The 68,540-nt window shown below is 44.8% G+C and overlaps 13 protein-coding genes; 7 read left to right on the top strand and 6 right to left on the bottom strand.

Moving 5' to 3' along the window:
- Window positions 1–17,023: 17,023 nt before the first annotated feature.
- On the bottom strand, window positions 17,024–19,063 carry GSTUM_00009098001 (uncharacterized protein; the record flags this gene model as incomplete). XM_002840499.2 has 3 exons in its annotated part: window positions 17,024–17,576; window positions 17,644–18,104; window positions 18,158–19,063. 3 exons carry the CDS (start codon window positions 19,061–19,063, stop codon window positions 17,273–17,275), a joined length of 1,671 nt encoding a protein of 556 aa, XP_002840545.1. The 3' UTR covers window positions 17,024–17,272.
- A 5,450-nt stretch (window positions 19,064–24,513) lies between these two features.
- On the bottom strand, window positions 24,514–27,457 carry GSTUM_00009095001 (uncharacterized protein). XM_002840498.2 has 3 exons: window positions 26,431–27,457; window positions 25,754–26,304; window positions 24,514–25,632 (listed from the first exon to the last, which is right to left on the bottom strand). The coding sequence occupies exons 1-3, from the start codon at window positions 26,836–26,838 to the stop codon at window positions 25,386–25,388; spliced, it is 1,206 nt and encodes a 401-aa protein (XP_002840544.1). The 5' UTR covers window positions 26,839–27,457; the 3' UTR covers window positions 24,514–25,385.
- An 11,796-nt stretch (window positions 27,458–39,253) lies between these two features.
- Window positions 39,254–39,635, bottom strand: GSTUM_00009093001 (uncharacterized protein; the record flags this gene model as incomplete). XM_002840497.2 has 1 exon in its annotated part: window positions 39,254–39,635. One exon carries the CDS (start codon window positions 39,633–39,635, stop codon window positions 39,366–39,368), a length of 270 nt encoding a protein of 89 aa, XP_002840543.1. The 3' UTR covers window positions 39,254–39,365.
- A 16-nt stretch (window positions 39,636–39,651) lies between these two features.
- On the top strand, window positions 39,652–40,603 carry GSTUM_00009092001 (uncharacterized protein; the record flags this gene model as incomplete). Its single annotated transcript, XM_002840496.1, has 4 exons — window positions 39,652–39,693; window positions 39,792–40,042; window positions 40,269–40,503; window positions 40,559–40,603. The coding sequence occupies 4 exons, from the start codon at window positions 39,652–39,654 to the stop codon at window positions 40,601–40,603; spliced, it is 573 nt and encodes a 190-aa protein (XP_002840542.1).
- Window positions 40,604–40,650: 47 nt separating this feature from the next.
- On the top strand, window positions 40,651–41,704 carry GSTUM_00009091001 (uncharacterized protein; the record flags this gene model as incomplete). XM_002840495.2 has 5 exons in its annotated part: window positions 40,651–40,727; window positions 40,783–40,840; window positions 40,903–40,980; window positions 41,047–41,152; window positions 41,252–41,704. 5 exons carry the CDS (start codon window positions 40,651–40,653, stop codon window positions 41,503–41,505), a joined length of 573 nt encoding a protein of 190 aa, XP_002840541.1. The 3' UTR covers window positions 41,506–41,704.
- An 876-nt stretch (window positions 41,705–42,580) lies between these two features.
- GSTUM_00009090001 (uncharacterized protein) lies at window positions 42,581–44,779 on the top strand (the record flags this gene model as incomplete). The annotated part of the gene is made up of 5 exons (XM_002840494.1): window positions 42,581–43,818; window positions 43,877–44,108; window positions 44,169–44,609; window positions 44,665–44,684; window positions 44,728–44,779. The coding sequence occupies 5 exons, from the start codon at window positions 42,581–42,583 to the stop codon at window positions 44,777–44,779; spliced, it is 1,983 nt and encodes a 660-aa protein (XP_002840540.1).
- A 134-nt stretch (window positions 44,780–44,913) lies between these two features.
- Window positions 44,914–46,397, top strand: GSTUM_00009089001 (uncharacterized protein; the record flags this gene model as incomplete). The annotated part of the gene is made up of 4 exons (XM_002840493.1): window positions 44,914–45,351; window positions 45,424–45,847; window positions 45,904–46,016; window positions 46,068–46,397. 4 exons carry the CDS (start codon window positions 44,914–44,916, stop codon window positions 46,395–46,397), a joined length of 1,305 nt encoding a protein of 434 aa, XP_002840539.1.
- Window positions 46,398–47,131: 734 nt separating this feature from the next.
- GSTUM_00009088001 (uncharacterized protein) lies at window positions 47,132–49,706 on the bottom strand. XM_002840492.2 has 6 exons: window positions 49,605–49,706; window positions 49,406–49,553; window positions 48,750–49,347; window positions 48,514–48,695; window positions 48,357–48,462; window positions 47,132–48,299 (listed from the first exon to the last, which is right to left on the bottom strand). The coding sequence occupies exons 1-6, from the start codon at window positions 49,615–49,617 to the stop codon at window positions 48,222–48,224; spliced, it is 1,125 nt and encodes a 374-aa protein (XP_002840538.1). The 5' UTR covers window positions 49,618–49,706; the 3' UTR covers window positions 47,132–48,221.
- Window positions 49,707–51,003: 1,297 nt separating this feature from the next.
- On the top strand, window positions 51,004–52,143 carry GSTUM_00009087001 (uncharacterized protein). XM_002840491.2 has 3 exons: window positions 51,004–51,414; window positions 51,473–51,562; window positions 51,612–52,143. The coding sequence occupies exons 1-3, from the start codon at window positions 51,043–51,045 to the stop codon at window positions 51,984–51,986; spliced, it is 837 nt and encodes a 278-aa protein (XP_002840537.1). The 5' UTR covers window positions 51,004–51,042; the 3' UTR covers window positions 51,987–52,143.
- Window positions 52,144–52,613: 470 nt separating this feature from the next.
- On the bottom strand, window positions 52,614–53,672 carry GSTUM_00009086001 (uncharacterized protein). XM_002840490.2 has 4 exons: window positions 53,495–53,672; window positions 53,359–53,409; window positions 53,016–53,262; window positions 52,614–52,951 (listed from the first exon to the last, which is right to left on the bottom strand). Exons 1-4 carry the CDS (start codon window positions 53,583–53,585, stop codon window positions 52,696–52,698), a joined length of 645 nt encoding a protein of 214 aa, XP_002840536.1. The 5' UTR covers window positions 53,586–53,672; the 3' UTR covers window positions 52,614–52,695.
- A 1,108-nt stretch (window positions 53,673–54,780) lies between these two features.
- Window positions 54,781–56,274, bottom strand: GSTUM_00009085001 (uncharacterized protein). XM_002840489.2 has 6 exons: window positions 56,171–56,274; window positions 55,880–56,097; window positions 55,685–55,760; window positions 55,527–55,603; window positions 55,060–55,460; window positions 54,781–54,998 (listed from the first exon to the last, which is right to left on the bottom strand). Exons 1-6 carry the CDS (start codon window positions 56,215–56,217, stop codon window positions 54,840–54,842), a joined length of 978 nt encoding a protein of 325 aa, XP_002840535.1. The 5' UTR covers window positions 56,218–56,274; the 3' UTR covers window positions 54,781–54,839.
- Window positions 56,275–57,593: 1,319 nt separating this feature from the next.
- Window positions 57,594–59,360, top strand: GSTUM_00009084001 (uncharacterized protein; the record flags this gene model as incomplete). XM_002840488.2 has 7 exons in its annotated part: window positions 57,594–57,897; window positions 57,958–58,122; window positions 58,187–58,468; window positions 58,523–59,059; window positions 59,107–59,213; window positions 59,257–59,287; window positions 59,344–59,360. The coding sequence occupies exons 1-7, from the start codon at window positions 57,801–57,803 to the stop codon at window positions 59,358–59,360; spliced, it is 1,236 nt and encodes a 411-aa protein (XP_002840534.1). The 5' UTR covers window positions 57,594–57,800.
- Window positions 59,361–59,374: 14 nt separating this feature from the next.
- GSTUM_00009083001 (uncharacterized protein) lies at window positions 59,375–60,567 on the top strand (the record flags this gene model as incomplete). XM_002840487.2 has 2 exons in its annotated part: window positions 59,375–59,609; window positions 59,659–60,567. The coding sequence occupies 2 exons, from the start codon at window positions 59,375–59,377 to the stop codon at window positions 60,471–60,473; spliced, it is 1,050 nt and encodes a 349-aa protein (XP_002840533.1). The 3' UTR covers window positions 60,474–60,567.
- Window positions 60,568–68,540: the final 7,973 nt, after the last annotated feature.

Below are 68,540 nucleotides of genomic sequence, written 5' to 3'. Positions count from 1 at the left end.
CGGGGAAGAGGTTTGGGAGTGTGGGGGAATTGGGAGCATGGGAGAATTACCGCTTAGTGCAGGCAGTTAAACTTCCAGACATCTACTACAGGCTTGAATTTGTAACCAACGATGTGTCATATGTGAAAGAAATTCAGGTCCCTGTTAACGACTGCCTCCATTCAGTATTTCGAACACCCATGAAGCTACCTAACAACATACTGTTGACCGAGTTCAGAATACTAACTGTTACTATTCAGGGAAGGTACCTACAACTGAGATGTTATAGCAGGTTCATCAATTACCAATACTGTGACTAACATCCTTGATTCAGTGAGATATGGCTGCTGTAGAAAGAGGAAGGCATGGTGGCACATCAGCAGACCTCAGATAATGAGCGCACCCACTGCCCTACTATTTCTATTAGGAAAGGAAAGGCAGTAATAGCTGCATACCACTTTTCATTGTATACAGACCTTTGTACATCTTCCAATGTGGTCATATACACGAATAGATCCAAGTCTTCTGAAGGGGTCAGTGCGGTATGGACAGTATTCGAAAAAGGGGCCTCAACCTGTATTGATGGGTGATCAGTTTCCCAGTCATAGAGCATTGTTGAATGTGAGCTATTTGCTGTTGTATGTGCCATCAGACATATGCAGAATATAGCCAAGAGGCGCCTGGTTCATGTATTTTTGGATTGTGTGCCAGCCCTCATCCTGATTGAAAACATGTTCTCCCATGGTGACTCGGTTGAGTTGTGGGAGGTCATGGCGACACTGTTGATTGCCTTCTCTCAAGTCAATCTCAGTTGAGTTCCCGGTCACATGGGTATTGACGGCAACGAGATGGTCGACCTGAAGGCTAAGGCCTTTGTTGGATGTCCATTACGCCCCCTGGTTTGAGAAGGAATTAGCGTTAGGATCAGTTATGTGGCCCTGGTTCGAGAACTTTAAAAAGGGAAATGGGAGACCTGGTACGCTAGAGAGAGACACTGGTACTATTCCCATGAACCCAGAGCATCCCGACTCCTCAAGGACCTGACCCACATGGATTCTTATATTTTGTTAAAAATCCACAGTGGAACGGGCTTAGTCTGCCATGACAGCTGTGATGGGACAGATGATTGACACCACTGGACTGAGTGCCCCTGCTATACTAGAGGATGTCCTGCTAATGAAGACTTGTGTAAGGATTCAGCAGTTTCAAGATAGAAATATTAGTAGATAGGTCATCAGTAGTTGGGTCTGGGAATCTCTCATCATATTGGGGTTGTGGATAGGAAATTGGTTATAGCAGGTAACCCCTTTTATGGCACACTCATAGTGGAAAGAGACGGTAGAACTGTAGTAGTAGGAGATCCTACAATTTGCGCCCGGTGCAAGAAGAAACATGACAGTAGTAGATGTATATTACCAGGTGAGGTGACAATACCGAAGAAATGGCTGTTTTTACCTGACCAACAACAATGCGAGTGTTTCTGTTGTGGTACTGCCATTTCTGCTTCCGCCACCAAGAAGTGCGCCATCTTCACCAAACACTTCGAGAAGCGGCCCTGGTGTCTGCAAGTATGTCACGATCATTTCTGACATTCTCAACACTAGTAGTGGGACAGGTTGAACCTGGCAATACCAATATCGAGGGTCTTGAGGTGGGCAAAGGTGAACGAGTTGCTAAAGGTGCCATCTTGCTTCTTTTGTGGTTTGGTGTTGGTAGGTGATTACTTGGATCTTGGGTTGCATTATAAGAGGACGGAGGGATGTTGGGATAGACTGTATATTTCCTTTGTTGAGCATGTAGGACAAATTATGTTGAAGGCAGATAGGGGTGAGGGCATAAGACAGTAGTTGGGTAGCAAGGTAGGAAGACACATAGATCTCTGGCAAGGATAGTCATTGCAAGCACCTGTCAGCCCACATAGGTAGTAATTTTTGGATTTATATTTAGGAGGAGTGATTGCAGGGCAGAATGGTTCACAGTAGTGTATTTTAAATTGTTTGTTTTTTTTATAGGGCGAGGTGGAGACTAGTTGTATGCTAGTATTGGTGGTACTACTATAAATATAATTAGATTGAATTCTAAGTACTTTTCCTACTTATTACTATAATGAATATAAAACACCTTTATGCATTTTATCATTATTATGACCTGTATTATTATTATGCCAAGAAAGTTCTTCATAAAGGAGAGTTATAAAATGCTTATAATAGGCATTTTCGATAGAAGACAGAGGTCTTGTACTATCAGCAACTTAGGCATAGGCCTAGGGCTATTGTAAGACTAAGAAGAAGAAGAAGAGAAGTATCATTCTCCATCGCCAAGAACTAACTATCCAAAGTGGGATTATTACAATATCTTACACAAAAGTGTCTTCCAAGTGAGAACAACTAACTTCCAATGACCACACAAACGAAAAACACAAATCAGTAACATTGATGAAGTATTTATCATGAGCGAAATATGGTCAAGTATTGGTGTGCCTACCTCCAAGAGAGGGTGAACATAAGAATAGGCAAAGTACTTGAATTCAATCTAATTTTATTTATACTAGTATCGCCAACACTTGCATATGACTAGTCTGTCCCACGTCCCATATAACAAACTATCTAAAATATACAACTGCAGGCTATTCCACCTTACAACTGCTCCTCCTAATCCTAAATTCAAAATCCACTTCATATGTGAGCTCACGGGCGCTTGCGACATCTCATGTCATCCTGAATTTACACCTCTTCCCACCTCACTACCTAACCACCATCTCATACCCTATCCTCTATCCATCTCCAACATGATCTGTCCCTTATACTCAACAAAGAAAACACACTGTCTATTCCAACATCTCACTGTCCTCTTATAATGCAACCCAAGATCAAGATATTTACCCGTCAAAACCAATCCACAAAAGGGGCAGCAGAGTACCTTCAATAATCCATGTACCTTAGCCTACCTCAAGACTAGTGATATCCATGTTGCCAGATCTAACATATACTATTGCTGGTGTCAAGAATTCCAGAACTGATCGTGACAAGACTGGAGGCACCAGGGACATCTCCTAAAATGCTCAGCAAAGGTGGTCAGCTTTCCAGTTATGGTAGGTGAAATAGCAGTACCACAGCAAAGGCAGTCCTAACATCATTGGCATAAGAGAACAAACTACTTTTTTGGTAGAGTGACTGTTCCTGGCAGAACACATCCGCTACTATCATGTTTCCTTTCACACCGAGCACAAACTATCGGGTCCTCCAACTTTGCAATCCCGCTATTCCTGTTAGGTGGAGACAACTTGATAGACTTCAAGATTGTCTAGGCCAATCGAGATTCATTTTTGTAGACGGAGATTGTCTAAGAAGGCACGGACTTGGCTCGTTTCATTTATAACTACTAGGAGCAAAGTAAAGTAGGTAAAGTAGGGTAGAATCGTAAAAACAATATTATATTGTTAAGGTCTCTTCTCCGTTGCTTGATGATGTCTAAAGCTTGGGAGGCACTTCGATATTTATATTCCACGTCTGAGTGTTCGCGGACTACATCTATTTATCATACAACTATGTACTTCTTTAATCATAATTCGCAACATCGAGTTTTCTTCCAAGGTGCGAACACCTGTGGACCCTGAAAACCATCACACACTCTTCAGTAATTCCGATATTTCTTTTTATGAAACATACTGTCCCCAATAGTAATATCCCGATTAGCAGAGTCTTTAGACTTATAGCTTAGTTCTTAAGTCGAACTGAGTTGGCTCCAATTGTCTTCGCCATTGATAAAATGATCAGTCTTATCTACGGTTATATCTGCAAAGGTGGTCGTCATTACAACCATTGTAGGTCATTTGATTCCAACCCCTTTGTAACTCCATACCCAACCAATAGATTTTCTTTGGATGACTTCCTATTCACTCGCAGGAAGCCACTCCACTAGACCGGTAATTAATCCCTTGGTCGGCAACCTTTGGTTGCTCTCTAGGTCGTAGGTTTCAGTAACCATTGTAGTATTTGAAAATCACCTCATGACTACAACGTATTCTGAAACCCAGTTGCAACACTCTGTGAAGTTCGTTGGCTTCTTTGGTAGTGTCTTTTGGAGTTCTAAACTCTTCTGGTGTATGCAATTGTATCGGTCTCTAGTAGAGATCCTTTACTATTTGATACCATCTCATTATGCGAAATCGTCCTGTTACATACGGCCCGTACTAAAGGTCTCATACTTTTGAAGCCTAGTAACTCTCTGAGTAGTTGACGGAATTACTCCGTTCCACTTCCCAGGCCTAGCCGAAGGTCCCCTCACATATATCTTGCGAACAGGATCCGGTCAGACAGATGGCGGCAACATATATGGTGTTATTCTAACATCTTCAGTTCTGTGGTAATGTAGTCACAGGACACAACTGAGATTGATATATGTGATGACGCGCAGGCCCCGTAAGGGAGCCAGAGGGGGGTGTTGGAGACCAGGGATTCCGATTCCAAGTGGGGTTACCCTACTTAGGGTGGTTCCTAGGTATCGGGTTCTGGTATTCCTAATAATTCCTTTCCATCCTCAGTGTATCACTAAAGAGATCACCTGCTATAACCAGCTCCCTGTCTATTCTCTTAACATGACGAGAAATTCACAGGCCTAACCACCAATGGTCCACCCACCAAGATTTCCATCCTGGGATAGCCGAATCCTTGTATAAATCTTCATCAGTGGAATGTCCTCTAGTATAGCATGGCCACTTAATCCAGTGAATACTGTCCTCCCACCAATCACAGGTATCTTGGCCCATCATGCCTGTTCCACTGTAGATCATCAACCAAATATAGGAATCCATACCAGTCAAGCCTTGGAGGTGTTGGGACCTCTTTGGTTCATGAGTATAATACCTATGTCCTTCCTTGTCATGCTACGTCCCATATTTTTCTTTCCTAGCTCCAGAGTAAGAGCTGCATATCTGATTCTGAAGTTGATACTCTCCCAAAGCAAGTGGCGTAAGGGATACTCAATGCAGGCCTTAGCTCTCTGGTCAACCATCTCATTGCTGTCAATTCTCATGTGACCAGGGATCCAACTAAAACTGATGTTGGAAAAGGTATTCAACAATAGTACCATGTCATTTCACAGTTCAGCCAAGCCACTCCCGAAAACCTGTTGTCAATCAGGGTGAGGGCCAGAATACAGTCTAAGAATATATGAACCTGATACATCTTGGCCATATCCTGGGCATGTCGGAGGGTACAGACAATAGCCAACAACTCGCATTTAACAATGCTCTACGATAGAGGAACCAAGCACCCCTCAACATTGGTCAAGGCCCCTTTCTCAAATACCACCCACGCCACATCTGCCCCTTCAGAGCTCTTGAACCCATCCATGTACATTGCCACATCCGAGGATGTACGAAGGCCAGTGTACAGCGAATGGTAGCGTGCAGCCATCACTGTTTTGCCTTTCCCAATCGAAACTATAGGGCAGCCCATGAGTTTCTGATCGGAGGTCTGCTAATGTTTGACCATGCCTTTCTACTTCTAGTCCAGCCATATCCCAACGAACTAAGGGTGTCTATCATAATATTAGTAATTAATAAAATGGTAAAGGTCTCATCTCCCATTAATGTTTGCAAAAATCCCCTCAAATACCACAGTACCCTCAAATGCCATGGGAATATATTATGTAAGTTTTTTTAATAGTTAATTAATTAATTTTTAAAATTTTATTGTAAAGAAAAGTTTTATATTGTATATAATTCAGAGAACGAAAAATGTAAGTACAGAATTGAGAATTAAATTAGCAAGAAGAAATTTACTAGCCATGTGAGCGGCGACAAGTAACTGAATTGTGTCCAATTCCCCCACATGTTGAGCATTTTTGTTTAGGACGTACAGGCTCATCCGGTCAAATACCTAATTGATTGGCAATCAGTTGTCTTTGCTGAACTTCACCAACTCGAATGTGCTCTTTTCTGGGTTTTTTATGGGGCTTACAAGTAATAGGTGGCTCCACATGTGGAGCAATAGGAATGATTCCCTCGTAGGGTACAGCTAGTATTCCATTTTCTTCATTATTCATCATATCGACAGGAAGGAAGTTGTCCTCGTCAATCAATTTCCAGGTAGTGATGGAAAAGCTATTAGGAAGGTAGTTTTGGACAGGCTGCTATGATGTCAGTGATAACAAGATAAAGTATGAAAGTGCAAGACAAACCTGGTCGATAGTCAAGATACAAGTTAAAGCATATCCTCACGGAATGCCATTCTCCTGATAGTTAGAACAAGAGCAAGTCCCATGGTCAAGGTCCACAAGTTTCACAGCTCCATTTGGCTAGGTAACATGTCCGTGACATTCATCTACCATCAGAGCAATATTTTGTCTTGCCCACACCCTGCTTTGACCTAACAGTTGAGTACAAAATTTGGTATACAATATGGTAGGACTAGTTGCAGTGGCCTCTCTATATCGTTCAAAGTGTTGACCCATAAGCTTATGCTAAATTGCATTTAGTAACTCTACAATAGATAGCTCACGATCAAGCTTCAGAGTACTGTTAACTAACTCGACAATATTGGAAGTATCGTGGCCATACCACTTCCCCGGAAAGAAAGCCTTCGCCCAAAGTGTTAGATCAGCATTGCGCAAGTACTGCTCAGCCATCAGCTTGACTTCCTGGACCTTCACTATTGCTGCTTCAAATAATTCAATACTTAGTGCCCTTGCAACCGCCCAAAAGAGGTTGGATAAGCCTCTTCCATAGGTAGTTACAAGGTTCTCCTTGCGGTGCTGGTAGCAATAAGCTCAGATAATGGTAGCTGGCAGGTTCTCGGAGGTCCTTACCAAACCTTTATCACGATCGTTCATGAGTGTCACTTTCTCACTACTTATTTCTGGAATTGCCTGTAGGAGAATTGACAGAAAATACTCCCAAGAGGAAGCATTCTCACTTTCCACAATCAACTAAGCAAGCAATAATGTCTTTCCATTTGCATCAACCGTTATGGCAAGTAGGAGAGTTTGCACAAACTTCGTTTTTAAGAAGGTTCCATCTACAGCAATAAAGCGACGGCACAAGCGAAAAGAGTTCCGAGACTGGGAAGAACATATAAAGATTCTCCAAAATCGATGAGTGGCGCCCTCTGATGATAGGCGGATATATGTATTTAGATTTGCTTGTAAGACAGAGTTAACATATTGAGGAAGCTGATGGAATCCCTCTCGTTAACCTTCGAGTGTATCATCTAGTAGATGACTCTTTAATCTAGATGCTGCTTTGTATAACAAGGTCTCTCCAAACTGGATATGCAAACATTCAATAATTTTCCTAGGCTTAGTGGCTTGTGTAACATTTATATATCTAGGTATATGGCATTGCAGCCAGGCTTGGGTACCAGATACACAAGTTCTTTTTTCACGATTGCCTGGAAGACATGTATGCTCAGTCACTAGAACGCCAATTTTAACCTCCTCTTGGTTTGTATAGTGTGCTCTCACTCACCACTGGCAGCCTTCAGTAGTACAAATATAGATAGCTCTTGTACTATCACGATCAAGAACTCTAAAGCTGAACTTTTGTTTAACTGACCAATCCTCAATGGCTTCTCGTACTTTGGTAAAGTTGGGAAAAATTTGTCCCAGTGCCAGTGCACCAGGGAGTTGAGAGAGTGCAGACATAATAGATAAGACTCCAAGTCTCAGAAATGGAACTAAAGAAATACCAGCCAACGAGAGTGGAGACTGAGAAGCCAGAGAGCCAGAAGCCAGAGAGCCAGAAGCCAGAGAGCAAGGAGCTAGAGAGCGAGGAGCCAGAGAGCAAGGCGTCAAAGAGTGAGGAGTCAAAGAGTATGGCGCCAGAGAGCAAGGAGCTAGAGAGCAAGAAGCCAGAGAGCAAGAAGCCAGAGAGAGAAAAGCTGGAGCACGAGGAGTCGGAGAGCTAGAAGCCGGAGAGCGAGGAGTCGCAGAGCTAGGAGCTAGAGAGTGAGGAGCTGGAGAGTGAAGAGCTGGAGAGCCAAGAGATGCAGAGAGAACGAAGCAGAGAGCCAAAGGCTAGAAAGAGCGGAGAGCCCAAGGACAGGATGAGCAAAGAACAAAATACCTGAACAAGCCAGGAAAAGCCAAGAGAGACACAAAAAGAGGGAAGGCCACAAAGCAGATAGCCAAAGGAGATGTCCAGAGAGGGAAGCTCTGAGAGGGAATACCAAAGGCCGGAGATCAAAGAACAGAGAGAGAGAAGACTAGTGAGCAAGGAGAGCAGAGCAAAAACTCAAGGCGGGAGAGTCAAAGCCAGAAGGAAAGAGCTAGGAGCAGAGAGAGAAGGACAAAGAGAGGCGAGCAAAGCGAGGCAAGCGATGAGCGGAGAGTGAAGCCTGAAGAGGAACAGACGGAGTACAGGACAAAGACCAGGAAGAGCAAAGAGTCTCAGGAGAGGAAAAGGAAAGAGCAAAATGCCAGAACAACTGGAGAAGAGCTAAAGGAAAAGCAAAAAAAGCGAAGATCGTGGAGCTGAGAGCGGAGGAAGACCTCTAGAGAGGAAGTACCAACGACCAAATACTGGAGGTGGGAGAGTGAGGAGTAAAGAGGGAAGACCAGCGAATGAAGACTGGACAGCAAGAAGAGGAGAGCAAAGGAACGAGAGCAACAAGAGGAGACCCAAGAGCGCAAAGTAGAGGGCAGAGCACGGCGCCCAAGACTAGGAAAAGTACAGCACTCAAAGCCAGCAAAACTGAACACTAAAAGACCAGAAAAAGCCGAAACCCAAGGGCGGGGCGAAGACTGAGCAGCAAAAAACCAGATGGAGCAGAGAGACAGATGCGGCAGTAGGAGCAAGAGTGGATAATAAGGGCAGATGTAGATTGGCTGAAAAGATGAAGTAGCGGAAGGGGAGGAAGTTTGTAGGGAAAAACTAAGTTGAGTGGGAGAAAAAAAAATGATGAAGTAGAAAATATTTCTTCTCATATTCTGCCAATTCCCTATTACAACTGCCAAGACTAAGTAAATAATTTATAACCAGAAACCTAATTTGTATTTTATTTACATAGTAGAACTTATATAATATATTCCCGTGGTATTTGAGGATACCGTGGCATTTGAGGGGATTTTTGCAAACATTAATGAGAGATGAGACCTTTACTGTTAATAAAATGGCTGTAACGCCTCTACTATAGGTACCTGCCCTCAATAGCAACAGGTGTTATCCCATATTTGGCTAACAGTATATTGATTACAAGCTTCATAGGGGTCTGTAATACCGAATGAAAGCAGTCATTAATGTGGACCTGAATCTGTTTCACATACAAAGCATCGTCAGTTACAAACTCAAGCTCATAGTAGACAGTTAAAAGGTAGGCTACTTGCACCAAGCAGGAAGTCTCCCACGCTCCCAACCTCCTGTACTCCCAAACCTCCTCCTCCATGCTGAAATCCTCCTCCTAACACCCAATCCCCTTTCTAACTAATACTTTACATGAAATGAAAAGTTATGAAGTACATTAAACCTATACCCCAGAACACGCAAATTCTCAGAAGGTAAAACCATCTCTCCCAACAGTTCAATTCCTTCCCAAGCCTTATCTCCAAACTCAATTAACAGGTTCTTGAGAGTACAAAACCCTATTCTCCTGGCCCTGGCTACGCGATTACAGTCTGGGAATATCTCTCCCACAAGGTATTGGGCAGCATTACAAGAATCTGCTGCCACAGTGATGATCCCATCATCAACACAAGAGATCACCAAGTAACAAATACCTGGAGAGTACCGTATTCGTAGCATGAACACATCTGCAACATAGGTACCAAATAGATAGGCAGAAAGTGATAAGCCTTAAGTTACCCTTTTACTGACATGGTAGACATGAAACACCCATTCATTGAAGCAAAAGTGAATTGAGCAATAGGACGTCCACCTCCTAACCCAGTAGCACAGGTTTGGAAGACACCCTCGGGCCACCATAAAATCTGACAGAAAGTCAATAGTAATGTTATCAATCCCTCCTTCGATGTCCATCAACAGGATCAGCTACTTATAGCCTTCATTGTACCGCAGGAATTTGAAAGCTACCGCTATAGCATCCTAAACCACATGCCTCCCACAAGAGCTGCACTGTGTCTCCTCCAAATCATGACAAACTGCTAATCTCAGCAGGACCATGCATTCGGTGACCTTTGCCATCATCAGGAGGAGATGTATCATCCTCCAGGATTTGACGTCATCATACCTAGGTTTATCAAGCTTGAGTATGAGAACCACCTCAGCCAGATACCAGTCAGGAATATCATGTTGTAGTCCATAATCAATCAGATATTACAAAGTTGTTGTATACCTTCATTTCCAAAATCTGAGAAAGTGATAGCCAATATTATCCTCACCTGGACCTGTGTTCTTGAGGGATCTGGCAAATTCAATTTCCATCTCCTGAGCACTATCCATGTTAACAGTGGAATCTACCCAAAGGGCAGGGTCACCAGGAGACAACTGTTGTAGAACTGGGACACTGATGTTACAGTTTATAGTAGCATAGGATCCATCCAGGGGAGACATGGTGGGAAGTCTTCGCTTAGCTTTCAACTTTCATGCCAATTAGTACCTATCTGGATCCCTGGTCACAGTTATCTAGGATCTTATGTGCTCGAACCTGGCTCTTAACAGCCAACCCCTATAAACACATTTGATTAGCTAGTAGTCCTCCATCTGCTCCACCTTGCGGTTGGAGTACCTCCTTAACCGAACCACATCTGACCTCATCTTTTCCCATTCTGGTATCCACCACTCGTATTGACCTCTACCAATAGAGGCCTATAGGAGTACATCTACCACAAGCCTCACTCCATTCTACAACCTCTTATCACTCATTTCTTGCAAATCTTCCAATTGTTTCCCAACCTTTTCCCAGACTGCCCTTTTCCAAGCTGGCCTCTAATGCATCATATTGTCAGAGAGGTTAACCATCAATTTGAAAGCTTGTGTATTATGCTCACAGCCAGCGGTGTCCAGGTACCAATGTCTAAGGTATGATGTCCGGTGCAGGCAGAGGTCTATTCTGGATATGTTTCGAAATGTTGGTATCGTCAGAGAGGTCATGTTCATATTCCGGACTAGGGCCATAAACCACTGTTTCAGCTCCTACCACCCATGTAGTTGTGGTCCATATTGGGGTCCTAGTCTTGATGCCGAACATTTAAGTCACCAAACACAATGTCCAGTTCCCTCAGTTCATTCAACCATCCAACAAACTGGTCCATGGTATATCCAGGCTGAAAGTAAACTCCAGCAAGTACCCTCTTCTCCTCTTTCTCCCCATATCCAATGTGGGCAATGCCTTCTCCATGCCCAACCACTTCAAATATTCCACAAATATGGGATCGAACAAACACCTTAACACCTGATTTTTTAACAAAGAAAAAAAAATCTCAACCATCAACATCAATATATACATGTTGTTCCTCCAGATTAACTGGAGGTTCAATAATAAAAAGCAAATCAATAAAAGAAAACAAATCAAATGCCAGTACCCAATTCTAACTACTCCTCTATGTTCAATACCATTGTCGTAATAAGTATCAAAAGGGGGCCTCAATTGATCCACTCAGGCTGTAAGGGCTAGAGGCATAGGGGAAGCCACTAGACTGGTCCTGGGTAGTCCAAAAGATATCTCTCCAGCTGGGCTTAATGGTGGTAGTAGTTTTCAGAATCCCATGTACGGTGATAGAGAGACGAAAGGATGTTCCAGTTCCTTATCCTTGGCCTTGTCAGACTTATGGTGAAGGGAGGCTTCTTCTTCATCATTACTGCTGATCTTGACTAGCCTAGGTGTGGGAGACCTTCTACCGCTATGTCATCTTCTCCGCACTCTCTTTGCCTGTCGTTCCTGTTGTTGTAGCCCCTTGTCTGGCTGCGCAGATGGGGCTGCCCCCTGCTGTGGCGATGAAGAAGGTGGGGTGGGAGAGGTCGACTTGATACCTGGACAATATTCATATTCTCTGAAGTTATCCATCCAGTCACAGCGTCAGCGGTGCCTCCTAGTGTATCCGCAAGCCTGGCCTACATCTTCGAGACAAGCAAATTTGCTCCACATGTACTCTTGTGAGAAGTGTTCTCCAAAGCAAAACCAGCATCGGGGGGAGCAGCTACAGGTGGCCTCAAAGTAGTCAGTCTCCAAACAATTATCATAACCCTTGAGAAAGTAGTGTTCCTCAAAGACCCAAACATTGCAAGTACATCCACCTAACCAAATCTTGCCCTCCATCTACCTTTCTCTGATGGTCTCAATTCTTTCAACCATAAAGCGGATGCCATCCATGGTGGCATTAACCTGCCTCATGGCATTGATGGAGCCCATAATATTAGTCTGAAAAACAGTAACTACACTGGTATTAGATTCCTCCAAGTCAGTGAGTAGGCCATCAAAGGCCACCCTTCCAGTCTACCCCTCAATCCTCTAAATTGATCTTTGTCTTGTATCAGCAAGCAGGACACCAGAAACAAAGATCTTCACCTTTTCTAGATTCTTCTGAAACCCTAACTCCTGGAGTGACAATTCCCTAAGCAGGTTGAGCCTGGCCTTGTCGAGCCAGTTAGCTAACTCTGTAACTGAGTGTCCCGTTAGAGTTCTGAAGATACATCTAATTTCAGGCCCAACATGTTCTGCGTGGATATAAGGAACATTCCCATGAATCTTTCCTTGGTTAGAGAAAATCATGTTAATCCAGTTCCAGATTGCCTCAATGTCAAAGCTCTCTAGTAGGGCAACCTTGTTGTGGGTAGCAAACTGCATAGTTATATGCCACCCACTAGCGTCTGAGATTGGTGACAACTGAGGTAGTGCTGGCATCAAGTTGAGTGGGTCAAGAGGTTCCATCACGACTTGTTGATACTCTTGTTATGCCGGAGCCACGGCAACCTTGATGTTGGCTATGGCGGCAGGTCCGGACCAAACTGGTGGAGTAACAGGGCTGGCAGTAGCAGGAACTATTTCTCACTTATCAGTGTTCTTCCCCAGAGTTTTGATTTAGGCTGCCCATTCCTTCTCTCCACCAGACTCCCTGACAGCTTTTCTTCTCCTCCTGACAGTGCTACTCAGACATTTGCCACATCTCCTGTTAGGAATACTGAAATTCAATACCTAGAAATTACTCTAAGTCGGGTAATCCTACTCGGAATCGGAATCTCTGTTCTCAAACACCCCCCTCTGGCTTCCTGATAGGACCCACACACCATCATACATATTAATCTCAATTGTGTCCTTTGACCATACTTCTAAAGATGTGAAGATATCATAATAACACCGTATACGTCACCACCGTCTGTACGATCGGATCCCACTCACAGGGAATATGGGAGAAGACCTTTGACTAGGCCTGGGAAGTAAAAGGGAGTAAATCCGTCAACTAGGCAAAGAGCTAGTATGCTTCAAATATGTAATATCTTGGGCAAAAGCTGTAGGTAATGGGACGTTTTCATATAAAGAGATGGTATCAAATGATAAAGCATCTCAATTAGAGACCAATACATTCGCATCTACCCTCCAATAACCAGAAGTGTCTAGAACTCCTAATGACACTACCATAGAAGCCAATCGACTTTACAGAGTGTTACAACTAGGTTTCGAACTATATTGTTGTCATGGGGGTGACTCCTAATACTACAATAGCGATTGAAACCCTGTTATTCAGGGCAAATAAGAGTTGCTGACTGAGGGATTATTTATCAATCTGGTGGAACGACTTCTTGCAAATTAGTAGGATTAATATGTGTAATAATGTGCAGGCCCATAAGGGGGCCGGATTGGGGTGTTGGAAACCAGAGATTGTGATTCCGAGTGCGGTTACCCTACTTAGTATAATTCCTAAGTATTGGATCCTGGTATTCCTAATATAAGGTAAAATAGAATAGAGTTATAAAAACACTCACAACATCAGGTATTTTCCAAAGGTGCGAACACTAAGAAACCCTGAAAACCATATCACTTTTTTCGGTACTTTACTAATTTGCTAGTTAGAAAACTGTCCTGTTTCCGATAGTAATTATCTGACCTTCAGAGTTCTTAGACTTATATCCTAGTTCTTAAGTAGAACTGTGTTGGTACCAACTATCTCTCCTGTTGATAAAATGGTTAGTTTATCAGTGGGTAGTGTCTGCAGGAGTAGTCGTAAGCAAAATCTTCCCATATTACTAACCTTAAATCTCTCTAACTCCTGATCTGATTCCCAAATATCCTGCAGATAACTTTCTACTAATTTGTAGGAAGTCATTCTACCAGATTAGGTGACTATCCCTCAGTTAGCAACTTCTGATTGTATTCAGTAATAGGGCTTTAGTTATTATTTGGTATTGGTAATAATTCCTGCAACCATGACATACTTCTTTACCTAGTTGTAACACTCTAAAAGATCCATTGGCTTCTTTGGTAGTTCTTCCTAGGAGTTCTAAACTTTTCTAATTATTGTAGGATAGATGAGAATATGTTGGCTTTTCATAAAGATTCTCTAATATTCAATATCATATCTTTGTGTGAATATGTCCTGTTACTTCCAGTTCGCACCAAATATGTTCCATCTTTGAAGCCTAGTAGCTCTCTGAGTAGTTGACAGATTTATTCCATTCTATTTCCCAGACCTAACCAAAGGTCCTCTCCCATGTATCCTGCGAACAAGAATTAGTCGGGCAAATATTAGTGATGTATACAGTATTATTCTGACACCTTCAATTCTGTAGCATTATACTCACAGGACGCAACTAAGATAAATATGTACAATGACATACGGGCCCATAAGGGGGCCAGAGGTGGCTGTTGGAGATTAGAGATCTTGATTCCAAGCGGGTTTATCCTACTTAGAGTGGTTCCTAGATGTCAGATCCTGGTACTCCTAACAACTTCCTAGCTATTAGATCCTAGTATTCCTAAAAGAGGTGAAGTGGGCTTCAAAAGAGGTATTTGAAATTAAAGTATAAAGGACATGATTTGAGTTCATCTTAGATGGTCTTGTTGTTTGAATTGGTTATCTGTTCTCTGATTCTAGTCATTTTTGAGTTGATTACTTAGTCTGACATCATTACTCATTTAGTTCCATCTACCACAAAGTCTACTGTACATCCAGCTCCAAATATCTAATTCTTAGCATACAGGGATTCTGGATACATCCAACACAAAGTCTCTAATATTATTATAATATTACAAGAGAATATCATACTCATATATTTTCGAAGAAAATTAGGATTACCCTACCTTTAGCCCCTGTTTCTCTGCAGTAGATCCAGTAGAAGAATAGTTTTAATATGTAATATTAGCAACACCTCCCATTCCAAATTCACCAACTTCAAACCCTTTCAACTCCACAGCCAGTTATGTTTTCACAGGTCTAAGAGCAACCACTGATAGAGCACATCAATTGGTATATGCTTTCGCTCTTATAAAAAATATAGGTTATATTTTGGCCGAGTAATAGACCCCCAAAGTTGGTGATACTTTTCGCGAATAATACCCAGGTTACCCGTGACCGGCACTATTCCACACGACCCAGAGATACTAAACCAAGGAAAAACTGGAATCTCCCCCTCCCCCATCCCCAAAGGCCATCATAGGGGATCACTCGAGCATGAAAACTTCCAGAAATAATTCATAACATCTCCCTCCTCAATTATTAGTGTTAAACCGATGCCCACACGCCTCACACCGGTAAAACACCGTCGCCTATACCCCCACCCACCCCTAATTAGCCCCATCCTCTCCCCCCTGGATGGAAAAAAAATGCAAACTCACCCCCTCGTCAGCACTCCGGATCTGCAACGTATAAAACCACATCTTTTCATTCCCGCACTCCGGACAGGCCTGATGAATCTCAGCCTCTGTCTGCAGGTCCTCCGCGGCGAGCGCTTGTAAGGCGGACTTCTTCAGGCGCAAGGAGGATGGGAAGGCGCGGGGGTTCGAGGTCGTTGTTACGGTTTTTGTGCCGGTGTCTGCCGTAGCAAGGAAATTGATATTGGGTGGAGAAGGGAGGGAGGGAGGGAGGGAGGGAATGGGGCGAGTTACCGATTGTTACGTGCCCACACATTTCGCAGGTCAGCTTCGATGATGACACCGACGGGTCCAGGAGATTGCCGCAGGGGGCGCAGAATAAGAGGGTTCCGAGGGAGCTTGTCATTGAGAAGGTTGGGATCTTAATAGAGCGGTATTGTACGTGGTGGGATGTTTTAGCCGTGAAGTGAATGATGCATATCATACATGGGAAATAAAATCTTGACTTGAAGGTAGGGTAATCTAGGTCAGTAACCCGGTACCTGCCAAGCCACCCAATATTCCACAGCGAAATGCATCTTCCATTTTTTTCCCTTGATACTTTCCACATCTTCCCTAACCAATCACCCCAACCCCAAACTAAAACGGTATGTTCAACTCCGCTCCTCCTCCTTCCCCCCGTCCTCCCCACAAAAATGATGATACACCGCTGGCACCAGGCCTAGAGACTTGTACTCTTTACCATGCGGAAAGCTTGCAAACAGCGGGGTTATCCCTTTGCTATATCTGATTCCCCTCCCCCATTCACGCCCTCACTTACTCCATTACATTTGAAGAAAGAAAGAAAAGGCTAATTTACCACAACGCGGAAGGTTGAGATATAGGTATAGATGATGTTAACGAACCCAATATCAATAAAAAAAAAGTTACAGTGGTCAAGCTCGACCTCCAACTGTACATATGCCGAAAGCGAATAAGAGGTGAATCAAAAAGAGAAAGAAAAAACTCTAACCACCTAATAACCCACGGTATCTGTGACCGTGCGGATACAAAGTTCAGAGGAGAAGAACCCTCCCATCCAGCGTGACAATCTTACTTTCACGTTCTATTCTAATGAAGATGTAGGATTAGGCACAGTTCTCGACTATGCCGTGTCACAGCTGGAACATAAATGATTCAGTATACAAAGAATAACAGATTGATATCTCGGTACATGGGGTGCTGTGTAAGGTGCATAGAGCCACCTGTTGACCCCGTACTATCCTGTGCTGTACTGTAAACATGCAAACGGTGAAGCAACAACCTGAACCGTAAGAAACCATGGAAGCTTTTCTAAAGAAAAGTGAAAGGAATGCATCATAGAATCCCGCAGTCCCAAATCTACAAAGGCTCTAATATACACCACTATAATACTACTATGATATTTAACCTGGCAAGGAAAACCCCGAACCCAAACGAGAGGATGAAACAGAAAGACAGGGAGAAACCGAAAGCAAACGAGATATTATCGTGATCGCCGTCAAAGATGTCACAACACCTATCCATCGTTAAAATGAGAAAAAAACTTGAAAGACATAAATCCCGTTTCCCTTTCAAGAGTTCTTCCACCACTCCTCACCCCTCAAGAATTTGCCAAACGCCTTGACCGAGACGGCGCCCGAGAAGCCCTGTGATTCTCCCCTGAGGGCCCAATCGCCGACAGCGAGTTCGACCAATTTCTTAGCTTGGTGGCCATAAACGTCGACGAGCTTTTTGGCGCCGACTTCGAGAAAAGTCTTCATGACGAAGTAGTGTGTGTTTGTGAGCTTATCGGCAGGGGCGTTGAGGACGGTGGCTACGGCATGCCAGAGGTTGAATATTGGATATGGGTTTATCAACTTTGAATTTCCAAAGTTTCTGTTGAAATTCGCCCCAGGATTAGCCACCGGCCACACTGATAGAGAGAATATAATGAGCAGCATACCTTCCAGCGATAGCAGTATACCCGGCCGTCAATCCCACCATACGGTTGACATGGTTTTCCTCAGTTTCCCAGGTCCCATCCCCCCCTTGGATCCAACCTAATCTCTTGCGATCGCCCTCGGTAGTTTCCGGGCCAAGTTCGCCAGTCAAGATGGGGGTCTTCTTCAGCAGTCTAGCAATGACAATGTCGATAAAGGAATGGCCATTGACGAGCAAACGTTCGTCTGCAAACGTGGAGATGACTGCAACCCCGATCGGATCCGCAGTGACAGGCTTCATAGCGCATTCATTGACGACTTGCTTGACAAGCAATTTCGCAAGCTCATTGACAGTCCAGACAAAAGCCACCGGGACGGGAACATCACAAGAAGGATCCTGGTTGAGGAAGAAATCATTGGCCGAAATCATTGGCCCCTCTTGGTCACTGCGAAGATCGACAAAAGTATTTTTAAGGAAGTCACGCTGAGTCGCATGTTAGCATTTACACTCACATGTGATGGAACGGGGATACTTACAACTTCGATAGTCTGATTTCTCTCACCATTTAACTGACCAAACTTGGGACGCAATCCGCGGCGGATAGTAGTCAACTTCTTTTCTTTGGAGAACGCCTCCTCTTGGAGCACGGTATGACGCAATTGATGTAGAGACGCGATAACTCTCTGCATTGCGACTCTCTCGTAAGTCGTAGATTTTCTACCGTAGACCCGCGGACCAGAACGGGAAGCAGCATGTAGGGCGGCTGCAGCTTCCCTGACGGCTCGTTCCTTAGAATCTCGCTCCGCCTTCACCTTCGCTTCCTCCGCATCCTTCTGTCTCTTAAGAGCTTCTTCCTTCTCCAGATCCGCCTGACGTTTCCTCTCCTCTTCGGCCCTCACCCTCTCTGCCTGAAGCCTAGCAGCCTCCGCTGCTCTCTGTTCCTGCTCCCTCTTTTCCTGTTCGTGCCTTTGCCTCTCCATCTCCTGCTGCCTAGCAATTTCCCCGGCTCTTCGAGCAGCCTCTTCTGCCTCCCTTGCCAACTTCTCCCGGTACTCCTTCTCAATTCTTGCCCTGTTGAGGTCGTCCTGGCGCTTCGCCTCGTAGACCCTCCTCACCTTTGCCTGAAAACGTTCTTCGAGAATGGCAGCCTCGCGGGCATCAAACCTAGTATCTTGGAGATAAACCAGCATAAACTCCTGGTTCGCCTTATCGTCCGTCGCAACAAGTTTGCTGGCGAGAGAGTACTCCTTCGCCTTCAAATCCAAAGCGTTGATCTTCTCGGCCAAGTTATGAGCGCGCACAGCACAAGTGGACTGTGCGCCGCGCGGTGACGCAGTCCTGATCGGGGAGGAGTAGATGCCGCCGCCGGAATTCGCGAAGAGGTCAGCGTCAGAGTTCCCTTCTTCCCATTCACCTTCGGAGTCGGAATCGGGTAGCGGCATTTTGGCGGCTGGACTCCAAGGTTCTGAGAGCGAACGCTCTGCCTTTGGCGTCATGGTTATAAAAAAGATACTGTATCTACTACAACTAATTTTAGGTTCCCAGGCGTTCGCCTTATAGATCTGCCCTTTGTGTGAGCGGGCAAGAAGTGATGTGGTAAGGGATTTAATGGAAAACGAACTATACTCACAATCAAACAGATTTGGTGGGAAAGAAGCGAGAATCTAACAAGACGGAAGATTGGACAAAAAAGCGTGGAGAAAGGGAGTCTGACTTCCGAGCTGGCGTTTGTGTTTGAAGGTCAATTGGTCGAAGACACGAATCGAGGGGATAAAGTAAGGGAGAGGTGGTTGGGAGGGATGAAAGCTACCTACCGGCAGTTGTGTCTCAGGGTGCTGCAGGGTACCGCTACCCTGATCCACGAGTTGCGTCTTGGCGCGGGAGCAAGCTCACGGGTGCACGGGATTCATGCTAATCATAGACGGGTAACCATTTTCAAATAACAAACGAGCCAAGGACAGGGCCACCGGAATCAAACAAACCAACCATGAGTCTCATGATGGGCGAATGACGGGCAAAAAAACCCGTGTTATTGCCCCCTTTTGTTTTACAAAAGGCCCGAATATAGTACTGGTATGATACTGAGTACTCTACCCGCAGTAAGGGTATTCAAAGTTGAAAAACTTGAAAAAACTTAGCTTACTTCACTGTTTCATGTAAGCTTGGGCCACCCAGAAACAATTAATTTACCATTACTTTACTTTACCATACCATACTTTTTTTTTTTTGAGTAGATACAGATGTTAAGAGGTCCGTATCTACTCCAAATCTCAAATTAACTGAATTCTACCAGTGCCTAGACTTGATACATAATATGAAAAGAAACTTTAAAAAAATCAGAAGAAAATTCTAAAATATTAGAGCATACATTGACTTTTTCTTAACAATAACAGAGATTTTACAGTATTGGTAAGATTGGTGAAAATATCTACAACTTTACTCTCAGTTACCTCAATACACTCAAATATACTACATAAAACATGTGAATGCTATTGGCTAACACTATAAAGTAACCTAATGCAACTTCCGGTGTTTACCCATTACCAATATATGCATCTTTTCAACTTTAAATACTCTTACTAGTGTGTCTACATAGGTGCCTCATCTCACTCTCTTACTTGTACTCTAATGTTCCTAAGTTTCTGTTAATATATAGTAACGGGCAATGATACCTTTTCTTAATATATATATATATATATCTTCTTCCTTCAATAGTTCTTAGGCACTTTGGCCTATGTTACCAACACTCGCTTGGGTAATGCCTATCATTGTAATGTATAGAAATATTGCTCTTAGACTCTTGAGAAATGTAAAGGATAAAGAGCATAAAGATGTTTTATTCATATAAAGTAATAAGTAAGGAAATTACTTAGAATAAAGTGTAAAGAGCCTATCCTTCTTGGCCGTACCAGCCTCCTTATATAGTGCTCTTCTCATCAATCCCAACACTGATGACTCATAACTATGAGTCATGTGAAATCTGTATAAACAAGTCATATGTACAAGACCTATTAAGTCATAGGCGAAACATAACAAATCATAGCATAAATACATCATATGACTCGAGTGAGTCATATGTGCAAGACCCATGACTCATAATCAAGTCATGTGCAAAATCGGGGGACATCCATGACATGTACCTACACCATACTACAGTAGGAGTTTTCAAAGTTAAAAAGATGATTTCTCAGTAACCAGTAAAGAGGATAGTTGCATTAGGTTACTTCATAATATTAGTCGATCATGTTCCCATGTTTGGAGTAGCATATTTGAATACATCAAGGTAACTGAAGGAAAACTTAAACATGTCATGATGGAGGTGGTACTTACAAACATTGTGTAAAGACTGTTTTATCAATAAGAAGTCAACATCAATAGATTTTTACCACAGAATGTAGATAATTATTTCTAGAGTCATTGAAAACATTTTGGAATTTTTCATCAATCTTTTTCAATTTTATTTGTGCTTCATGTATTGTTCCTGGGTTTTGGTAAGGTTCCATAAAATGGAGATCTGTAGACTACGATAGCTGTTACCAACCTCCAGACCTCCATCTCTACCAGTAAAAAAAAGTATTGTATGGTATGGTAAAGTAATGGTATACTAACTGTTTCTGGGTGTGCCAAGTTTACATGAAACAACAAAGCAAGCTAAGTTTTCTCTACCTTTCTAACATTGAAAACTCCTACTCGTACTTGTACAGTACTGCACAGTACCCGTTATCGTGTTAGGGAGGTTCGAGGTTCTCTCCGCGCCAACATACAGCTACATTCTTCAACTATCATACGAAAAGGATTTTCAGGCCCCCCGACCTAGGTGTGTGCTCATACAGTACTCGAGTACCTTTCGCGTTACAATAAGCACCGACTCGAGAAAACAGACGCCGAAACCTACCCCTTTGTGAGGAACTCACACTGCGCACTGGTTGTTGTTCCGAGAATTTCGAACCACTATTCCCTCACGAGTCACCGCATGAAATACTCGAGTACATACACTCGAGTGCTTCCTGTTCATCGAGTACTCATAGATATATGCATATACACAAACACAACTATCTGCTCGTGATCGCGGGGAGGATGTTCAAAGCCCAGAGACACAGCGCAACGCACGGTAATATAGTGCAAAGTGACACAAACCGGGTCCTCAAAACAGGCCAAATGCGATTTTGAACTAGTCACTCAAAAAAAATAAAAGAAATAAAAAAAAAACTACTGAGAGAAAGCGATCTGCAAGGAGAAGAGGCCAGTGGTTTTTTTATGAAAATTAAGAAGCTTATGGGAAAGTAGTTCAAGTTTGAAAAGTGAAAATTTTGGCGAGTGAAACTAGTGATAGATTCTACTTAGTAGCAGGATAAAATATACTATAGATAAAGGAGATGACTAAGAAATAATAATATTGAAAAAGAAATAGAGTAAAGATTGTAATAGACATAATAATTAACAATTCAGAAGGTATAAACTTCTCTTACTACTTGATTCCGCATTTTTTCATTTTTGGCCTAGTGAACTGTAAAGTCTCAAATATTATTAGACATCCTCTTGGGCCATTCAAAGCACTGAAAACTACTGCGTATCTAGAATAGGCAAGTTGTGATTCTTTAGATATCACTATAGTAAATATCATTGCACTTTACTAATCATGCCTTGGCAACTCTTGGCTGAATCCCGATCGGCAGCAACGGAATTTCCGTTTCACCGGAGGTCCCGCCTTTAGGCACTTTCCACCGTACCCTACCGGTCTGATACCGTGCCCACGCTGACCCGCAGACCTGCGGAGTCCAAAACGGTCCTCTCTCACCGCCCGCGTGCAGGCGGTGTCTGTCAATCTAACCCACCCGAGGAGCATCCAGCATGCTACCCTACAAGTGACAGGGCACTCTGCAGACAACAGTACGATATCATACCGTTGACTTATTCTATCCCCCCTTAGCTATACTGTAAAGCACAGTGCAGTGCAGTACAGTGTAGCACCATGAACGAATGAACGACCACTGAACAAGGCAGTCAACGTCGACAAAACCCAATTAATATCATGCCCAGGAGAGCAAGCAAGCAAGGCAGCCGATCGTCAAATGGACTCGAATTCGGCAAAAAAAATTTCAAAAATTTCACTGTCATACAGCGCACGAAGGTATTGCATGCAATTATTATTACTTTGCAAATCCACCCTCCGATAACAAAGTGTCATCCCCAACCTATCACGCAGCACAAGGCTCTCACACTCTACTTCTTTCCTTCCCCGTCGAGTCCGACATGATCCTAGAGGAGAACCGCTCACTCGTCAGCGATCCTTTTGGCAGGTATTGTACTGTACTGTGCACTAGGTGGGGAGAATGCACCCAGCCAAACCCCTTTTCGACACATTTTTTATCATAGTCCTAAGCATAAGGCACAAGATTCACACAGATCCAGAACTCCCGTCTGCGCATTATCATCAGCGTCATCATCACCATTGTTAGAATAGGGCTCACTATTCCTTCCCATTCTACCGGTATTCTGCGAGTACAATAAGCAAAAGAATCAATTGTTTTTTTTCTTTTCCCTCTCTCTTCCTTGTGCACACAAACAATGACTTGTTCATAAACAGACCAAGGTTATCATGACAAATGCGTTGCCCTAAAAAAATAAAAATAAAGATAAAAATAAAAGCAAAGAACCCCCCTATCATAAAAGACTCGTCTTTCTCGCTCGCTCGAGCGCCAGTCAATCCGTTCTCATCTCAATTCACTCGTTGGATATGATACTCGGTCGCCCAAGGAACGAACGAATGAGGGACCTAGTGGAAACACCTGATGTGCAGACCCCCGACAGACCATCCATCCTTCGAGCACAGGGCGAGAATGAAAGAACAAAAGAATGAAAGAAAGGGAGGAAGAAGGGAAGGAGGGAAAAGGCTACCCACACAACACATGACTCAAACCCCATTCACCTCACCAAAACACGATGACGATAAGCCACATTGCAGGACGCGACCGCACCTCCCCGCAAGCAAGCAAACATCATACAGTACGCAAAGCCCACACAATTCGATTCACACAATTCAATATTATGAACTTTTACCCTCGAATCGCTCGCTGAACGGATCAATTAATGATCCCATAAGAGCACGCATGTGCACACACATTACACAGCAAATCGTGGCGGTGCCCCACAACTCAACCCAGCGGGACCCAACCGGGGCAAGACCAGAGCAGAAAAACACCGCCCACACACTCTCTCTCCAATGCCATGAGCGAAGGAAAAAAGAATGAAATAAAAAAGTAAAATGAAATAAATAAAAATTCTCCGACCGGAGCGGGGGAGTACGGTAGTGGAATCGGATACACCGGAACCACCGAGGCACAGCCTACGAATAGTACAAAACTCACCTTATCAAGACTCCCGGAGGCAGTGGAGAAAGGGAAAGGGAAAAAGTTCGCCTCCGCCATCCGCGCGTTATCATACAATGGACAACTAATTTGACTCGACTTGACTTAACTTGACTTGAACAATGGTGGTGGTGGCGGCCAGTGGCTATCCACAGCAGGAGTTCCCCCGTTTCGAGCACGGGACCAGGGTCGATGGAGAGCCCCGCTGGCAGAAATTTGCCCTCGTTCGGTTCGCTGGCAGCAATCAGCGCAGGACGAGTTTTTTTTTTTTCCCTTTCTCCGTGGGGGTTGGTTTGATTTTGATGCATAATTTAGTGCTCGTGTGCATTGAGGTACGGGCGCATACTGTATGTGTATGCGTGTCTGGAAGACCTTTTTTTTTTCTTTTCTTCTTTCCCTCTTTTCACACCTAGCTTGGTGGTAGAACTATTACTGTAACTCAACTAAACTGATCCAAAGAGAAAAAGGGGAAGAGAAAAGGTGAAAAACTATACTTATCAAATTTTCGCGAGTAGAAAACGGTATTCGGGTATCAATAAATAAATAACCATAGACTACATACACACACATACGTGACATTCATACATACGCACACAGATACATTATCCGTACGTGAACCTGAATGAAAATAGGACAAAAACAAAAGGCATCAATACTCAAAACTCAGAAAACAGAAAAATCCCCCCCCCCAAAAAAAAATGTAATGACCGCGCATGTAGTTTTATTTCCCCAAGGGCAAACAAAACCCTCGAAAGAGACATAATGATAGTGGTGTAATGACCACCCACTCATTCATATGCTTCTTCGTTCCTTGCCAACGAGTCTGGGACCAATTAACGAAAAAAAAAACCCCCCGACTAACAAAAAGCAAATATACCATACCGAATAAAAGAAAAGCGGAAGAAAAAAATTTACTCATGGAGAAGGGAGGAAACGAGACAATGGATAATGTTTCTTTGCCAGCCGAACCGTACGAGCTGGAAAGAAAAACAAGGATATCCTCTAAAATGCTAAACACCGCATCGCCGTTCCGATGTTATTTCCCCCTCAATTCTCATCCCATCCCATCCCACCCCCAGGAAGGAGGGAGAGCAAAGAGATAGAGGGGGGAGTTAATAACGCGAGATATAACCCAAACACCCAGCCAACCAACAACGGACCCTAGAATACTTCTTACCAGATAGTAGACGCTCTGCTCTGATGCCGAAAGTGAAGAATAAAAACGCCGGACCTCCCAAAAAACGAAACGGAATGATAAATGGTATGCACAAAATATTATGTACTTGAGAAGAAAGAGAGAGAGGAAGAACACCCCATAAAAGATGTACGCCGGCTATTGTTCATATATTTCTTCCCCGACCGAAGAACTGATTGAGGAAAAGGAAAGCGGACGGACTTAAGCGGTCGCCGATCTAACAGGAAGGGGACTTCGACTACTCTGCGTCGATTGACTTCTCGACAGAGTGGGCCTTCGGTTGAAGACCTCGTCGATGAGACGTTTTGGCCCAACATATTCCAGGTTCATCTTCATGGGATTCTTGATCATTGGCATAGGTAATACCAATTGGACCGTCTTTTTCTTGTGAAACCTGCGCTTGATGCAATCATCAACGAGCGCCGTCAAACCAGTGGCCATAATAACGCTAAAGAAAGACATAATGTTAGATAATTGAAGGGGTAAAAATGCTTATCATTTCCTCGACTTTCTCGTTTCCTTTTTTCTTTTTCGTAAGGTGCGGTGGGATGGGCCAGAATCAGACTTACTCGGCAACGTCAGCTAGGCACAATATAATGGGATCCTGACTAGAATCCCTCAACCAAAATGAACACGGAGGGACAATTCCGCCTTTGGCCTCCTCGGCTTGCGCTTGGGTAGGTGAAAGTGGATCGGGCACGATATGGGCAACAACATTTCCGGTGCTGTTGTTGGCGAGTTGATACGAAATTTCTTCGGCGCCAGCATGCGGCCCAACTTGCTTGGCAACCCTCTTCCATGAATAGCTCTTTCCCCAGTACTCAAAGTCATACTTTTTCGAGCCCTTTCCTCCACGCCTGGTCAAATCAACATGGGCATAATTAGAGAACTCTAACGTGCAAATGTTGTTGTTTTGGGTGACCTCGCTCGAGGATTTCAGCTCTTCCTCCTCTTCCCCGTCAAAACCTGAAGATGAATATCCACTATCCTGACGGTTCAACTTTGCTACTGGCTCCGCCTCCGTCCTTCCACGAAAGCTATGCAAGGCCTTACTGACAGAGCGTTGAAGTCTGGGTCGCTGGGGTGCGGGTTTGATTGTCTTTCGCTTAATGTGAGCCACCTCGCGCCCACAATCCCGACCATATCGTCGAAGAGAAAAGTCGCGCGTCCTCAAATCATACATCCGAAGATGAAAGAGTGTAACATTCTTTCCAACATCACCAACAGCAGCCACATTCGTGTCCACCCTCAAGTTCATGTTCCCGTCAAGCGTTGAATCATCATGCCGTATGGAAAGGCACCTGGTTGATGGAAAGAGTTCGGCAAACTCTGAGGGGGTCGAAGGCGAGGCCTGTGGTGGTGGCGCCTTGTGATAGTGTACATATGGATGGGTATCGTAATAGGGGTAATCATCGTCTGGATCTTCGACCGTGCTGCAGTACGTGTTTTCCGACTCGCGGGGGTCATGGGCAGGGTGGTAATCAAAGATCTCCGATTCTGCAGGAGAAGCCGTCTTTGATTCATGTTGCTCTAACGATGGCAGTGAACTCGGTACAGTACTTCGTGATGCACTGCTGTCGCTGGAGGTGCCCATACTGCTATCGCTATCGTCCGATGCTCTGTGCTGAAAATGTGAAGGACCTGATAAACTCATATTGGTGGAACGATGATAGTATTGGGGAGGTTCGTGAAAGGAACTAAGGAAAGCAGTCTGTAGTACTGCAGAGCCTGTGAATAATATACCGACCTGGGTGGCAAAGGGGCGTTGCACAATAATGTACGAAAGTGAACCGGAACGGTCGTGCTCAAAATAACCGGAAAAAACAGGAATAAAAACTGCAGGTGGAAAAAAAATTTGGGCAAACAAATTAGAAGACAGAGCGAAAGTGGCCGATATTATGGCAGGTTAGATGTCATGGAAACCAAATTTTCTTCTCCTTCCTCGTATTTCGAAGGTGTCATTCACTGGATAGATACCGGTAGATGATCGAATGCGCTTTTCTCCCCCTATTTCTTTTTGACACGCCACTACTCGAGTCGTAGGATAATACCACACCAGACTGTTTCCGACGGTTGGTAGAGATGGGTGGAAGGGAATTAACAGGAATCGATCATTCGGGCATATACCGGCAGTGGGGAGGGGAGCAAGAAGGTGAGCAGGTCTCCTGTTTATTATGAGGACTTCCGACTTGCAAGTACGACTTTATTTTTGGGAGAGTGTGAGGGGTAGGCCTTCCCACTTATTGCTGCGGTTGGCCGCCTGGGTAGGGAAGCTCGACTGACCAGACAGAGGGAGAGGGAGAGAGAAAAGAAAGGTGTGGTGGTTGATATGCCTGCTCGGTTGGTTATGGATTGCTTGCTCTGTTGGGCTCACTTTGTTGCCAGAGGTTATTCCTCACCCCCTTCTCTCATTTTTTCCCTGCCCTTACCCAGTTCCCACCGTATTTCATTCCTTGCCTCAAACTGACCTAAGCGGTGCTGCAATAACTCGAACAGGAGGAACCGACCCCCCGCGTCGGACGAATGAAATGCGCGCGTCAGAGGATTTTTTTTGTGGCAGGAGAGGGGAGGAGGGTGTACGAGTGAAAATCTGTGTGATGAGTGAGTTATTGGGGCGAAGATTTGCCTATGGTGGACGGCAGTAACGATACAAGTATGAAATACGCAATTTTGGTATTTCCTACCTCCACCCAGCGTTGCCAGAGCGATTCCCCTCCACCGCCATCCACTGACTGACCGGGTGGCACCCACCACTCATCCACACTTTTTCTTTTTTTTCTTTTCTTTTTTTCTTTTTTATCACAATTTTCAGCACTTTATTATTTATTACCTCCTCCCACACGTTCTCTTACCCTCACTCACACACATCTCCCAGACAATAACCCTGAGTCTCGTACCCCCGTGTCATTCTCTCGGCGGCTGTGTTCTCTCTTCTCCCTTTTTGGTTACCGTTGGTGACGGCAAAAAGTGGGAGGCTCGCTGAAATTCCTGTGGACCTTTTCCTTTTCCCAGTCTCCGTTTCTCCCATTGGGCGCACGGCTGAAGACTCCTGCCTGAGCTTTTCATGAACACGGGGGGAGGGTTTGTAACCCCGGTCATTCTGTGCAACTTCAAAAGGAAGGAAAAAGCAGCCAAAAAAGAACATGGGAGGAAAGGTGCCTTCTTCCCCCCCTGGCGCATATTTCTTCTGTGGTGAATTGTGCCATTTGTCCCTGTAACCGTACCGTACTAGTACTAGTACAAATGCCAGAGTACTCGTAGATGATCGATTTCCAGCCAACCATGATTTGATGAGTCACACAGGCAATGGAACCGACCAGATAGGGGAGTACTTATTTTTTCCTGTAACCCCCCCCCTCAAGCAACAAAAAACTTTCCCCTCACGAACGAACCAAGGGCCTGGATGGAGGGGGAAGACAAAAAGCGCTCCGATGTTCGCCCCTCACCGAACCAAGCAAATGGATGTTACTTCCCATCATCTCGATCGACATGAAAAAGAGAAGTGAGATACCGCAATTCGTCGAGATTAAGGAAAAGTGAGAAGAAAGTGAGCGAATCCGTAGGTATGGGGGCACACGAAAGCAAAATCTCCAACAAAGCCAACTTCACCTGCACGTACATAATGCCCATTGGAGTCCAATAGACTACAACAGAATCCAAACCTGGACTCAGGTTCCCAAGTCAGCCAGGCCCGTTGTTTGGACTATTGAAACACCTACCTATCGTAGTGAGGAAGCCAAGAAATGGGTTTAGTTGGAAAGGAAGAGCGTGTACCCATTAGACTAGAAGAAGCACGGTAGACTACCGTACGGTATGTTAACCCACACACCACACTTGTCGCATCCAACAGAATACTGCACAGTGAACTTCCCAACTCAATCCTCTTTTCATTTTTTCCCCGCCTGCTCTCTTCCTCTCCTTCTCCTTTCGCGAAACACAAAAGGTATCGGTAGGGCACCGTATTCGAAGCAGGCAACTAATTCCAGACCAAAGAACCTCAAAATATCGACCGAAACAGGCAAGAAATAAACTACTGTACTATGATACCGTACTTGTAGTCTACGGTATGTTTCCCCTCACGAACGAACTAAACAAAGACAAACCCCACCACCCGCCACCCGCTCCCCCGCTCCCATTGCGGTAACTGTAACTCTCCAGAAACACCGCAACCTCTTCCCTAGATAAGGTCTTGTTGACGGACCTCCCCCGTTGACCTACCCTAACAAGGAAGCTGACGCTGGGCACCTTTTCAGTAAACCTGGTACTTTGTGTGACCGGCGAACAGGCAGGCAGGCAGGGCTGGGATTGATACTTTGCAGTCATCGGTTTCCAATGGGGTTGCCGTGAGGACGTGGTTATTTGTCCGGGCGGGCAGACAATTAGATTATGATAGCTTTGCAGTAGCGGTGAATTATTCCGTGGATTATTTTAAAAGCTGGGGAACCCAATCCTCGTGATGTATGTATCATACAAGTATGGATACTTGTAAAAATGGGCGAGGTTTTTCCTTCCCCCTCTTGATTGATGGGGAGGAGGGAGGGGAGAGAGATAGAGCCTTGTGACAGGAAATTGCCCCACGCCCTCCAGAGAGAAAGAGAGCAACAGGGACGATATGGGTATCATACAAGTACGTAACTTAGGTTAACCATGCGAGAAAGATGAGTTATCATATGGGCGCCTTGGGTGTTGTTTGTCGTGGTCGTGGCGGATGCCTTCTACTTAAATTACTCACTTACTCGAGTACAGGACCTCGCAACCATGCCATAACTTAACCCTGTCTGTCCAGCCATCCCATCGAGTTGCTGTTCGCAGCGCTTGTTGGTTGGTTGGTATAGGATCACAATTATCTTCTCGGCGGGCGGTTGGCTGGGGATTTAAGTACGGTACCGTACCGTACCGGTATCACCCAGGCTCTTTCTCGATCGTGGAATTCATCATATATATATGTACGAGCGACAAAACCTGAAATAAAAAGTGCTAGCACAATGCAACTATCATACAAGTAATTATGAGATGATGAAAGAGGACGGGAAAGTACGATCTCCACGGCGCTCGAGGACAGTAACTTGTTGTCGAGTCCGATAGACTACATAAGGAACCAAAATGTGACCTCGCAATAACAGGTAGAACTCACCAAGGAAAATAAGAAAAAAGAGCACAATCAAAGGCCACCTTCCAAGGTTGTCGACCAGGCAACTTTTCTCGAAAGCTTCCGTATTGGACGGACGGTCACTGTGGTTCTGACTCGCGGTTTATCATAATAGTGCGCTTGATTGCAACTCGTGATCTTTGTCCCCGCCCTCCCCTCATCCCCTTCCCCCACTTACTCTGAAGGAAGAACTTTTGTACCCGCAGAACCCACTTATCCAAACAAACCCGACAAAACTAAAACTTAGGAGCACAACAAATTAATCTACCCTAGCGAAAGCCTTGCAACATCTTTTGCACAACTGCTCGTTTGGCTTCTTGGGAGTGGGGTTATGAGTATGGGGTAGCTACCGGGTAGGCCCGTGCGCGCTCTCTCTTTCCCCCGCTGCACTTACGAAAGGGGAGTTTCTGGGGTATCGTCTGCAGCCTATGGATAACCTGGTATCGTGGGACAGCGAAAGAACAGCGGAGGGATTGACGTGTTCGCTCGTGCGTCTTGGAGCCTGTCGGGATCGTGGGTTTGTTTCTTTTTGAGCATCAATTACGGGTAGGGCACCGGGATTGTCTCCAGGTGCAATGGATCAACTCTCATCACTGCGCCAAGGTATGATGGGCACAGTGCTTTTAACGCCTATGAATCGTGATTAATTCTAATATAGTAAATAAGAAGGGTACAGTGCAGTACTCGTACCTGTGTTGTTATTTATTATGTTCTCGCACTTTGCTTTGTACCCCGTAAACAGGCAACAGCGGGATCACTAACTGTTTCGTCCATCCTTCGGCCCCGTTCTGTTGCTGCAGACTTGCAGGGGATTTGTTCACGGGTACTTTTTTTGTTCCTCAGCCCAGCACAACCCCGCCATCGCATTGAAGTGCAATGCGTGATAAGGTCCGCCTCAAAGTCCAGGCATCCATCACCATCTTCATCAAAAAAAAAAAACAACCTCGTTTCGCCCACCGTGGCTTCGTTTATGCATTACTTATCTGATTACTGCACCACCACTGTAAAAAAAACGTGGGTTCATCGTGACACAAGAAATCCGAAAACTGCCGCGGGAGGGAGGGAGAAGGAGGGAGGGAGAAGGAGCGTGAGCGGCTTTTATGCCATGTCTCTCTCTTCTTCTTCATCTTCATCTTCCCCTCCCTTTGTCCCGCCTTGTTCCCATACTTACGGTACTTCCCACGGCCAGGGCGGGAAACAAACACCGGTCGACGCAAGAGCCACAGTGCCGCCGGGAAGGGTGATGGGGGGTGCCTAGCTACCGTACCGCATTCCAGCACTGCTGGAAAGAATGGGCCCGGATCGGGATCTGTAGGTACCGCACCGATGTGGCACCGTACCGCAGTTACTGTACTGTACTTTGGGCGAGGTGAGTGCGAGGTGGGGGAGGCGGAGGGAGTACTCGTAGAAGATGAGCCTACTTTTGTTAAGGCTTAGTTAAAGCTCACATTTGTGATCCACAATAGTACTAGTGCAGATTATGCCTCGTGTGATAAGTTATTAGAGGAGCCTCTATGAGTGCCTACCGTATCTTATGGCGCTAGAGCACTCCTGGGAGCACTTTCGGGTGAGCTGCGATGCCCAGGGATATGAAAAGTATTACCGGGCTTCCTTGTCACGGGTCGGTGAATTAATTAACTTCACTTGCTGGCAAGTGCTGTTTTGCATTGCTTTTATTTCGGAGAGAATCCGTGGTTCGTCGAAGTGGCTCGTGAATTCCAAGGACCTCCTTCAACCCTACTTCAGTCTTGGTACTGTACTAGGGGTTGGAAGAAAGTCTATCGAACTCTTGGCGCCAATTCACATAGTAAACACTGCCAAGAGTTCGACAGACTTACCCACAACCCCCGGTACCGCAGCTTCCGCTACCGGTGGCCAAGGCTGGCCTCTGGCCTTATTTGTGAGTCCCACCACCCTCTTCCCCACCAATCTACAAGTACGTACAATGCGTGCAAGAATCGACCAAATCTACCGTAAAATTCCAGAAATAAGGCGCATCCCGAAGTTAGGCGCACCTAGCAACCGGTTAATGGCACAAGTCTTGGGGGTGATCATTTCTTAAACATTCAACTAGCTGCACAATTTCTTACTCACATGGCCAAGTTGAAGCCAGATACCTAAAGTGACAATTCTCATATAAAGAGTCCAGCTTCAACTTGGCTGCATGAGTATCTCCATCAAACCAGTTGCCCTTTCCCCATATCTTCAGATATCCATCAAACTAAATATCTTACTAATGTGATATCTCGATAACCACCAAACCATATGCCCTATACCCACTGAATCATGGGTGCACATATCTGTTATATCAGATACCAGTATTTGAATAGTAAAAGAACAATCATAAGTGAGTAACTAATAATTAGAACATACCATTGGGGACCAAATATTTAAGAACTATAAGTCAATCTCATCATCCTCTGCCTGCACTTGTGTCTCATTTGAATCGGCCAATATGCTTTTCTCATCAAGAATTTTTAATAGCCTTTCCCAGTTATCCTCACACAAAATTCCCCTGCCTGTCTGACACTTTCCTCTCCTTCCGGTCTCCAGGTTGCAATTTAGTTTGTATTGTCCCGTATAATCTACCTGTAAGGTAGGTAAATCTTGAAGCTTGATTAAGTGGTCCTCTGACCCATCAGGCTGTAGAGAAATGCTGGTATCATGAAAGGATTTTTGAATAAGTTCGCCATGCTTTTAATGTAACTTATCCTACGCATAATCAACGCACTTCGTAATTAGTATTTGGCGTTCTCAAACTTTAACATTTCTCTTTCTTGGAAACTGGCTTTTCCAGCCTTGATCCATGTAGGTTTCTAGAAAGTCACTAATATATTCCTTTAATAGTTTACTAATATGTGTATCTTCAGATTGTAAGTAACCTGTCATTCCTTCAGGGATAAAAGTAGTTGTTGTATTAAGATGGGGGGCTTAAGAACTGCTAGAGTACATGAGTAGGACAAGTATCAAGAGTAAGGAGATGTGGTACTACTTGAGGCCTGTGTTAACAGGATCAGTATTTTAGTTTGGTGAAACTGTCATGATATAGTGCTCTTCGATCCAGCCCAACATAACAGCTGTATTAGTATATGCATTTTTATTAAAAATAACAGTTACTTGGTCATCGTGGAAGTACGATTCTTTTTGAATATTAGCATCTTTTTCCTCACCCCGGAACATCAGAAGTGGCTTGCAGTGAGGAAGCCTATTGGCGGCAATTAAAATCATCAGTAAGCCTTACCGTTTAGTCCACGATTTTGTAGCAACCTTTTTTCTAACTGATTTGATTCCTTGTGGAGCATAGGTGCGCGTTCCATAAAAGTCAAAAGATAAGGGTATTTGATCAATATTGAAGATGGAATAAGAATTGTATCGCCCAATTGTTTGAATTTCTTTCCCATTTCGTGATTTTGAGTTGAATCTAATAAAGCCTAAAAATTGAGAAGTAGTTTGCTCATACTCAATTGGAGTATATTGTGCCTGAGATGTTAGAGCTCGATAGGAAATTTTATGTCTGTCTTTAAAAACTCGAAACTAGCTATTTGAGAGTTGACAGGAGTACATTTTCTTTCCTTTCACAATCGTAACCCCCTCTGGATACTCCTCTTCGAAGATTTGTAGTGCATGACATTTAAACTCCTTTCGAGTAATCTTGGAACTGTTACTTATTTCCTCTTTCTACAATGCAGCAAGCTGGAGCTCCATCTTTGGCCCTGAGTGTGTTGGGCCACTTTCTATTAATATTTAGTATTTTTAATACTCTCTTAATTGAGTAACATTTATAAACATACCAATACTGTGTGTACTTTTTTTGGCATCAAGAACTTTCTTCTCTTCAGTCTTCTACTTCCGTAACTGGCTCTCATTGTAGCCTAAAATTGTGGCCACTCAGTGAACTGATATGTATTGAAGAATTATATTACCTGAGAACCATTAATCATATTAGTTGTGAAAAGATACAACCAATAGTTTGACTATGAATAAATACTATTTAAATCTTTATGCCATTCTTGACCATTTTCTAGAAATGTCAAAGACTCCAACCTCTCTTCTCAGGTTGTTGTTCTTCACTTCTTCACTTTCCCTTCAACTATATTCCCATATCTTTTCCTACTTTTAGGGTTCGGTGCTGGGTTTACAATCTCAATCAGATGATTAACAGACTGCTTTTGGGCTAAAACTGGTCTCTCAGCTGGTCCAGGATTCGAAATAGCCTGAGGGATATGAGGAAGTAGCTGCCATGTTCGTGCACTGACAAGTATTGGAGCTGGACCTTGGCAAGGTAACCAACCTTAAAATGATAATTGTGAACTTGGAAATGACATTATAATAGAATTATGAAAGTAAAAGTTCTTGTCTTTCTGGGAAGCAGAAACTGTCTGTATGATACTCTCCTGCTTCTCATGATCTTTACCTTTTGCTCACTCTACTTACTTATGACGTCTACACCACAGATTATTGGTTCTGTAGGTAACCCTAAACCTTAGCTACCCTTCCTCCCACCACAAATGTTGAATAAGGCGCGCGCCTTATTTATGGAATTCTGCGGTAGTCTAACTCCGTCGGTGATCCTACGGTATCGTTGCCGTGGGTAGGCTAGGTGCCATAACGTGTTCCCGTTCCCGATGCTTCGCAGCTTCTGCCTACTCTTTCGTTCTTTCATTCTTTCATTTTTGTCCCGCCCTGTTGTATGAGGACATCTGGCAATTTGGGATGTCCTAACGAAGGGGGTGCCTTACGTGGTCGTTCATCTCAGGCATTTGGTAAGGGATGAGACTTTGTAGACTTCCCTCCCTTAAGTTGGCTTGGGAACCATACAGGTCTGTGCCTGACTTTCATGGGTCGGGATTGCACTTCTAGGCCCCTTCGCTCGCCGATGAGCGGTGGGAGATGGTAATTTGATGGTAATTGGTTGGTCAAGCGTGTGATGGTGATGGAGTATCTATTTAGTTTTGGAAATGGATCGGTAGGGCAGAAAGGAACACATGTGCTTGGAGAGAGGCTCTCTGTAGGCTGACGTCGGCAGGGAGCATTATTTGGATAGAAAGGAAGGGGTTTTGACAAAAAAGACGTTTGGGAGGAAAAATTTTCCATCTGATCCTATGATATCGGATTTAGGGTACCGGTAGGGTGACCAAGAAAATTCGGGTCATTGAATCCCTTAACTTACACGATAAACAGCCATTTTCGGGGACTCACAGCTCGGCGATACCTGTGTAGGGGGGGGTTTTCGAGAAGCTGTAAGGATCGTGAGAACAGCTGTCTCTTCTTACAATGGAGGTATGGCTGCAAATCCGATGTCTCCTTGGCTGAAAACTGCACCCTGCATGTCCTCTGGTTCAGCTTGGCCCAAAGTGGAACCTCCCCGAACCCGTTGGGGGTGAGAAAATGGTCAATCTAGAAGGCAAAACGGCCATCAACTGGAGGTTTTTTTTTTTTTTTTCATTCCAGCACCCCACTGAATCGCATTAATTATTGGGATTTTTCTTTGTTATGGTATGAGCACACGAAACTTTTTGATATCATACATCCCAATAGCTATCATACCTTGCAACCCAACTTACCTGTTCCCTATCGGTTATGATGTGATATGGGCATGTCCACCACGAACGAGGGCGAGAGTCGTAACCCCCCCCTTCCCCCAATATGTTAAAAAGATCTGCGGTTACTGGGTATAATGACTACTACGGGGGGGCAAAAGATACGTTCACATTTTTTGCTATCATACTAAAAATGTGAATTACGGTAAACTAACCCAACCCCTCCACAAAGTTGAATGACGGGCATGATACCGTATCGTATCGGTACCGTATGACGCAGAAGGTATGCTTTGATCTTTCGTCGATCTTGCTTTTGATCTTGGTTTCTCGGCGCTTCGTATCTCTCTCCCCGCGTTTTGCCCAGCGTACTGGGACTCCACGAATTGTGCCTCCCACCTGTTTTATGATAGCGATTCCGGGTTGCGGAGCGAACATCATAGCCCATCATAACTTTTATATAGATTTATCATATCAAGATTTTCAGATGGTCAATCAAGGTCGCTTATCACACAACTGAACCAACCCTCGCAGACATGTTTTATGGAAAGGCATTTGGTTCGTCATTCAATGCGCGACGTAATTCGCTGAGATGGTCGCTCTTTTTGCTTGCTTGTTCGTTTCGTTCATTCGTTTCGGAGCAGACTTCCTGTCATATCGGGACGCTTTCAAAGAGGACTGTAGTAATTGCGTGCCACACACAACTCCAAGCACATACTCGAATACTCGAGTAGTAAAATAATTGTTGGCTACTTTGGCATGCGATAGACTATTGTAAAAGTTGAGGTTGAAAGCTGCACCAAGCCAACCATGGTCTAGCTCCCTCGATAAATTTCTCAGCAAGTTTAGTTAGATGTAGAGTTCTAAATGGTTGGAAAGTAAAAAAAAATACGGGGAAATTGTTTCACATACCGGTACGGGTGAATATTTGGTTCGGGTTTGCTTCAGTGGATCAGTTGCAGGTTGCATGAGGAGGGGGGCTTCCCACAAACCCGACTGATCCGAGCGAGTTGAAGCTTTTTGTCGGGAGTACCGGTATCCTCGTTGGATTTAGAGGTCGCCACTCACACAGTACGAGTACCGCTGGGTGGCACGGACGCGTACGACTCGGTTGACTTACGGGCGGATGGTTACCCCACGGGTCTTATAGCATCACATAATCAGGAAGATAAACCCGTACTTGCTTAGAAAGGTTAGTACGAGTGGACGGTCCACCAGCACCCCACTTGCCGTAAAAACTAGAACAATTGAGAATCTCGCTAGGGTCTGGGACGTTGGAGTTGCCTCTCTTGGTAAGGTCCGCTGCAGTTTTTCTTCCCTGACTTGTCTCAACTGAGCTGGGATTGAATATTTTTCGCAAGTGTTTTCTCCCCTGAATCCGGTGGGGGATATATCCTGGACTTTCCACAACGGCAGTGTCATTCTCAATTACCCCATCTGTTCCGGTGCATAAATTATCTGTGCGGGCACTCGACTTTCCAGACCTTGGTTGCTGTGGCTCGTAATATACACACCGGCGGTCCCTTCCCCCTGTGTTACTATTGTTTCCTTGAGCAGACCTGCTTACCGTATTCCCTTCCAGAAGGATCGCTAGATATCACGGGCATCATGCTTGAGTGGTGTGGTATTGTAAGCACTCACGAGACATTTCTCGTTAGAGATTTACCGGTGCTCCGTCCGTCGGTTCATACAAGTTCTCCGAGGCATATGCAGAGTGGAGCGGGGAGCTCCGGCGGGTTGGGAGACCTTCAATATGCTCATCACAAGTCTATCAATCAAATGGCGGGCGGGCCGTTAGAGAAAGGTAAGAGAAAGGAAAAAGGTCACTTGTGGGGTCAGATATCGATATCGGCAAGTTGATCCCCCACCTTCTCGATGTGGTACCCCACACTAGGAAAGTGCGTGATTTCCCTCACCTCCCTCACGCACTATCACCTGTTTTCTTCTCTGCTGGGTGCTGTAATCCTACCCTCTCACCTCAGCGAAAATTTCTCGCTCTTGCGCGATATGATATCGTACAGTAACTTTGGAGTCACCTGTCATGCTCTGATCTGGAAGTTGAAACCTTCTTGGATTTTTTTTCCTCATCTTCGTGGGTAGATGGGGGGAACGAGTTGGGTGGATGGATGAGTGGGTGGGTGCTAAGACCTTCCCTTGTGACCGTGCTGATTACCATACGAGAACTCGAGTAACTTAACTTACGGCGCTGTACGAGTACCGTACAGTACGGTACCCGTATGATACCGGTACTCGTGTCTCCACTCCGGCATCCTTTTTGGAACAGCTGCTACCGACTGGCCCATAGAAATAGAAAACAGGGGCCAATTTTTGGCTCGGGGGCACGAGAACGAGTGCACCGGCTTCTGCCCATTGGATAAGTTGAAACTCGGGATGGCGATCCGCAGGTGGCACTTCGGAGGTCGCCAGTCGCGTTTTTTTTTTTTCGGCTTGATTATTTTCTGATCCACCCAACCCAGCTTTTTTTTGCCAGCGACATTGAGACCCACGAGTTTAGTACGAGATCATGATGTGGACACCCTACCCCAAGTACTCGTACGAGTACACTCGGGCATCAGATGGTGATGGGTCATGAGAAACGTTTCAAGCTGTGCGTTGGCCACTCATTCATCAATCACCCACTCGCTGCTCGCTCGCCGGGCACATTGGTATGTTAAAAGGATGTGAAACTGAATGCTGGGATTTTCAGCTTTTGGTTACCTGGATTGCCGGGATGAGCATACCCATGTTGCTGTCGTAGACGAACGAACGGACAGATTGGGGTGGATTATCGCATGCCCATCTTTGTGTTTTACGCTTGAGAGCCAGGTTGTGCTCGTTGGCTGAATGATCTTCGGGTAATCATTGGATGGAGTGACAGTTATTTCGAGAATGCGGTTCAGCTCGTGCGGCGTAGTTTATATGTCTAAGACTACCGGTGATCCTCTACTGTAGTACCGGTATTGTATCATACAGGGGCCATGCAGACGGGCAAAACTTGGCAAAGGATAAACTTCCTCCTACACACCGCTACACATCTCACGGAACAGCCCAAGTCTGATGACTGTATACAACGCAGTAAAATGAATAAATGGAAGGAACACACACACCTCCGGCCTCTGGATGAAGAAATGGTGCTGCCTAGTTTTATTGCGAAAGTTCTGTGGAAAAAAAGAACTCCCCCGCCTCCGGGCTGGAGTTGGTTCTTCGGGGCACAGCTGCACGGGTATGGGGAACTGAGTTCAGCGCGGCTAAGTCAATGTCGGGTTAAATTAGAAAATCAAACGCCCTCTGGAATCTCCGCAGTACTGTAAAATGCGGCGGGACAGCGGCGGACTACGTATATACTCGGGCCGAAAAGCGCAGCAGGAAAGAACAGCAGCAAGTGAAAAATCACTATTTTTGAACTTGACTTTATTCCAGAGTGATGATTCGTGATCCGTGGCGCAATTTGAGGCGTTGTAATGCACTACCGGTAGACTAACAAGCCTCTCACTACTAAGATATCGTAATACTATACCTCTCACTTACTCGTGCTCTACTGTATCCTACCGGTGTTTTTTTTTTTGTGTGTGTGTGTGTCCTTTCCTTAGCGATCTGCCCCGTTGCAACGGTTAACCTTTTACAAAACACATCAATTGCTGCATCCCCCACCTTCCCCCCCCCCCTCTTACTACTCCCTCTAACTGCCCTATCGTACCAACTGCAGGGTACCGTACAGTTACATAACCGTCCATCTCTAGCACCCGGTATGCTAAAGGCTTCCATGGCAACGATGAAGTCCATGCCATCAGCTCTCAATTTTGAGCTTATCGCACGCTGTTCGGTACTTGTTCCTGTTCCACACATATTCTTCCCCGCACAGCCGGGTGCTCGTATAGCCTAGTGCTGTATTAATTCTTCTGCTTTTATGGGAGCGAATAGACTACCAAAGCACGAGCATCTATCTTGCGGCTTCCCCACGGCCCGGTGGAAACCCCGTTGTTCATGCCCGTCGCGACTCAAGGGACCCTGAAGGGATTAACCCCGGAGCAGTTGGAGAGCGTGGGGTGTAGGTTGTGCTTGAATAATACATATCATTTGGGACTTAGGCCCGGACAGACGGCTCTGGATCGGATTGGGGGTGCGCATAAGTTGCAGTCTTGGAGTCACAATATCCTGACGGGTGAGTTTCTGTCTGCCCAATTGAAGCTGTGTTTGATATTGTGTTTTTCCTATGTTCCTCTCAATGGGTTTTTATCTTCTGTGTGTAGTAGCTGATGGCTGGTGGGGAAATTCAAAATTGTAGATAGCGGTGGGTCTGTTTCATTTTTTCCTTTTCTCCGAAAAATCCTCTCTTGTAAGGGGGGTACGGGGCTCGGGAATTTGGCAGCTGATAAGAGGGAGATGTGGAGGATAAAGATTCCAAATGGTTTCCTTACTGCAATTAGCTACCGTTGCGGAACAGGGCGTCGAGTTCCTGTCCCCGCATGACGGGACTCCGATGCTGCTTACCCCCGAACATTCCATTTCCCTGCAGCACTCGATCGGATCGGATATAATCATGCAGCTGGACGATGTCATCGTTACCACCTCTCCGGACGAGCAGCGGATGAGGGAGGCTATGGATCGGTCAATACGGTGGCTGGATAGGTGTGTGGAGGAGCATCTGAAGGTGGACCCACTTGCCGGGACAGAGGGAATCGGTGGAGTCAAGGGGGATAGCTATGCGAAGAGGCAGAACTTGTTCTGCATAATTCAGGGTGGGCTGGATCTCGAAATGAGGAGGGAGTGCTGTGAGGAGATGGCCAAGAGGGGCACTCCTGGGATCGCTATCGGAGGTCTGTCCGGGGGCGAGGCTAAGGAGGAGTATTGCAAAGTGTATGAATTGCACAGCTTGCCTTGTGAATCCTTTGGCGGCTGATATTAGGGTTAGGGTTGACACTTGCACATCGCTTCTGCCTGACGGAAAGCCGAGATATGTCATGGGTGTGGTAGGGCCCGAGTTTCTGAGGCTTGTGGATGTGATGAGGCATTTCGCTCATAATCTGAATAGGGTTATCCAGAAGACCTCGTCGTGTCGGTAGCTCTTGGAGCGGATATGTTTGATTGTGTCTGGGGCACGAGGACTGCAGTAAGACGTTCCCACCCTCCCCCGCCCGGTCCGTCATTCATCGCTGTAACCTAACTTGGCGCTCAGCGTTTTGGCAACGCCATAACCTCTTCCGGAGTCCTCAACCTCCGCAGCGCCCTCTACGCAAAAGACTTTACGGCAGTCGATCCCGAGTGTCAATGCCTCGTCTGCCGTCCCCGAGACTCCCCTGCACCCCCACTTCTAAACTCAACCATTAACCCCCCATCATACGCTTCTGATCACGAGTGGGATGATAGTTACACAGGTAGAGGCCTTGGTATCACAAAAGCTTATATCCACCACCTTGTTGCCAAGGAGACTGCTGGAGCGCACCTTCTCACCATGCATAATGTAGCCTTCTTGCTGAGGCTGATGAACAAGGCTAGGGCTGCCATCGTTGAGGATAGGTATCCGGCATTTCTGAGAGAGTTCTTTTTCAAATGGCACGGTGGGGATAAAGGCAAGTATCCTACCTGGGCTGTAGATGCACTTAGGGGGGTTGGAGTGGATCTTTTGGAGGAATAAGGTGAGGTTTGAGTATTTTAATAGAATTTGAGAAGTGATAGTTGGAAGTAAGGTTTGGCGTGGGTAATTAGGAGGCTGTGTGCGAAATGGTTGTTTGTCAGAACATACTGAATAGTGTAAATCACTTTTGTATGCAAGGGAGATATTTGCTCAGCGTAGTCAACAAAATATATTGATTGATTGGTTTTTGTCCGTTGAATTTTCTTCTTTTTCCTTTTTCTTGTATGACACTTTGATTCTCGAAAGTTGGGATGGAGGTCGAGTACGAGTGAGATTTTGTGACACTCGCATTGGGAACCTTCGCAAAAGGCTTCTGCTGTTGGGGCACTACCTCTTGTGGATACATTTAGTAGGTTCACGCTAACGGTATTTACTTACCCATCCTTAGGCGCTCAATCTTTACGAGTATCTCGAGGTGGTTGTTCGTCATTGAGCCTTTGTGGTTCCTTGAGTACTGTATTTTCTCTTATGGGTTTTCGCTTAGTTCGGGCGCTGCTTAAGGTGGGACATTGTCTGGAATCTGAAATGGGCCCCTTCAATGCTACTAGTTAATATAGAAACCAAGAAATGGATTTTAGGTGTCTAGGACTTTACGGCTTGTGTACGGCATTTGTTTGATCACCATCCCACCTTAAGCAACGCCCGGTCTGGGCGAAAAACCATCACAAGAGAAAATACGGTACTCGGGTGTCCATTAAAGTCGCAATACATAACACCAGTCTCCATGAAGATGTGTATGGGGGGGTTAGGGGGTGGAGATAACATGTGCTAGATTTGTGGGGCTCTACTTTCTTTGTCTTCGGGTCACGAGTATTATCACGTGTTGATAAGGAAAATTCCTGATTATGATAGCTTCGATAAGGAAGGGGATGGTAGGAGATTACAAGTAGTTACCCTGTCTAGAATAAAAAAAAGTTAGCGAGTGAGCACCCCCTTGGCCCCACCATGACTCTACTCATTTCGTTAACATAAATCCTTCAATGAGCAACACTCTCCACTCATTGAGCGCCGTTCTCCCTGCGAAACCTTCACTTAAATTATTAACCTCTAATACCGCATTAGGCTCAATTCCGAGATGCCACCAAGGCGTGCCCCTAGCGCTGCCGCCGTAGCACCCGCAGCGAATGTGAGCACAGCAAGTACACAACCCAAGCCGAAGTCAACTGGAGCAAAAGTCGACGACGGCGACACCGAGGCTGCGGCAAAGCCCGTAGGGGACTCTTTCGATGAGTTGCTAAGGACGTATTACAAGGGCAAGCACTTGGCGGACTCGATCAGCACAGCTGAGGATAAATGGACCTTGTTGCCAATGTTCCTGAAGGTCAAGGGCTTGGTGAAGCAGCACATCGACTCGTTCAACTACTTTATAGACGTGGACCTGAAAAAGATCGTCAAGGCGAACGAGAGGGTGCTAAGCGACGCGGATCCGCAATTCTTCCTCCGCTACCTGGACATCCGGGTCGGCACGCCGGAGCGCTTGGACATCGAGAGCAATGCCGAGATTACGCCCAACGAGTGCCGGTTACGGGACCTCACGTATGCGGCGCCGATATTCGTCGATGTGGAATACAGCCGCGGGAAGCAGATCGTGCGGAAACGGGCGGTGAACATCGGACGGTTGCCCATCATGCTGCGCAGTAATAAGTGCGTGCTGAGCGGCAAGGGCGAGATGGATATGGCTAGGCTTAATGAATGTCCGCTGGATCCCGGGGGTTACTTTGTTGTCAATGGGACGGAGAAGGTCATCCTTGTGCAGGAGCAATTGAGCAAGAATCGTATCATCGTAGAGAACGATGCCAAGAAGGGCGTTGTTCAGGCTTCCGTTACTTCGTCTACGCATGAGCGAAAGTCTAAGACTTATATCATTTCGAAGAAGGGATGTATTTACCTGCGGCATAACTCGATTGTTGACGATATGCCGATTGTGTTGGTTCTGAAGGCCATGGGGGTCCAATCTGACCATGAGATATTGCTGCTGGTTGCTGGAACGGATATGGTTTACCAAGATACTTTCTCAATAAATTTTGAGGAATGCTCAAAGCTTAAGGTCTTTTCGCAACAGCAGGCGTTGGAATATCTGGGAGCTAGGGTCAGGAAACAGAGGTTTATCGGTCCCATGAAGCAACGGACGACGGTTCAGGAAGCTTTACAATGCCTAGCGGATATTGTTTTAGCACATGTCTACGTCGAGAATTTGAACTTTAGACCGAAGGCAATGTACCTTGCATTTATGACGAGGAGGGTGGTGATGGCTATGACTGATCCGTCCTTGGTGGATGATCGGGATTACGTTGGGAACAAGAGGCTTGAGCTGTGAGTACAGTGGACATATTTGTGACAATTTATATGCTAATGGGTTGTTTATCACTAGTGCTGGGCAGCTCTTGTCCCTTTTATTTGAGGATCTGTTCAAAAAATTTAACAGCGACATGAAACTCAACATTGATAAAGTGTTGAAAAAGCCGAACCGGACAGAGGAATTCGACGCAAGTACCCTGTTATATACAGGCGCGAACCTGATAACGCACGGCATGAACCGGGCAATATCGACTGGCAATTGGTCCCTAAAGCGTTTCAAGATGGAGCGTGCGGGTGTCACTCACGTGCTTAGTCGACTAAGTTACATATCCGCCCTAGGAATGATGACGAGAATATCCTCCCAGTTCGAGAAAACCAGGAAAGTTTCCGGTCCTCGAGCTCTCCAGCCGTCGCAGTTTGGGCTGTTATGCCCGTCTGACACGCCTGAGGGAGAAGCATGCGGTTTGGTAAAGAACTTGGCGCTAATGACGCATATAACCACGGACGATGAAGAGGAGCCAATCAAGAAACTAGTGTTTGCATTGGGTGCCGAAGACGCGACTATTCTTACTGGACATGAGCTTTATGCTCCAGGAGCTTACATCATTTTTATCAATGGTACTCTCCACGGACTTACTAGGTTTCCTATGAAGTTTCTACGATCTTTCCGGAATCTAAGAAGGAACGGGAAGGTTTCCGAGTTTATTAGTATATACGTTAATCACCATCACAACGGAGTTCATATCGCAACGGATGGTGGGCGTATTTGCAGGCCGCTGATCATTGTGGAGAACGGACGGTCAAAGGTTACCCCACGGTATCTCAAGGTATGTGCTTCATACCTATATTCCTGTTCTATAGCTTATGGCGATCTTGTTGCAGTCGCTGGCGGGTGGGCGTACAGCGTTTGAGGACTTCCTGAAGAAGGGTCTTGTCGAGTATGTCGACTGCAATGAGGAAAACGACGCATATATAGCTGTATACGAACAAGAGATCACCGAATCTACAACCCATATGGAGATAGAACCTTTTACCCTCCTCGGCGCGGTAGCCGGCTTGATCCCCTACCCGCATCATAACCAGTCACCCCGCAACACCTACCAATGCGCTATGGGTAAGCAAGCAATTGGGGCAATAGCGTACAACCAATTCCTACGAATAGACACTCTCCTCTACCTTATGGTCTACCCACAACAGCCCATGGTCAAGACAAGAACCATCGAACTAATCCAATACGACAAACTCCCAGCCGGCCAAAGTGCCATAGTAGCTGTAATGAGTTACTCAGGCTACGATATCGAAGATGCCTTGGTGCTGAACAAGGCCTCACTAGATCGCGGCTTCGGCCGCTGCCAGGTGTTCCGGAAGTACTCGACCACCCTGCGCAAATACCAGAACGGAGCCGCCGATCGAATCGGGGACATAAAGCGAGAGCTTAGCAAGGACCCCGAAAATCCAGATGAGCTGGTTCCTATCCGGAAGCACGCGGCCCTGCAAGCCGATGGCCTCGCCGCTGTCGGTGAGAAGATCTCCGCAGGAGAGGTGTATGTCAACAAGCAGACGCCCGTGAACACCTCCAACGCGCCGACATTACTTAGTGATGGCCCGCCACTGGACGAGTACAAAGATGCGCCCATGACATATAAGCTCCACGACCACGCTTACATCGATAAAGTCCTCGTGTCAACCTCAGAATCCGAGCAGACGCTGATTAAAGTGCTAACCCGCCAGACTCGACGACCAGAACTCGGGGATAAATTCTCCTCACGCCACGGGCAGAAGGGCGTTTGCGGGATCATTGCGCGGCAGGAGGACATGCCGTTCAGTGACACAGGAATCATCCCGGACATCATCATGAACCCCCACGGTTTCCCCTCCCGCATGACGGTGGGAAAAATGATTGAGTTGCTGGCCGGTAAAGCAGGTGTATTGGCCGGGAAACTGCAGTACGGGACGGCATTCGGCGGGAGTAAAGTCGATGACATGGCCAAGATATTGGTAGATAACGGATTCAGTTACTCCGGGAAGGACTTTGTCACTTCTGGTTTGTGAACCCCTTTCCCCCTATCTAGAATAGTAGTTCACAAATGACGAAATTAGGTATAACCGGCGAATCCCTTGAAGCATACATATTCTTCGGTCCAATCTACTACCAAAAGCTAAAACACATGGTTCAAGATAAAATGCATAGTAGAGCCCGTGGACCCCGCGCTGTAATTCCCCTCACCCCCCCCCTCCTTCCCCTCAAACTAACACCTTGTTAGATCCTAACCCGCCAACCAACCGAAGGCCGTTCTCGTGACGGTGGCCTCCGTCTCGGTGAAATGGAGCGCGACTGCCTGATAGCTTACGGTGCTTCCCAACTCCTCCTCGAAAGACTAATGCTCTCCTCTGACGTTCATGAAATCGACCTCTGCGAGGTGTGCGGCCTCATGGGCCACTCGAATTGGTGCACAACATGTCAGAGCTCCAAGGGCGTTGTAAAGATGAAGATACCGTATGCCGCTAAATTGCTTATCCAGGAGCTGCTCAGCATGAACGTGCTCGCTAGGATTAGATTGGAGGATGTATTCCCTTATGGGGAGGGGAAGTAGGTTGTTGATGGAAAGGGAGGGAGTGAGGGAGTATGTATTATATATATCCTGGTGTTAATACGGCGCATAGATGGACGGACGGACGGTTGGTAGGTACTGATGTGTGGTATGTGTTTTATATACCGCCAGCCCCATCGTTTGGGGTGATGATGGCAGACGCGGTGGGCGAATGCGGGATGATTAATGGGGCCTCCGAATGCTACGATAACAGTGTACGACTTGCGAGTGACCAGTTGCTGAGTCCATAGTAGTAGGAAATACGCTACGATAAGGAATTGAATACTCAAAACATTAACGAATGAGAACCGTGGCAGAAACGGACTACTGGTGCATGTATTTGTCCTCACGGACTGTACTGTACAGCTGAATTCGCAAAGTTCTCATACCCTTCCGAGTACCCCTGCCCTTGGAAACGCTTTTCTAACCCTCTCATTATTCGGCGGAACAAATTGTGTTAAAGATTTCGCAGTATCCCTAGAGGCATATTTAAGAACAGTCAATTTAAAGGATTTTCTTGTTCTCTTGTTGGCTGGCACAGTTCCCGAGACACAAGGAAGGGGTATGAGAACTTTACGAATGCGGCTGTACGTCCGACGTATCCGCACGAGTGACAATTTGTGAACGCGATCAATTCCAACGCGATCGCATAACGGATCTTCTCAAGGCCCCTCCAGTGACAGTTTATCGTTCTTACACTTCTCATACCGGTAACCCGCCCCGCTGGACAAATAATCCCACACAAGAAATATCAAATTTTAACCGCTACCACCGCCCATTGAAACTACAACCTCCCCTATTTAATCTAGTATACAAACGCAACCGCAAGTATCCATAGCGCCACCGACTCCTATGGATAATATACTGTAGAGCAGAAATACAACCTTCACATGAGAGGAGAAAATGTAAAAAAACAAAAACAAGAACTCCGGATTGAATTGTATGTCTCGAAACCAGTAATCGTGGTGGGAGGGCGAGAGAGCAATAGCAAAGTAACAAAGCACTATTCATCATTTACGTTGGAAAGCGAATTTACCAAACCCGTTTTGTGCAACCTCCCTAGAGGCGCTGGACCTCCTGACGCCGACAAAGTCTGGCCAGCTGTCGCCCTGACTCTCGCCGCTGCTATCGCCCAGGGGCTCTGTATGGGGTATCCGGCTGGAAGTAGGCTCAGGAGCTGAGAAGAGGCGTCTCGTCCCAGGAAGCCGGCCCTTGGTTTTGTCCCTTCTTTCTGTGAGAATACGAGATATTTTCGAGGCTGGGGCTGGGGGACCGGAGGTGAAGCCGTATTTACTCTTGAGGCCTAGGGCTACTTTGGAGATAGCTTCGTCCTCGGTCTGCGAGACTATGGGTTCATTGGCATTAAATGACTCGGGGGTAGGGAATGAACTAATTTTTTGACTTGATGAGCTTGATGAGCTTGATGAGCCCGACGAGCATGGCGTTTCCTGTTGCTCCGTCCTCTTGGTGGTAGGGCGCGCTTTGGTCCGAGGGCCCGGCATATCAGCTATCCGTGGCACTGGAGAAAACGACTGACGACTGACTCTCGAGAAGAAGGAACTTCGTTCTCCTGTCACATTAAAATCCTCCAGCACATTCTCGGGAAAAATCCGTGGCCTCTTAGCCGGCTCATCTGTCTTTACCTCAAACTGCGAGAATAGGCGCTTGTTTGTGGCTGGAGTTGATGGCTTCAGCTTTATCTGAGGTTCTGAACGAACAAGGTTGCCGGCTATTATATTGACAGACTTCTCTTGTAAAGGTGTTGTTGGTGGCTCCACCCGTGGTTCTAAGAATAATTAGTCCCCACACCTTCAAAACCTGAAATGGTCATTTACTGAAGAAATTTGAGATTGATGTAAAGCTTTGGGAAGTTTCAAGAACCCTCATCTTGGGTTTCATCCATGCCTGTTAAATTTGATTAGAAGGGGCGAAAAAAGAAAGGTAGCCCGGGAGTAGACTTACTGAGCGGATGGCACTCTCCACGATTGACTCTAATACAAAGGGCTTTTTTGTTACCGGATCTAAATCTCCACATGCGATTCCACGTGCTGTTTCGGCATCCAATTCTCTGTTTCTGTTAGAGACGGCGTGCAGTCAGAGATAGATAGAAGCAACCTACCTTCCACAACCATCAAGATATTGCTTGTCCACCACCGCGTCCGGTTCCGTAACCATCACCATCTTTTCAGCTTTGGGACAAAATACCCACTGGTGGAGGAAAGTCAAATTTGCCCGTCGAAAACCATCTAGGTAGTCTACAGGAACAGTTTTGGTCGCGTCAAATCGAACAGACTGGATTATCTAGAAACCTGAATTAGAAAGGTGGTTGAGGCTATAATCGTAATAAAAATTTACCCTCTCTGGTGTTTTATGTCTTTTGACTAGTTTGTATGCACCTAGCAGTCCAAGGCGAGGGATGTTAGGTAGGTAATCACATCCGCTCAGGATACACATATATCGGAACTCGGTGTCGGTCCAACCTGAAAGCGAGAAACCGGAGCCTCGAATAGCGGTGAAATCATCCCGATCAATTGTGTAGCAACCCCCGAATTTATCCATCTTAGTGATTAGGTTTTTACATCCAAAGGCTAGCAAATCTGAGTCCTCCGAAATAATGCCATGTATTATACCCGTCTTTTCTAGGTAATAAAGCTGCGCATCAGCTTCGTATGGGGCTACAATGCACTCCACACCAATCCGCCTGCATTCATCAATGAGGTGACGAGCCATGAGAGGTGTGACGTCGATAGATTTCTGTAGTTGCTCTTGGGCTTCCCTCATCTTCCGAAGCTTAAGGAGCTCCAATCCTTTGGCTCGACGTTCCTGTCGTCGCCTTTCTCTCTCTGCCTCGGTCCAGGATTTGCTGGGTAGATAGTCACCATCGAAAACCATGTAGGGTGTGACACCAAAGTGCCGAAGCATATGCACTCGACTCATTGCATATTCAACGTATCTAGAATAGCCATGGTTAGCTAAGGAGCAGCTATATGTTAGGATTTAAAGTGCCATACCCTCGGGTATGTTTCCCCTGAGCTAGTTCAATAGCGCATCCTATGACCCCCTTGTGGAGCCAGCTGTAGGCATCTATGCCAACGGTCGTCCCATTCCATTCTTTGATGTGATTCTTCCGTTGAATGGATCCAAGCCTGACAAGAAGGCCTAGAAAATGTCAATGGTGACCAAAAGATAGGAGAAAAGAAGTCAACATACCACTAATACCCATGATTACCCAGCAACCGGAAGTGAGAGAGGGGGAGGAGATTCTCGAACCGGGAGGGTGAGAGCGAGGAGGAGAAAGGAGAATGTTATGAGTAAGTGACTGGTTGAAAGTCGGGATACTTCCGGGACCTGGGACTGGCAACGACGCGGGAAGCAACGCGTCGGGTAGGATTTTGCTTGGGCGAGATCTCTCCTCCGATAAGGGAAATCTTATCTAGGAACGCATTAATCAAGTGAGCAAAAAAGTGTAAAGAAACGTTTGCGAGGTGCCCCCAACGATTTTCCTGGAATTATTTACTCGAGCATATTGTGCAATCCAGCCTCTCTTATATTATCACACTTGAATACCGGTACTGGTACTGTTATGTCGCTTGTTTACTCCGTGATATCTTAGATTTTGGGTTTTTTAAAGCGCACAGACTTAAAGCTGCCCTGCCGTGCCTGCCTAGTGGTGCGGCACAGTACTGTCCTGGAGGCTCTCAACAGAGGGTTGACACTGGCATTTCCGAGAGAGAAAATCAAACCCGAAAATTTACAACTCCACACTCCACCCACCCCACTACCCAAAAAGATGCCTGTCGCACTCGCAAAAGTTGCGAAAAAGATTCGAGCAAAGAAAGGAGGAAAGCTTGATCAATTGAGTGTCCGTCATACGAATAAGTTGAATAGGGCGACACAGAGGGAGGCAAAACTACGAAGACTTGAGGCTTCAAGGTCGAAGGCCCGGGAACCTGAACGTATGGCTTTTTTTTGGCGGTTGCCTTGAAGTGCCCCCACTAACCGCGTTGTTATTTTAGTGGTTCGAGTAGGCTATTTTAAAATAGCCACAAGAGATGCGATTGAGCCGCTGAGCATATCCCAAACCCGAGATCTTATTGAGCAGTAAGGTCATGCCTTGCAATTTTGCTCCTGGAGGCCTGACTAACGGTGCTTTCAGATGGGTCCATAGAAACGATGGGGAGCTATCTGGACTCCAGAAGGCACGCCGACCTGGAAGGTCGCCTTCTACAAAGGAGGACCTGTTGAAGCAGAACATTGCACGGGAGATTGAGGAGTTTCGAACGGGCTTTTATGTTCCTGATTTGCAGGACTGGGCTAATATTGAATGGCTGCAGAGGTGGGATGGAAGTGTGGGTGCTCTAGCACAGATTAGATTTAGGAGGATAGCGAGGGAAGACTCGGAAGACTCTCCAAACGCGGATTTATAGTCTCAATGCACTGTTTTGCAAGGAAATGCTGTGTATCTGCCAGTATGATACCGTAATGCACTTTAAATTTTGCAAAATTAAATTATCATAGGTTCCGGTCGTGGATTGAATGGTTACCCGGCCGCCGTGAAACTGGCTCCTGGGGCTCAACTGGAATTTCTTGAGACCCTCACCTCACCGCCCCCAAACCATCTTTTGTTCGCACAACTCGGCCCATCTTCATGGCTAAAAGAGTCCGCTCGGATTCCGTCAGTTCAGCTACGTCGCCATCCTGGACAATATTCACCCGTCCGGTTGATCAGGAAGACACGGTCAGCCAAGACCTATCCTCTAAATCTAGCTACTCCAAGCATGTCTGTCTCGATCCGCTTAGCAGTGAGCAGACACCTTCAATCAGCTGTTTTCTTCCACCAGGTTGCTCAGGGGAACCCTTCGCTTCTCACGAACAGTTTGAAACCCATTACATTCAAGCTCATTCAAACCGCTGTCATGAATGCGGTCGGAATTTTCCGTCTCTGAGGTTTTTGGATCTGCATATCGCTGAGAACCATGATCCACTAACGGAGCTTAAGCGTGAGCGTGGTGACAAGACCGTATGCATTGAGCCTCTGTCCTTCTTTTTAGCAGGATGAGAACTAATGCTACCCCTAGTATGCGTGCTTTGTAGAAGGGTGTAGTAGGTTATGTAGCTCCCCGCAAAAGAGACGAATGCATTTGATCGATAAACATCATTTCCCAAAGGTTTTTCCCATTCTCCCCTTATTCCAAGAGAAGTCCTGACGTAATATAGGAATACAACTGGAATATCGTTAAATGGGGCATAGACCAATGCACTTCCCTTCTTTCTCGAAAACGCTCGCTACCTCAAACCTTCACAGAAGGGGAAACTCTGACTGCTGGAGGGAGGGATAGGTTTCGTTCTGCCAATGTCCATAAGGGGGAGACGAAAAGGCCGCCAAAAGCTAATGGCAAGCCAGTAGCGGCGACTGGAGCTACCGTTGATGAGACATATCAGCAAGTGCAGAAAGGAGAAGGTTCAAAAAATATTCAAAAAGCGAAAAACGAGGAGATAGACATGGATGACATTGCATTCACAATGTCAAGTTTAAAAATTGTCCCTACAAGCATCAGGTTTGGCAGGCGAGGCGGGGGGCACAGAAGGTGAGGGAGTATCTTCAGCTTTCCTTCCTTTAGGGCATCATATCCCAATTTTGGGAACTGGGTTTGTTCTCTCGTAGTTGGTTTCATCAGTACTACCAATTGTCTTTTTTCTCCTCGCAGAGTATGGCGGCGTCCAGTTTTTCTGGAGTTGGTGTTTGTGGTATATATACTTCCCGTAAGCTCTTCTTTTATTAATACCAATCATTTTCTTTTGATATACTTGCTGACACTTGTCCAATCCTTGATTGAATTATTGAAGTTTCCTCTCGTTTTGCATATGGCATTCGTACGCCAGGAGCCGACTACTGGCCACCCACTGCTCTAGCTGAAAGTGCTTCTCTTCTGAGACTCAAAACTAATATAACCCTAAACCAAGCACTTTGGGAGCTCCGGATTTCTGGAATTATCCCCTAGGGCACCCCATACCAACGGCCGCAGCCGCTCCTATGATATGATACCATGCCTTCCGCGCAATGAGGTAAACTATGTTCAAAAAAGTAGGGCTCTTTGATCTGGGCCGGTCTTTCGAAATTCGGTAATCTTGGAGATATATGCTTTCGGACATCAATTTCACCCTTGTTATTTGAAAGCCTGTTTCTAGTAAGCTCTTGCGCACTACCGAATACCGTATGGAGAGGAAATTCCGATGCAAGACTTTTATATAGTACAGAACTTCGCAAAAAATAAATTCGTTGATAGAAAATAAAGTAAGATTAGCCTCTGCCGCGTCCCCGAGGAGTAAATCCTCCTCGGCCTCCACGGGAAGTGAATCCACTGCCACCGCGGCCACTTCCACGGCTAAAACCTCCACTCCCCCCTCCGCGACTGAATCCGCCTCCCCCACGCCCACCCCTTACCCCGCCACGAGGGGCACCCCGTCCACCTCTAGGAGCGCCACGGGCACCTCCTCGTCCTCCTCTTGCGGGCTTCGGTCCCTTGGGCCCCACGACCTTTGGTTTGGGCAAGAACCTACCACCCACCCCGATCAATTAGCCAACCCCGGTCAATCTAGCAGAACCCAGCCAACTCTCACCTCTCAAGCGGCAGCAACTTGTCGCCGCCAATATAGAACTTATCGCCCTCCTTGAAAGAACTGGCCACAATGCCTTCTTGTGGCTTGATAGTGAAGAAGACCTGATTTAGTGGGCCGAGGATCTCATCCACTTTTCCGATCTGAGACTTATTCTCGAGGTAGATTGGAGCGTTGAAGTAGGGGATCTTAGTATTGATAGATTGGCACACGATCTCGCCTTCGCAAGCGTGCATGAAGGAGCCCATCGCTGCCATCCGCATATAATCAATTCGGTTAGTTTTTTTCTCTTTTTCAGCGAACGCAAATTGAGACCTGGTGCAGAAAGAGAGGTGTGTATATGTACCAAGAACACTATCCGGGGGCCCCGTCGATCCCGAGAAACCCCCGCGACCACCTGCGATTGAATAAATGTATTAGCATCAAGTACTCTTCACAACTGCGACTCGCTCATCGGACATGTGTATGCATATGTATCGTACCTCGAAAGCCGAACCCACCCCTCCCACCACCCCTCGGTGTAAACCCGCCTCCGCCCCGACCACCCCCACGGAATCCTCCCCTGCCACTCATTTTGCCAATTTACGTTGCGTGCTAGAGGAATTGATCCTTTGCGTGTCGGTTGAGTTCTTTGGTTGGCTTAGTCGGCGGGCTTGGAGGTGGAACTAACTAGACTAACGGAAATTATTTCACTCGTCGTGTGGAAAAAAATGTACTAGTACAAACCCTAGGGTATACGCTTACAAAGCGTATTGCTAAGAACGTCCAGGGTTCGGAGGGTACCGTACCGATAACGGTAAGGGCTGGTGCTGTTCGCTGCGCACGGTGCAAAAGGTGCAACTTCCCGAAATAACATTAGCCTGGAAACCCACCTATTGCGGCTCTGCGGCAAGTCCGGAAACAGCAATCAAGCAAGCAAGCAACTTTGTTGGACAACCACCACTTTTCTATCGCTGTCCTTTCTCTCCCTTCCCAATTCAAATGTTTTGGGTGTCGAGGAGTCCCCTTTATTGTATGCCCCCAAGCCATCCTCGAAAACAAATAACAACTCTAGAACAAAGACAAAACGAAACGAAAATTAAGGGAAAATATGGCATCGCGCTCGACACATCACAGGTCTAAATCCGCGGACGTCCGTCGGGCTCTATTTCGCTCGTTGAGTCGGTCTACGGCTAATACCGGGATGGATAACACTTCTACTGCGTCCTCATCGGCTTCCTCTGGACTGGGGGGAGGTGGTGGGGAGGAAGATGACTCGGTGGGGGGTGTCAGTGGGAGTGAGAGTATCATTGTTAGGAAGTCGGACGGGACCCTTGACATTGAGGCCCCACCTGTGATTGGGATACATGAGCATTTGGGGCTACAGGAGATTGAGAGGGAATGTAGGGGGGATTCTTTTCTTCAAACTTTCTCCCCTTTCTTTTTTTTTGTGGAATGATTGAATGCTAATTCGACGTGTCCCATCGCGCGATAGTGGTTGAACAACACAGAGCTATCGGGAGACACAGTGCCGATACAACTAAGCGGCTACCAGGCATTTCGCCCCCCGACTCCCGCTCTCCGTGCTCTCCACTGATGTTTGTGCTTAGAGCTTCTACGAATGAAGGTCCTGTCGTTGCAACAGGATAACTGGATGTACGAGGCGGAGGATGAGGCATAGTTTCAGCCGGGGACCGAGGCGGGCTTTCCCTTTTAGTTTCACATTCTTATTCTTATGCATGGCGTTTGTTGTTATACCCCCCCCCGGTGCATTAGCAAGGTGTTTGGGTCAATTATACCATTAAAGTTTCAATTATCATTTTTGTATATTTTTTTATTGTGGCTGCTCTAGTCGAGGTCAACAAGCGGCTGTTGTTCGGGGGGTATTTGACGCGATTGCGGCACTGAATTGGGAGTTCCTCCGAACATACTACCCATCATGTCAAAGATGCTAGCAGGTCTCCTGATCTGAATTCCCAAGTAAATCTCCCCGATCTGTTCCAGTGGCTGCGAGAAGTTCAATGGTTAGTGTGTTGGCCGGAAGTTGAAGGGCAGGCAGTTCGCTAACCTCATTCCAGTGCGGTACCTCCATAAGGCTGTTGCTGTAATGAGACTTGAGATTGCGGAACATGTCTTGTCCGCCTGTCTGACAGGCCAAAAGGAGAAGGTTCAAGAAGTTCAAGAGTGGCAATGAGGGTACAACCTTGCAATCCACGGAAGCGGTTTGGACTTCCTGAACGGCGAGAGAGGAGTTGTTTTCGATCAACTTGCGTGTGAATGTCGTCAACAAGCGCGTAGCATCTCTTAGATTACCAATAAGCATATATGGGAGGACAGCCCGAGCTGCATAGATGGGGGCTGTATGGGGTTCGTCCTCAGTGTACCATTCGTACAGCATGTCGGCAAAGGTTTCTGCGCTCTCCTTTGTCCCGACGACTAGATGCTTCTCTGCCTCATATGTGTCGTCCTCTATTATGATAAAGATCAGTACTTTTAAGGCCTGCAATGAGAGGGGTCGGTGGTGCATATGCCTACCTTGAGCCAAGAGCTTCCCAATGAAGTGATGAAGCTCAGGATCGCCAGCTGGATATTCACCGTGCTTTGAAGACCACCTGTACCAACACAGGGTCAAGTCAGACATAAGTTATCCTACCTAATCGGCAGAGCAAAAATAGCAAATACTTCATGCGTACGCTATGGCTTCATTGATAAACCGTTTCCTACCAGGCTCTTCCGGAGGGATGAGACTTATCAGCTGTATCAACCTTGCTATATGTGCATTAAAAAAAAAAGGAAAAGAAAAAAATCAGTACCCGGAAGTCCAAACTGGCTAAATAGCAGCAGCCAATAAATAAATAACCAATGGGGGAAATGGTTTTCCAACGTACCTCGAGAGGTAGCAGATGGAGCGAGACTACCAGTCTTGTACACTCCAACCAACATCAAACACAAATCACACCCACTACTATTCTGACCAGCCTTCAAAAGAGCTTCCGCACCCGAGCAAAGGATATCGATGGCGGCGTCATAGTTGTGCGCTTTGATGTACCGCTGGGAGACGACTCGTAGCTGCTGGTGGGCTTCGTAGTAGGCGCCCTCCTCGATTCTGCGAGCACGGTTAGTATTAGGAAAATTTAAAAAATTAAAATACCAGATGGGCATGCTAGGGCAAAAAAAACCTCTTCTCTAATCTAGCTCTGGTTTTTTCAACGTTTTTGGACGCCATTGGGGAGGCTTTGCTGAGACAAGTTCTGGAGCTTTGTTTCGGGATGGTGGATTTCCCTGAAATTTGGTTTGGATACTCGAGTATGGTGGCGGGGTGAATGAGTTGGTCAGATTCAGGGGATCCCCATGTCGCTAGCTTACATAAGACACATCCAGCAGCTGACTTGAATTGGAATCACAGCTTTGCAGTACAGTACATTGATCTAATGACGATACGTCTCTAACACTTTTAAAATTAATAATGATAATAATAACAATAAATTCACCTGAATCTGGTTTATTTTTAAAGAAATATTCAGATTTTTGATGATTTATTGTGATTGTGTTTTTCTGCCTAGGAGTTTAGCGTCTTGCTGGTAACTTATTTATAATCGTTGCCTGTTTATTCTACTGGTATGGTGCCAGACAACTTGAAATCAACCAAAAACCAGCTCAAGAATGGCTTTCGAAAAATTTCAACCACAACCACACTAGGAAGATGAGGCTTCTTAGAAGTATCGCACTCAGGAGACACTCCTTTTTAATTATATACATTTTTTGATTTTCAATCAGAGCAATATTGGTGGAGGTCGCAAAATTTCGAATTGCTCATGCATGGTTTTTTTTTAGATGTTATCCTACTTTGCCAAGCCCCCTTTTTTTGTGTTTTTTATGTAAGCAAAAAATGAATTATGGCATCATACCGATGAGCATTAAATTATGCCGGTACGCAAGAGATCTAGAACATTGCACCACACTGAGGAAAGTATTTTACAATTACATGGAAAAACGTTTCCGTATACCGGTATATCCCGAACACAGCATTGCACCGAATATAATAGGGAGGTTCGAGGTTCTCAGTACACCTCAAACTGAGTTCACAACATACCGCACAAATACAGGTGTACAGTACTGTACGAGTACGGCTTTGAATGCCACCTGTACTCGTACAAACTGCCACTATGACAGGTGTATCGGCGGAATTTTCCATGCATTCTACTCGTAGGTGCAGAAAGGAATAGGATGGTCGGCACTGCTAGCATTAGTGTGAAAATTATTTTTCTTTTCACCTTTTTCTGCCTAGCATTAGGGACTAATTACTGTACCTCTGGGCCTGATATACTCCGTACCTGCTTGCCAAAATGTTTACCATGCATCGTATTTTCCGAGCAATAGTCTACACCTCTATCAAAACACCTGTACCTTCCATGTTCCTAGAAAATTGAACCTCCTCTATTAATAAGACAGTGTACCCTAGTGAGCCAACCCCTACGGTAGAGGAACAAACACGGAGCCTCGAAGCCTCGAGTAGACTTACCAATTTTGCTGCACTTGCGCTCGCGGGCTTTTGGCAATCTGTCTTTTGATTAATCCGCTGAATGATTATCGTACTCTTCTCATCCTCGAAGGGTCCTTTCTAGAATAAATCAAGCGCTGTTTCCTCTAAGCCGTTGAGCAGTGCAACCAGAGAGCAGTCGGACAGATGCGGATAAGATAAGATTCAAAATCCCTCAACGAACCGATAAGAAAAAACCACCCGCTGTGGGGCAAGTTTCTAAACCAAACACCCGCAAACACAAACCCCCAACGCCAGCAACTAAAGCCATGAAGATTCTTGTCGTCGGTTCTGGTGGCAGGGAGCACGCTTTGGCATGGAAACTCTCTCAGTCTCCCAAGGCAGAGGCAATCTACGTTGCTCCTGGTGGGTTCCCTTTTGTATGAGAACCTTAAATTGTGGGGATTCTGATGGCTTTTCCTTTAGGAAATGGAGGGACTGCTCGTGGAATAAAAAACGTTTCCAATATCGACATTGATGTAGGAAATTTTCCTGCATTGGTCGGGTTTGCTACGAAAAACGGTATAGACCTGGTCGTACCCGGGCCAGAGGCACCTCTAGTTGACGGAATTGAGGGCTATTTCCGTAAAGGTATTTCCTAGAACTTTGGTGTTATACTTGAGACTGCTTGTTTCTGACAGTTATTTGGAGAAAGTTGGTATCCCATGTTTTGGACCTTCAAAAGAAGCTGCCCGTATGGAGGGTTCGAAAGCCTTTTCCAAGGACTTTATGCGAAGACACAATATTCCCACTGCTGAATATCGTAACTTCGCTGTTTATGAGGAAGCCAAGGCATACCTCGAGAAAGTGGGCCATAGTGTTGTGATCAAAGCTTCCGGTCTGGCCGCAGGGAAGGGTGTTGTCATCCCAGCATCGAAAAGGGAAGCTTTGGCTGCGCTAAAGGAAATAATCGTAGACAAGGAGTTTGGAGCTGCAGGTGAGTCTATCCGGCGCCTCCCCTGTGTGTGGTTATTTCCCTAACAATCTGTAGGAGACGAGGTAGTCATTGAGGAATTTTTAGAGGGAGATGAGTTGAGTGTCTTGACATTTAGCGATGGTTACACTTTGGTATCGCTTCCGCCAGCCCAAGATCACAAGAGAATATTTGATGGTGACCAAGGTCCTAATACCGGTGGTATGGGATGCTATGCTCCAACCCGCATTGCCCCGCAATCTGTTATCGATCAGATCCACAAAACGATTTTACAGCCAACAATTGATGGAATGAGGCGTGAAGGATATCCTTTCAGGGGGGTGCTGTTTACCGGTCTGATGATGACCAAGAGTGGACCTAAAGTATTAGAGTATAATGTCAGATTCGGTGACCCAGAGACACAAACCCTTTTGCCCTTGATTAGTGAAGACACCGATTTTGCCGAAGTGCTGCTAGCTGCTGCGAACGGATATCTTGACGGGATAAAAATCAAGATCAACCCTGGCTTCGGAGCGACTGTTGTTGCTTCTGCGGGTGGATATCCTGGGCCTTACGCCAAAGGAAAGGAAATTAGACTGGATCCTGTTAAGAAAGGTTTGTCCTAAGAATTTCAAGTTGCCTGACTTAACTAACCTTCGTAGATACAAACGTATTCCATGCGGGAACTTTATTAAAGGATGGGAAAATTTACTCTAGTGGAGGGCGAGTGATAGCAGCTTCAGCAACCGCTGATACCCTGGAGGGTGCGGTCGGTAACGCTTATGATGGAATGGCGGCTATTGATTTCAGAGATATGTTTTACCGAAATGATATTGCTCATAGGTAGGCCTTCTCTTCCGTATCACTTTGATAACCAAAGTCAGCTAAAACCTTTCAAGAGCCTTTAAGCAGGTAGCGCCGACGGAATCTATGACTTATGCAGGCGCTGGTGTATCTATAGAAACTGGCAATGCCCTTGTCCAGAGAATCAAAAACGCTGTACGTTCAACAAGAACAGCTGGCACTGATGCAGAAATTGGTGGATTTGGTGGCCTTTATGATCTGAAAGCTGCTGGGTACGAGGATTCATTATTGGTTGCTGGAATCGATGGTGTTGGGACAAAACTCAAGATTGCCTGCGCCCTCAAAAAGCATCGCTCTGTGGGTAAGTAATATCAATCTCTATGTTAAGCTCGCTCTCTGACATCCTTCAGGTATCGACCTTGTAGCCATGAGTGTCAATGACCTCCTTGCACAGGGAGCAGCCCCACTATTCTTCCTTGATTACTATTCCACCGGCGAACTTGACGTCGAGCAAGCTGCCGAATTCATTGAAGGTGTTGCCGAAGGCTGCAGGCAAGCCAACTGCGCTCTTATTGGCGGCGAGACTGCTGAAATGCCCGGGATGTACGCACTAGGTGACTACGATGCCGCTGGTTGTGCAATTGGCGCCGTGAGGCGAGAAAATCTTTTACCGAAACTGAAGGACATGTCTGAGGGAGACCTTCTCGTGGGTGTCGCATCAAATGGGGCTCACTCTAACGGATACTCTCTGATCCGCAAGATTATCGAGAGGCACCTCCTAGACTTGAGCGCGCCTGCCCCATGGGATAGCTCCACTACAATCGGCGAGGAATTTCTGATCCCGACAAGGATTTATGTTAGGCCACTCTTGAAGCTGTCCAGTAAGGGTCTTATAAAAGGCATGGCACATATCACTGGTGGGGGTCTGACCGAAAATATCCCTCGTATGCTTCCCAATCACTTGACAGCAGAAGTCGATGTTTCGACATGGCCTCTGTCCCCGTTGTTCAAGTGGCTTAAGCAGGCTGGAGCTTTGGCTTCACTTGAGTTTGGGAGAACATGGAACACCGGCCTTGGTTTCGTGATTGTTGTGTCTGCGACAGAACAGGAGCAGGTCCTCGAAATGCTTAAGGCGGAGGGCGAGAACGCGTATGTCGTCGGAAAGCTGGTAGCTAGAGGCTCCTCTGAGGGATGCGTGTTGAAGAACGTGCGGAGCTGGGATTAGCTTGAGGGTTAAAGGTTTGCTTGCTTGATGTTAGATAGAAGCGATTGTTTTTAAATCCGGATTCCCGATACCTTTTGTCAATCATTAAATCTCACTCGGTGTGCTCATCTCGTATTGCTGGGACTGCCTACCCCCCACGCGCTGGGTTGAACAGAGCACTGAAGATCACTCGCTATCAAGTATTCTATTAAGAATGTTAATAGATTATTTTGGGGTATCTCATGATGACTACAGTATTTAGCTGCACAAAAGATGAAAAGATGATATTGGTATAAATACAATTTCTCTTATCCATTACAACCAATCTATTGCCAGCTATGTATAATAGCTCTCTCTTCTTGCTTACTCATTTATGATATTACATTCAAAGTTCTGGTACTTTGTATCATAAGGGTGTTGTTATGCGAAAAAAGTAACGTTGCGTTTTCTATGATCTAATTGTGCCAAGGTTGCAGTGCTCGGGCACTCATCCTGAGTGCCTGACAGCTCAATGAAAGATTGCAGCTCAACGATAGATTGTGGCCCAATACAATTTTGTGGCTCAACAACCTATTGTAGCTCAACATCAGTTTGCAGCTCTATACAATTTTGTAGCTCAAAGTCAGTTCAAGGATCAATGAGGGTCTATGGCTCAATGATAGTCTATGTTTCAATAATAGCCTATAGCTTAAAACTGCTTATAGCTTAATAGAATTTTGTAGTTCAATACTATTACTTTAAGACTTCATAAAAGTTGTAAGTATAAAGTATTTAAATAGATTAAGTTCCATGTAGTATCCCTTTAATAAATGAACTCCATCATCTCAACTTCAAACTCTTTCTATATATGAATCAGTTATGTCTTCTTCATCTGCTCTCATTCCTCCAAGTCAACGTGTGGAAGCATATCAAGATATTGAAGTACGGATCCAGGCCACAATTACCTTCCTCAATGAGATTGGCAAGGATACACACAATATTGCTACACTAGCTCACAAGTATGAAGTTTCAGAGCAGCGATTATGCAGAAGGTAGCAGGGTCAACAATCTAGACAAGAATGACCTGCAGCAAATCAAAAGCTCTCTGAGGATCAGGAACTAGCTGTTTGTTAATATCTAGATCGGTTGGATAATATCGGTACCAGTGCCTGATTGCCAATGGTCACAGGTTGTGTAAATACAATTCTACAAAATGCACATACTGGAATGCTTCCTACGCCTACTATAAGTGAACATTGGGCACGAAGATTCCTCAAATGTCATCCAGATTATTTTATTTGCAAGCAATGCTCAATTGACATTGATTGAAAAAATGCTCACCATCCTGATACCATTCATGAATAGTTTGATAAATACAATACTATATGTTAAAGGTATATGATTCATACCTGTGATTGATACAACTCTGACGAAACCAGTTTCCGTATTGGAATTGGTAGAAATCAAGGGATTATTACTCGAGATCCAAATAGACAAGCATATCTGGGCAGTTCAAGTAATCGTGAGCTCGTTTCTGTTTGTGAAACAATTAGTGCTGCTTGATTTGTACTGCCACCTATGATCATTATTCCAGGCATTATTTATCAGGAACTATGGTACACAACAACATTTATACTAGATAACTACCTTGTGGGCACATCAGATACTGGATACAATAATGATTATCTGATGATGGAGTGGGTATACTACTTTGAACAATTCTCCTCTCAACACCAAGCTGGTACCTATCGACTCCTCATTTTGGATGGGTTTGGCTCCTATTGTATTAAGGAGTTTCTTGACTACTGCGACCAGTATCATATTATTGTCTTCTGTCTTCCCCCACATTCGAGCCATCTTCTGCAACCTTTGGATGTTGTCGTATTTCAACCATATAAGCATTACCATGCTGAATCAGTTGAAGCAGCTACTCGAACTGGTTGTGAAGATTTCGATAAATGTGAATTTTTAGACAAAATTCACACAATCCGAGAACAAACCTTTAAGTCATTTACTATCATATCCACATTTTGTGTGACCGGACTTGTTTCCTATAATCCTGAAGTGGTAATTTCCAAATTACAGGAAGTGGCTATTCCAGTAGTCCAACCAGTTACCAAACCTTCTGAATTCTCTACAACTATTCCTCTTACGATTACTTCGCTCAAGAGAACAGGAGATGAGTTACAACAAGAAGCTGGTAATTTATCATCAATCTTCCAGAATAAATTAAAGAGAGTACTACAAGGTGGATTGGTTTAAGCCCAATCTGGGGCCTTAGCAATAAACTATTTAGAACACACACAGGCAGCTGAGCAGGTGAGAAATGCACAACGTAAGGTACAGAGTTGTAGACAGTTACAAAGAGGAGGAGTTATATACCCTTCACAAGCTTGGCAAATGGCTAAGAAAAGTGTAGATGCAGAGGTTGAGAAAGCAGAGATGCAATTGTGTAGAGCACATAATGCTAAGAGAAGGGGCCAGTAAGCTGAGTATAGAGTGTTTCAAATTGAGTTAAAGGCACAGGTAAAGTAAAGAAATTTGAGGCGTGTATGGAAAAAAAAAATATCCAAGATGATAGTTATTGGCATTAAACATCAGGTGAAACTGGGGAAAATCAATGTAATATAGAATATTAATTTACCTTCATGATAGGTATAGCATTACTCTGAAATTAGACCTAGAATGAAAAGTGACTTGAAGTTACAAAATTGTATAGAGCTGCAAACTGATGTTGAGCTACAATAGGTTGTTGAGCTACAAAATTGTATTGAGCCACAATCTATCGTTGAGCTGCAATCTTTCATTGAGCTATCAGGCACTCAGGATGAGTGCCCCCGAAAGCTGAGCTAGCGAAGTTTCGGGGGTTGTAGAGCCTGAGTGCTGCAACCTTGGCATGATTAGAGTTATTCTGGATTGAAGTTTGCATAGCAACAGGGTAAAACTTGAGAAAATGAGAAAATGAATTTTACAAGTAAATTTTATAATAGCACTCCAATCAGTAGTCCAACTGACCTTAAAATATGATAGAAAGATAATTTATAGAAATTCACTCATTCTAAGTAAGATTTATATGATACTCATATGGGACTTTTTTACTTAATAATAATAATATCATGCTGATAAGACTTGAAATCCCTACCTGAATCTTATTATAGAATAAGGCTTATCTAAATGCAAGTATTATTCAATTTGTAAACAATAAAGTATAATTTAGCCTTATTTTAAGTTTGACCATATGGACATCTGTTAGTAAAGTTATAATATTTTCTGTAAAGTTAATTAGCTCATAAGCTGTAATTAAGTAATTTTTTCATTGTATTAGCCTCTTACTTAACTGTAATTATTATAAGAGAATCTTTAACTTTCTGTTAATATTTTAATATTCTATAATAATTAAATCTAATATTAAAGATGCTTACTCAAAAGTTCTTTTTTCACTGTTTTTACAAGGTTTAGGTATATTTAAAACCATTATCTTCTTTAGACATAAGGATAAACTAGAATTTTAAGAAAAAACAAAATAGAACCTGTATAAATATAACAAAATTCGTAAAAGAAATATGGTAAAGAAATTTGATATTAGGGCCAGTTTACTAAACCATTGTAGTATGAAATTTGGGTAATAAAACTAGACAATTACAATAATTGTAAGATTCAATTTCTATAAGATTCATATATTACTTACAGGTTGTATTAAAGATATTCATAAAAGATAGGCTAATTACTAATAATATGCTCATATGAGATAAACTTCAATTATAGTTGTTGCATTTATTGAATATCATACAAAATTACAAAACTGACTTTAATAATAAGTCCTCCTCTTGAAATACTACAATAAATATTTTTCTAATAGATTTTAATCTCCTCTATCTATTTATACAATGAAAAAAAGAAGAAAAAAACCAATATTTTGAATTATTCACTTAAATAGCTTATTCAGAACCTAATTTTTAAGGCAAATCTTTTATAGAACCAGGACAGGGTACTCTATAATCTAAACAAGTTTCATATGGATTGAGAAACATTTATTGCATTTCGGGACAAGTACATTTTTAGAATAACAGCATACAGATACTGTTTTAATTAAGGTAAAATTACTTGAAAATTACTTTTGAATGCTATTATACAATCTTCAGGAAAACAGTTCCATAACAGGGATGATGAACAGAATATCAGTAAATTTCAAAATAATAGTTTGTCAGATTATACTTGTAATGAATTTTACCCAGTAATGGGTGACTTCCCAGTAATGGATCGCATATTTGAATTTTTGTGCTCAACTAAGAAGTAAGATTCAATAATCATATTTTAATCTAAGCTTCTGTAATTTATCATAGGTATAGAATTACAGTAGGCAATGACTATTATAATGACTATTACATTTAAATTTTTTTTTGAAAAGAAATGCCTTTGAAATCCAGCAGAGTGAGATTACATGAGGATATTTTAGGTCTCAGCTACTAGCAACATTGCCATACCACTTGTCAGGAAATAATTGATTGAATATCTGGTAGATCTGTAGGTGCAGCTACTGCTGGAGCTGGAAGTTGCAGAATTCAATTCGAGTAACTATTAATTATAGTGTTAGGAATACCAGAACCCGATACCTAGGAATGACCCTAAGTAGGGTAATCCTACTTGGAATCGGAATCCCTGGCCTCCAACACCCCCCTCCGGCTCCCTTACGGGGCCCGTGCGTCATCATATATATCAATCTCAGTTGCGTCCTGTGACTATATTACCACAGAATTGAAGGTGTTAGAATAACACCATATACATCGCCGCCGTCCGTCTGACCGGATCCGGTTCGCAGGATATATGAGAGGAGACCTTTGGCTAGGTCTGAGAAGTGCAATGGAGTGATTCCGTCAACTACTTAGAGAGTTACTTGGCTCCAAAGACATGATACCTTTGGCATGGGCAGTAAGTAATGGGACGATTTCGTACAAAGAGATAGTATCAAATGGTAAAGGATCTCTACTAGAGACCAATACAATTACATCTACCAGAAGAGTCTAGAACTCCAAAAGACACTACCAAAGAAGCCAACGAACTTCACAGAATGTTGCAACTGGGTTTCGGAACACGTCATAATCATGGGGTGATCCTCAATACTACAATGGTTACTGAAACCTATTACCCAGAGAGCAACCAAGGGTTACTGACCGAGGGATTAATTACTAATCTGGTGGAATAGCTTCCTGCGAGTTGATAGGAAGTCATCCAGAGAAAATCTATTGGTTGGGTATGGAGTTACAAAGGATTGGAGTCAGACGACCTACAATGGTTGTAATGACGACCACCTTTGCAGATATAGCTGTGGATAAAACTGATCATTTTATTAATGGCGAAGACAATTGGAGCCAACTCAGTTCAACTTAAGAACTAGGCCATAAGTCTAAAGACTCTGCTAATCGGTATATTACTATTGGGGATAGTACGTTTCCTAAGAAGAAATATCGTAATTACCGAAGAGAGTATAATGGTTTTCAGGGTCCACAGGTGTTCGCACCTTGGAAGAAAACTCGACATTGCGAATTACGATTGAAGAAGTACATAGTTGTATGATAGATAAATGTAGTCTGCGAACACTCAGACGCGGAATATAAATATCGAAGTGCCTCTCAAGCTTTGGACATTATCAAGCAACAGAGAAGAGACCTTAACAATATAATATTGTTTTTACGATTCTACCCTACTTTACCTAGTTTACTTTACTTCTAGTAGTCATAAATGAAATGAGCCAAGTCTGAGCCTTCCTAGACAATCTCCGTCTACAAAAAATGAATCTCGATTGGCTTAGACAATCTTGAAGTCTATCAAGTTGTCTCCGCCTAACATATAGGTAAGATTTTTCAAAATTTGACACATAATGAGACAATATACATACAACTTCATCTTCTTCTTTATTACTTGATTTATCATCAGAACTACTAGAAACTTCTGGTATGACTGCTCTAGACTTTGTAGCTTTGATTGTTTTCTTTGAAACCTGTAGTTTCTTACACTTAGCTCTTTGTTAGGAATATTGGGATCTGATACCTAGGAGTTACTCTAAGTAGGGTAACATAATCCAGAATCAAAATCTCTGGTCTCCAATACTGCCCTCTGGCCCCCTGATGGGACTTGCACATTTTCATACATATCAATCTCAGTTGCGTTCTGTGACCATAATGCTACAGAATTGAAGGTGTCAGAATAACACTGTATACGTCACTGCTGTCTATCTGACCGGATCCCGCTAGCGGGGTATATGAGAGGAGACCTTCAGCTAGGTCTGAGAAGTGGAACAGAATAAATCCGTCAACTACTCAAAATGTTACTAGGCTTCAAAGATATAGTATTTTTGGAATGAGCTGTAAGTAACAGGACGTTCTCGTACAAAGAGATGGTATCGAATGGGAAAGGATCTCAGTGAGAGACCAATACATTCACATCCACCCTGTAGTATCCAGAAGATTCTCGAACTCTAAGGAACACTACTATAGAAGCCATTGAACTTTACGGAGTGTTGCAACTAGGTTTCAGAATATGTTGTAGTTACGAGAATAATTTCCAATTCTATAATGGTGATCAAAACCCTGTTACCCAGAGCAACCAACGGTTGCCGACCAAGAGAATATTTGTCAATCTGGTAGAATAGCTTTCTGCAAATTAGTAGGAAGTTCTCTGGAAAATATCTATTGGTTGGATAAGGAGTTATGGAGGTTTAAAGTCAAGCGATCTGAAGAAGAATTGTGATTATGACTACCTTCACAGATGCAGCCTGCAGATGAAACTGATCATTTCATCAATAGCGGAGATAATTGGAGCCAACTCAATTCAACGTAGGAACTAGGCCATAAGTCTAAAGACTTTAATAATTAGATAACTACTATTGAGAACAGTACGGTTCCGAGTTAGTTATATTATAATTGCCAAAGAGGGTGTGGTGATTTTCAGGGTCACCAGGTGTTCGTACCTTTCAAGAATACCTGACGTTGTGAGTTATAATCAGAGAGTACATAGTTGTATGATAAATAGATGTAGTCCGCAAACACTCATACGTGGAATATAAATATCGAAGTACCTCTCAAGCTTTAGACATTATCATGTAACAGAGAAGAGATCTTAACAATATAATATTATTTTATGATTCTATTTTACTTTACCAAATTTACTTCACTCTTAGTAGTTATAAATGAAACAAGTGAACTCAAGCCTTCCTAGATAATCTCTGTCTATAAAAACGAATCATGATTGGCCCTGACAATTCTGAAATCTATCAGATTGTCTCCGTCTAACACCCTTCTCCTGATTCTTCCTGCCTCCGCTTTTCCCTAATTTTAAAGATCCTCCTTTTCACATTTCTTAAACAATTTACCAAGAACCTTTATATGAAGAAGAACCTCCCCTTTGATCTGATAGTGATCTGGCTTACTTGGCTATATAGCCTCGAGTTGTGCAATTGTTGCTTTGTCGAGAATTGATTGAGTTTAAGCCTTTTCTGTCAGCTTAATTACTTGGCGGAGTAAAATACTTGCCTTTCCATGATCCTCAAGCTCTACTGTCTTTTTTCTAATCTGATCACCTGTCTGAGCTCTGTTATCCCTCCCTCTAAAGAGGCAAAGGCTAGAACATCTTGCTGAAAGGGGGATAGCTGGAGTGGCATTCAGTTAAAGGTTAGAATTTTGTAGTATACACTGTTGATTTGTTAGGAATACCAAGATCCGATATCCAGGAGTCACCCTAAGCAGGATAACCTCACCTGAAAAACAGAATCTCTAATCTCTAATACCCCCCTCTGGCCCCCTTATGGTGCCCACACGTCATCATACATATCAATCTCAGTTGCGTCCTGTGACTATAATATTACAAAATTGAAGGTGTCAGAATAACACTGCATGAATCTCCGCCATTAGTTCGACTGGATCCTGCTCATAGGTTATATGAGAGGGGACCTTCGGCTAGGCCTGAGAAGTAAGACAGAGTAAATTGGTCAACTACTCAGAACGTTACTAGGCTTCAAAAATATGATACATATGGCATTGGTCATAAGTAACAGGGCATTTCTGCACGAAAAGATGGTATTGAATAGTAAAAGATTTTAGCAAAAGACCAATA

The sequence above is a fragment of the Tuber melanosporum genome (genome assembly GCF_000151645.1).
Source record: "Tuber melanosporum whole genome shotgun sequence assembly, scaffold_52, strain Mel28".
Classification (NCBI taxonomy): domain Eukaryota; kingdom Fungi; phylum Ascomycota; class Pezizomycetes; order Pezizales; family Tuberaceae; genus Tuber; species Tuber melanosporum.
Note: the sequence above shows the minus strand (reverse complement) of the source record. Positions and strands in the feature narration are given on the sequence as shown.

Excerpts from the sequence above, each read along its gene's own strand:
- GSTUM_00009088001 (XM_002840492.2), bottom strand. Across the intron at positions 49,348-49,405 it reads CAGGGGAAACATACCCGAGG|ATACGTTGAATATGCAATGA; the intron begins GTATGGCACTTT and ends TGGCTATTCTAG. Across the intron at positions 48,696-48,749 it reads GACATAAAACACCAGAGAGG|ATAATCCAGTCTGTTCGATT; the intron begins GTAAATTTTTAT and ends TCAGGTTTCTAG.
- GSTUM_00009086001 (XM_002840490.2), bottom strand. The coding sequence starts at position 53,585 with ATGAGTGGCAGGGGAGGATTCCGTGGGGGTGGTCGGGGCGGAGGCGGG. Across the intron at positions 53,263-53,358 it reads GCCCCCGGATAGTGTTCTTG|CGATGGGCTCCTTCATGCAC; the intron begins GTACATATACAC and ends TGCGGATGGCAG. Across the intron at positions 52,952-53,015 it reads AAGTTGCTGCCGCTTGAGAG|GTTCTTGCCCAAACCAAAGG; the intron begins GTGAGAGTTGGC and ends GGTGGGTGGTAG.
- GSTUM_00009095001 (XM_002840498.2), bottom strand. The coding sequence starts at position 26,838 with ATGAGTTTATCAGGTCCTTCACATTTTCAGCACAGAGCATCGGACGAT. Across the intron at positions 26,305-26,430 it reads ACGGGAACATGAACTTGAGG|GTGGCTCACATTAAGCGAAA; the intron begins GTGGACACGAAT and ends TGTGGGCGCGAG. Across the intron at positions 25,633-25,753 it reads TGCCTAGCTGACGTTGCCGA|CGTTATTATGGCCACTGGTT; the intron begins GTAAGTCTGATT and ends GTCTTTCTTTAG.
- GSTUM_00009087001 (XM_002840491.2), top strand. The coding sequence starts at position 51,043 with ATGGCTAAAAGAGTCCGCTCGGATTCCGTCAGTTCAGCTACGTCGCCA. Across the intron at positions 51,415-51,472 it reads GTGAGCGTGGTGACAAGACC|TATGCGTGCTTTGTAGAAGG; the intron begins GTATGCATTGAG and ends TGCTACCCCTAG. Across the intron at positions 51,563-51,611 it reads ATAAACATCATTTCCCAAAG|GAATACAACTGGAATATCGT; the intron begins GTTTTTCCCATT and ends GACGTAATATAG.
- GSTUM_00009085001 (XM_002840489.2), bottom strand. The coding sequence starts at position 56,217 with ATGGCGTCCAAAAACGTTGAAAAAACCAGAGCTAGATTAGAGAAGAG. Across the intron at positions 55,761-55,879 it reads TCCATCTGCTACCTCTCGAG|CAAGGTTGATACAGCTGATA; the intron begins GTACGTTGGAAA and ends ATGCACATATAG. Across the intron at positions 55,461-55,526 it reads TGGGAAGCTCTTGGCTCAAG|AGGACGACACATATGAGGCA; the intron begins GTAGGCATATGC and ends TTATCATAATAG.